Consider the following 72089-nt stretch of genomic DNA (forward strand, 5'->3'; position numbering starts at 1 on the left):
TGTTATGCCCCTGGCAATGTCCTAATCATGATGAAACGCATAGGATTGAGCTACAGCAGGTGGTGTCATTATGCCCTCACCACAGACCGCCGCCATCTTGTTAGTTGGTCATCTGAGAGACGTGTTATACTGTTGATTGTTTGTCTAAATGTAAGTGTACTACTGAATTAAATTTGATTGGTTTTAAAATGTATTACACTATAAGGAGTCACTTTTTTCTCTTGATGGGTATATGGTGATCTGGAGAGTTACACAAGTGCTGACCTAAAGAATTTTAGAGGTTACTCCTGGAGATTGATCGCTTGGTTCTTGGCTGGATTTGGTATACTGCACTATTTGGCTGCTAATTGAGGCAGCCAAATGCATCTGGTAAGAGTTTGCATGTTTGGAGCAGCAGTGTTGGTAAAGGATATTCTTACCTTTTTATTTACCATTTTGGGGTCTCATAGAATATATGGACTGATCGCTTCTCAAACTAGATTTTACAGAAGTTACATTATCCTGGCCCTGAAGAAGACAAGGTAAAAATTATGTTGGTGATGAAGGGCAGCATGGACATCCAAGTGCAAGAAGAAATTGCGTTGCTAGTTAAGTGTGACATAATGTGCAAGTATGCTTGCATACTTGCACATTATGGTAAAAAAAAGAAAAAAAACTTCTAGAGGCCCCAAAAATATTTTTCTGGTAGTTTATTTCTGCTTAAGTAAATCAGACTCTATGCATATTGTTATCCCCTCTGTCTTGGATGCATAGGAGAATGTTCACTAGTAAACTGAGCCACTTAAGGGGGAAGGCTGGTAGGATTTCACACTTCTTTTTCCCATTGGGAGATATTTGTGAATAGCTATAGGTTCTTAGTAAACTGTAAGCTCTGATATTATTAGTATTGTTTCCAATGTTGTTTGACAGATTTACTTGATAGGAAATGCAAAGCTATATTTATAAGGTCTATTGTATACACTAATGTAAACAGATGTGTTCAATTAGAAAAACATGTTGTTGACATATAAATAATGCAGTCAGTGACTATAGCCAAGAAAACAGGAATAATAAACTTATGCGCGATTTTGAGGTAAGCGATCAAATGGATCTTCCTAATCTGAAAAATAGATGTGGAACTCCTCCAAGCCAGCAGCTGATTCTGATAGTGTCACCACTAATCACAACGTAATTAAAAAATATATAAAGATCAGCGCTCAGCTTTTTAACAGGGGGACCACTAGATCTAATATAAATGTATGTAGAAAAGACGTGCCTTAAAAGAATATTGAATGGTGATCAAATTAATAAATGTGTCAGTAAAAGTGTGTTCAAAAATGCTGAATATATAGAGTGATAATAGAATATGTAAATGTATACAAAATAAATCCAATCAACGATGCAATGCTGAGTGACTGTTCAAGTAAACCAAACTCATGTGCGACTCTATACAAACAAATAAATCCAATTCATAAAAGTGTAGAAAATGAGTGACAGTGACAAAAGTAAAACAACTAAATATAGCAATATTAAGCTAAAGTGCTTCAATAGTCCATAAAGTGCATATATTAATTTAACAAGTATTCATGATAGCAGTCCCAAATGAAGTAAATAAAGTGCAGTGTGCCAAAAAAAATCTTTCTATATATGGTGATCTTTCCAATCAACTCAAAAAAGTGAAAGGTGCTCTTCAAACACAGCAAGGTGAGTGTATCCCAGTGAGCATACAATCCAGACACCGAGTGCAGTGGCCGCTCACCTCCACAACACTCAGATTGAGCGTTCGATATAACAATCCTGGCAACCCTTTTCAGCTTGTTCGCTAACAACCCAGCGTGCTCCAGCAGCAATGGATACAATAATGGAGATATCGCAGCATAGGAAGCTCAGAACTGCCTTAATCCCTGTGTTGGTAACTTAAAAAGAGAGGCTCTCATGGTGCAGAAACGTAGGGTAATATTTATTCACAAACAATAGTAGTGCAGGCTACTCACATTACAGTCGATAAAACAAAGCAGGTAGTGTCACAAACCGCCGATGCGGTGCAATCCGAAGCTTCCGGTCACGGCCGAAGACCGGAAGTGACGTCGGTACGGCTTACCCTGACGCGTTGCGCTACGAACACCCGTAGCTTTCTCAAAGGGGGAAGCCGTCATAGGATCGTCAACGGAATATATCAGGAATGGTAGCCATAGCAACCACCTAGGACGCGGCCAATGCCTTAACCCTTTGCAGTAAATAACGGTGGAAAGAACAAACTGATGGATATACCAATGACACTTACAAATAAAACCAGGCTGGGTAAAATATAATCTAATAGACCGCCCATAAAATTAAATGATGCAATGAAGTTAAAAAAATTATTTTAAAAAAAATTTTATATTATATTCTGCTATGTAAATAGCAGAATCTATTAAAACTGAAGGGGTTAAAACAAGGACAGTGTGCTAAGTCCCAAAATACTCTCCATTGGGAGAGTGCACAATTAAATAAATGAGCAATATAATAATATAAAAATACATAGCAACATGTTAAAATATCAGAGAGCTGAGAAGAAAGGAGAAGGAGACATGGAGTGCTCAATAGAGACAGCTGGGAGAATGTCAAGGTGGTCATCAACAATGTCAGTGTGGGGATGAGGCAGTATATCAATGTGTATATGTTGACAAAAGAAAACTACACAGCCCCAACACCACACCACAAGTGTGGGAGGGATGGGGGGAAGATCTAATTCCTAATAAAAAATCTAAAAAATACCCCATAAAATCCTGAATGGAACAGAGTAGTGAACTAATCAACTAATAATTGGAAATAAAACAGTTCAGGTCGAATTCAATGTTTAGACCTGACGGCGTGAGAATCTGAAGTTCAAATATCCATCGTGATTCAGCTTGGCTCAATGTTTTCACTTTATTACTTCCTCTCCAATGAGGAGTATATTTCTCAATGCCTATAAATTGGAGAGACGAGGGGTCTTTATGATGAACTTCAGCAAAATGTCTCGATAGACTATGCTTCGGATACCAAGAAAAGTTTACTTGTAACTTTGATTAAACATCAGCAACTAATGTTATTCATGTAACATCTATTTATAGTACCCATCATAAATCAGTAAGATCTTCTTGAACATTTGTCCAGAGAATAATTAATCACACCAGTTCCTGCTTCATTGGGCTTTATAGTCTAATGTACCTGGACATTCACACAAGCTAAACCCCTTTTCTTTTGGTCTATGGGTACTGAATTTAAATTCACATAAGTCTGGTCATTAACATTTTCTTTCTCTAGAGGTATGAATCTCGTATTTGCTCTAGGACACAGGTCCTTCACATCACAACACCGCCCCCCCCCTTTACACCACAGCCCCCTTTACATCAGTATCTTCAGTTCCACCTTTCACATCAGATCCCCCCTCCTCACATCACAGCCCCCTTTGCAATCACAGCTCTCCTCCTCACATCACAGCCCCCATATCACTGCTTCCCCCTCTCGCATCACAGCCCCCCATTTCACTGCATCACCCTCTCACATAACAGCCAACCATATCACTGCTTCCTCCTCTTACATCACAGCCCCCCATATCACTGTTCCCCCCTCTCACATCACAGCCTGCCTATATCAAATCTCCCCCTCTCACATCACAGCCCCCCATATCAAAGTTTCCCCTAAAAACAGCCCTCCCTTACAAATATGCCCCCCCACCTTTAAATCTAGTCTCCGCTGCAGTTACAGCTCTTCCCCCTTCGCATTCCTACCTTAACACTTCAGGGGGCATTTAGCAGCCTGAACTCTTCTCCTGCTGCCATCGCTGCTGCTGTTAAAACAAACAGCGAAGGGCAGGAGACAAAGCAGGGTGGATTCCTCTTCTGTATAAGTATTTGCCTGCCTGCCGCCACCATCGCCGATGCCTGCTGCTGCTGTTGAACTCACAGCAGGGAAGAGTGCAGGAGATACAGAATGTCTTCACTGAGGGTAGGAGCTGACCAACACTTCATAACAAGCAAAAGGTTGGGCAGCCCCTGCTCCCCGTGTAGAACTGGTATTACTCCAGCCCCCCCCCCCCCGCTGTAAGTTTTAGCAGCAGCAGTGGTGGCAGCATTGGAAGTGATCAGGTTGCTAAGTGGTGCAGCCATGGTCCAGACAGGACTGTCACTCAGTCCGTTTCCAGACTGCGGCCCACCATTTAGTGACGCCTGGTCTAAGTTCTTCCCCCAGCCAATTTTGTTATCTGTATACTAAGCGCAGTGCATACATTGTTCAGTGTACAGTCCGAATAATGTTTCACTTTAAGCCATAAGTATGTTTTTTTTTATTTAGAAAGAAAATCAGAGTCCATGACTAAACCCACACCATTAGTAGAAGAAAATATATCTCCAGTGTACATAGTGTCCTTAGTGAGCTCCACTCTTTCTGAACTAGAAGAATTAAGACAATTACTGAGAAACGAATTTAACAAAAAATTCAGAAAAAGATTCACCCTATCCCAAAAATTATTCTATGAATTCGGTAACAAAAGTAGCAAATACCTAGCCAGAGCCTTGGCCTCAAAAAAAAGCTCACATATAGTCCATTCCCTAACTTCAACACAAGGTGGGAAGCTCAATACAAACGAAGATATAGCAAAAGAATTTGCAAAGTACTATACCAAGTTGTATAACCTGAATGATCCTTCCACTCACAACTCACGTCCCCCAGACAAAACACAACTGTTTAAGGACTTCCTGTGTAAAAACGGCTTACTTGCTCTCTCCCCGAAGCAAGCTGGAGACATTGACGGACCTCTTACGCCTGATGAATTCTACACTGTAATCAAACAGATGAAGCTGGGTAAAAGTCCAGGACCTGATGGACTAACCTTAGTGTACTACAAAACCTTCGCAAACACTTTGGTAGACCCTTTTCTCCGAGCCTTCAATTCCCTTGCCTCATCTAAATATGATAACCCATCACTTTTAGAAGCACACGTCACAGTGATCCCCAAACCAGGAAAAGATAACTCCCAACCATCTAACTTTAGACCCATTTCTCTACTTAACGTAGACCTAAAAATTTACGCAAAAATTTTAGCTAATAGACTACTTCCCTTCATCCCTTCCCGCTGTTCTCCCGACCAAGTTGGCTTTATCCCGGGAAGAGAGGCAAGGGATAACACTATAAAAGCGATAAATATTCACCACTATCTGACCTCGCATAAAAAACCGGGCTTTTTCTTGTCCTTAGATGCGGAGAAGGCGTTTGACAGGCTGGCGTGGGACTACCTAGAAGCAGTACTAAATAATCTTGGATTGGGTCCCAGACTATTAAACTTTATACTAGCCCTTTACCATAATCCCTCTGCCAGAGTAAGAGTAAATGGCCTCCTGTCAGACGCCTTCCCCATCACAAATGGAACGAGACAAGGCTGCCCTCTTTCACCCTTGCTATTTATTCTAACATTAGAACCTTTATTGAATTCCATTCGTACTAATGATGGTATAAGAGGGATCGAGATAGAGGGCAAACAGTATAAGGTTGCAGCTTTCGCTGACGACATCCTTCTCTTCCTTTCCAACCCCCACATTTCTATCCCACACTTACTACAATCCCTTAAAACATACCGTGACCTTTCGAACCTTAAAATAAATTATTCAAAATCCCAAGCCCTTAACATTACTCTCTCCAACAGCCTAGTCAAGAAATGCGAAAGAAACTTTCTTTTCAAATGGACTTCTGACTGCATCACATATCTTGGAATACAGCTTCCCAAACGACTCTCAGCATTATTTGAACTAAATTATGTCACCCTTATGAAAAATATTAAACAAGACCTGTCCTCCTGGCAAAAAGCACATTTCTCATGGTTTGGGAGAGCTGCAATTTTTAAGATGAATATTCTTCCTAGATTTCTTTATCTTTTCCAAACTCTCCCAATACATATACCGATACAATTCTTTAAACAAATACGCTCCCAATGCAGAACCTTTATATGGGACCGCAAGCCTCCCAGAATCAATTTCACACAACTCACGAAACCTAAACTAAAGGGAGGCTTGGGTATCCCTGATTTGCAAAAATATGCATATGCTTGCCATTTACAGCGTATTGTGGAATGGAGCACCCGAGGCAGAGAGAAAGATTGGGTGCCATTAGAAAACTTCTTCTCTCACTCTCCCTTAGCAACCCTTCCTTGGTGTCCTTTTGAATCAATACCCTCTAACACGCTTAAACACCCCCTGATAGGTCCTACCTTAAAATGTTTCCATAACATCTACAGAACTCAGAACACCACCTCCATCCCAGGTCCCCTTTCACCCATCTTACACAATCCTCAATTCCCGCCAGGTCATAAAAACTTGCGCTTCGCCCACAATTCTTTCAATGACCACACAAGGATTATACATTTTCTTAATCAAGGGAAGATTCGTTCTTATGAGGAGTTGACTTCCCTACCACATTTTTCAGGGATCCCATTCTGGAACTATGTCCAAATCAGAAACTTTGTGCTTCATAGCCTTAAAAACATCATTAAACCCATTAAATTATCATCTTTTGAAGAATTATGTTTTGATCCGAACCATAAACCTCATCTAATATCGAAATTATACTCCATCCTCTGGGAAAACACAATCCCAGGAGATAGCCTTTTTTGTGAAGCATGGTCAACCGATCTACAAACCACTGTATCAGATGCCCAGTGGACGAGGATTTTTTATGCTGTCCACAAGGGGTCCGTCAGTGTCTCCACCCAAGAGAATAATTTTAAGCTCCTATCACGATGGTATCGCACACCCTCTCTCCTCCACCGTTGGAACAAGGACATTGATAGCAAATGTTGGCGTTGTCATGAAAATGAAGGGAGTTTGCTTCACATTTGGTGGAACTGCCCCGTTATCCAAGCATTTTGGAAACAAACACATAACATTATTCATGAAATAACGCCTACTTCACTACCATACTCACCTCTCTCATACCTATTCCATTTACAACCTCACGCCAACAGAAACTACTGCAAATCCTTAAGTATGTTCCTAGTCAATGCAGCTAAGCTATGTATACCAAGACACTGGGGCTCCCCACAGGTCCCCTCCCTTAAAGACTGGATCATGCAAATTAACAAACTGGCAGAGATGGAAGAGCTCATTGCCATCTCCCATGACTCACTATTCAAATATGCCTCCACCTGGAATCCGTGGAACAAATTCCGAGAATCAAACACGTTCAATTCATTAGCTGCAAGTACACCATTGCAAGTACAACATTTTAAGTACAGTGAATGAGATATTGCAGGAGACTGAAGAGATACTGAAAGAAATTGGCTTGGAGTTTGCAACCAACTCATCTGTGTTTCTTTTGCTGACCATTGCTTGAGAAGAGGAAAGGAATTTGGTCAGGTGTCTGCTATTGTGCATTTGCTAATGAGACTAGCCCATTAAGGTGTTACAATTTTTGCTGGGGGAGGAGCTGTGAAGGAGTGTGTATATATAGAGAAATACTCATTAGCTGGTCTAATTCATTAGCTGCAAGTACACCATTGCAAGTACAACATTTTAAGTACAGTGAATGAGATATTGCAGGAGATAGTCAGGAGGTAGGCTGGAAGGTGGGAAAAAAAAAAAAAAAGGTAAGATTTGTTTGACTTAAATTTACAAATTTTCTTCTTTTCTTTTTTTTTTTCTCTCCTCTTTAAAATGGCAGACTTGGTTCAGTGCAGGAATTGTTTTGCATTTATTTCATGTTCCACTCTTTGGAGATTCGGATGCTGTCAGATCTGTAGACAATTCTCCTTACTGCAGCAGGAAATTGCATTTTTGAAATCAGAGATATTTAAATTATCTGTTAAACAAACTCCAGCTGGGACTGCTGCAATGCCACTGCCACAGAGGACCCCCAGAAATGGCAGATGGGTTACTGTAGGTTCAGGAAGACTTAGAGTGGTGGATAGAAGATATGTCCCACAGTCGGTGGTTCTCCAAAATTCATTTGCAGCACTCTCAGAATGTAAGGACAACATGGATATGGACTCAAGCACAGAGGGTGAGAAACCATCGACTCCTATGTCTAATGTATGCAAGACTGCAGCCAAGGACAAAAAAGATAAAGTGAAGTCTCAAAGGAAGCAGCTGTTGCTGGGTGATTCAATCATAAGAAGTGTGGAGCTTAAAGAAAATGGTTTTGTGAGATGTCTCCCTGGTGCTACTGCTAGACGAGATAGAAGACGTATTATTAATATTGTTAAGCAAGCAAAGCAGGAAGGGGACGTGGATGTTCTTGTCCATCTAGGGACAAATGACCTGGCTTGCAATGAAGTGTCAGAGGTGAAAAAATCTTTTATCACACTTGGAAATGACGTACAGGATTTTGCATCCACCATTTCATTTTCTGAAGTTCTGCCTGTGCATAATGTTCAGAATGATAGGCAGAGGCGCATAAAGGAGTTCAACATATGGCTTAGTAAATGGTGTCAAGAGCAAGGATTTGGCTTTGTTTCTCATGATAGCTCTACTTGGAATAGAAAGGAACTGTACAAAAAAGATGGTTTGCATCTTTCTCTCAAAGGAACAAATGTACATAGTGAACAACTCCAAGAATTTGCTAAAGAGTATTTAAACTAGGAAGGGGGGGCAAAAGAGTGGAATTACAAGAGTCCAATTGCCCCCCGAAACAATGCCAGAACAGGTCAGAAGCACAGAGGTTAAGAAATGATAAGCTCAGAGTCCTGTCTACAAATGCTCGCAGTTTAGGTAAAAAAATCAATGAACTTGGGTCAATTATGGCATCTGAGAATGTAGATTTAGTGGCTGTTACGGAGACATGGTTTAATGAAAGAAATGACTGGGACATAACCATACCAGGGTACTCTTTATACAGAAGAGACAGAGAAGGCAAGAAAGGAGGAGGAGTGGCCCTGTATGTGAAAGATAGCATTAAATCTAACCTAATACAAGTTGGTGAGGCCAACATAGAGTCAGTTTGGGTTACGTTGCAGTTTGCTAATCATGCAGTAACTCGTGTAGGTGTGATATATAGACCACCTGGTCAAGTTAAAGAACTAGATGATCTACTAGTTGAAGAAATAGCTAAAATGACAATGAAAGGAGAAGTTATCATTATGGGAGATTTCAATCTTCCAGATATAAACTGGAAAACCAAAATAGCAAGTTCTACCAGGAGTACAGATATTCTAAATTCCCTACTGGGGTTGTCTCTGCAACAAGTGGTTGAGGAGCCAACCCGGAGGGAGGCCATTTTGGATCTGGTATTCACAAATGGGGATTCGGTATATGATGTCATTGTAGGCGAAACCTTGGGATCCAGTGATCACCAGTCAGTGTAGTTTAATATAAGAACTGTGAAAGAGTCGCACCACACAAAAACAAAAGTTTTAGATTTTAGAAAAACAGACTTTTCAAAAATGAAATTAGTCATAAATGAGTCCTTATCAGACTGGAACGGATTAAATGGAGTCCAGGAGAAATGGGACTACTTAAAAGGTGCATTATTGAAGGCAACAGAAAAGTGCATTAGACTTGTCAGTAAAAGCAAAAAAAGGAAGAGACCACTGTGGTACTCAGCAGAAGTGGCCCAAATCATTGAAAATAAAAAGCTAGCATTTTGTAATTATAAAAAAACCCAGAGCAATGAAGATAAGGAAATCTACAAGATTAGGCAGAAAGAGGCCAAGCAAGTTATAAGAACTTCTAAAGCGCAGGCAGAAGAAAAACTAGCTCAGTCTATGAAAAAGGGGGATAAGACATTCTTCAGATATATAAATGAAAAAAGGAAATTAAAACAAGGAATAACTAAATTAAAAACAAAGGACGGAAGGTATGTAGAAGAGAATAAAGGGCTAGCCGACTGCCTTAATGAATACTTCTGTTCAGTTTTTACAGAAGAAAAAGAAGGAGAAGGACCTCCACTTGAAAGGATGACTAATGAATCGTTTGATGCATGTGTCTTTACAGAGGAAGACGTTCTAAGATTGCTGTCTAAAGTGAAGACAAATAAGTCACAGGGTCCTGATGAGATACACCCAAAATTATTAAAAGAGCTTAGTGGTGAGCTGGCAAAACCATTAACAGATTTATTTAACCAATCATTAGCAACAGGAGTCGTCCCGGAAGATTGGAAATTGGCAAATGTCGTGCCCATTCACAAGAAAGGTAGTAGGGAGGAATCGAGCAACTATAGACCAGTGAGTCTGACATCAATAGTAGGCAAATTAATGGAAACCCTATTAAAGGATAGGATTGTGGAACATCTTAAATCCCATGGATTGCAAGATGAAAAACAACATGGGTTTACTTCAGGGAGATCATGTCAAACAAATCTTATAGACTTTTTTGACTGGGTGACTAAAATAATAGACGGTGGAGGTGCAGTAGACATTGCATATCTAGATTTTAGTAAGGCTTTTGACACTGTCCCACATAGAAGACTTATCAATAAACTGCAGTCATTGAGCATGGACTCCCATATTGTTGAGTGGATTAGGCAGTGGCTGAGTGACAGACAACAGAGGGTTGTAGTCAATGGAGAACATTCAGAACAAGGTCATGTTACCAGTGGGGTACCTCAGGGATCTGTACTGGGACCAATTTTGTTTAATATCTTCATAAGTGATATTGCAAAAGGCCTCGATGGTAAGGTTTGTCTTTTTGCTGATGACACAAAGATATGTAACAGGGTTGATGTTCCTGGAGGGAAACGCCAAATGGAAAAGGATTTAGGAAAACTAGAAAAATGGTCAGAACTCTGGCAACTGAAATTTAATGTGGATAAGTGCAAGATAATGCACCTGGGACGTAAAAACCCAAGGGCAGAATATAGAATATTTGACACAGTCCTGACCTCAGTATCTGAGGAAAGGGATTTAGGAGTAATTATTTCAGAAGACTTAAAGGTGGGAAGACAATGTAATAGAGCAGCACGAAATGCCAGCAGAATGCTTGGATGTATAGGGAGAGGTATAAGCAGTAGAAAGAGAGAAGTGCTTATGCCGCTGTACAGAACACTGGTGAGACCTCACTTGGAGTATTGTGCGCAGTACTGGAGGCCATATCTCCAGAAGGATATAGATACTCTAGAGAGAGTTCAGAGAAGAGCTACTAAACTAGTACATGGATTGCAGGAAAAAACATACCAGGAAAGGTTAAAGGACCTTAACATGTATAGCTTGGAAGAAAGAAGAGACAGAGGGGATATGATAGAAACTTTTAAATACATAAAGGGAATCAACTCGGTAAAGGAGGAGAGCATATTTGAAAGAAGAAAAACTACCACAAGAGGACACAGTTTTAAATTAGAGGGGCAAAGGTTTAAAAGTAATATGAGGAAGTATTACTTTACTGAGAGAGTAGTGGATGCATGGAATAACCTTCCTGCAGAAGTGGTAGCTGCAAATACAGTGAAGGAGTTTAAGCATGCATGGGATAGGCATAAGGCTATCCTTCATATAAGATAGGGCCAGGGACTATTCATAGGATTCAGATATATTGGGCAGACTAGATGGGCCAAATGGTTCTTATCTGCCGACACATTCTATGTTTCTATGTTTCTATGTTACGTACATCTCAATTATGAAATGAAGACCCCTTTTCCACCTTAAATACAGCAACATGTAACCCTTTAATCCATTTACTCAAACTTAACAACATCTCCCTAATCGTCACCTATACATTTACCTTCTTATATTGAGTCACTACTCCCATTATTCCAATCCCCCCCCCCCCACATTCATCACCTCTACCCCTTCTCTACCCTTATCCTTCTCATTCCATGGGAGAGGTTGGTGCTGGGAACCAACCTCTCCCCTCTATCACCTACAGCTAACTTCTGCATAATTCAATTATATCATTCAAGTAACTGAATTTATCTCTGAATCTGCAACTCTAATATGCTTTTCACTTACCAATTTGATGAAACAAAAAAAATAATCCCTCACCCGCACCTATTCCGTTATGTTATGCATACTCATACAAAAATTTTCTAAATTCTGTTATTTGGAAGTGAAACTCTGTTATATGCATTCCTGTTTTTCTTCACTTACACCTTGAACACCGTGAATGTTGATCGGATTGTTCAAATGTTTGTATGTTTTATTACCATATTCTCTGTACCAATAAACCGTTTTGGGAAAAAAAAAAAGAAAGAAAATCAGAGTTCCATGACTAAACCCACACCATTAGTAGAAGAAAATATATCTTCAGTGTACATAGTGTCCTTAGTGAGCACTAAACTCATGAGTCTAGCATGGAAAAGCAGAGTCCAGCACAGCTATGTTTTGTACAGGTCCCTAAAACAAATAATTGCTTCAAAAGATGAATAAACAATCTTTTATTTCAGCAGAATCTGCTCTTTGTCAGTGAATCATTTTGGGATCCATATTATTGCTACAGCACACCCTAGCTTTAGTATATCACAAACAGGAAGTTTACAATATTAAGGATTTATCTACTGTAAGTGTTACATGCTTGTCATAACCTGCAGTTCAGCTATTACGTGATTAACAGGAAACATTAAAAATATTATTTTGTAATTTCATTTATTCAGTATTAAGTACTTTCTTAATTACTTTAGATGTGAATATTAAACCTGTAAGAGCAGTTCCAACTTTCTATGAAGTAAAATCCCTTTAAGCAAATGTTCAATTTTATAAAGGATTTCCTATGTTGTGAATAATAGTGTTTTGGCTTTGTAACCTAAAGGCCTTTGTTCATAAGGATTGATTTGGAGACACTTCCGAAATACACAATAACTTAAGTGAATAAAGAAGTGATTGTGGAACAAAGTAACTGTACATGTTAGCAGAATGTGATAAATTACAGTCTTAACCACTGCTATAAAATTGCATAGTTAAAAAAAATTCAAGTTAGACTTACCGGCAACTTGTTTTCAAAGAGTCTTTCAGGACAGCACCTTGACAGATGGCTCCTCCCATTTGCTAACAGGTAACACCACTTCTACCAAACTTTAAAAGGAGGCTTCTCCCCACAGCTCATCAGTTGTAGTAGAGTACCTCCTGCCCATGCTGGAACACATAATCACAATATGGTTAATAACAGCAAAAACAAAATGGGCGGGTTGCTGCTGTCCTGAAAGACTCTTGGAAAACAAGTTACCTGTAAGTCTAATTTGAATTTTCCCTTAACATCTTTCAAGACAGCAAACTGAGAGGATAAGCGAGACTTACTAATTAGGGAGGGACCACAGCCTGAAGGACCTTTCTGCCAAAAGCCTGGTCCCCAGCTGACAGAAGGTCCAGTCTGTAATGACGTTCAAACGTTAGATAACTTGACCACGTAGCCACCTTAAAAATTTGCTCTGGGGTGGCACCAAATTTTCCTGTCCACGTAGTGGCAAGAGCTTTAGTAGAGTGTGCTTGAGTCCCCAGTGAGGGAGATAATTCCATCTGGGAGTAAGCCTCTAAAATAGCTGAATTAAGCCACCTAGCAATTGACCCTTTTAACGCCTGGTGGCCCTTTTTGTTGCCTGAAAAAAGAAAAAACAAAGAGTCCGAAGATCTAAAGCTCCTTGTTACTTCTAGGTAACGTAAAAGGATTCTTCTCACATCTAGGTTGTGAAAGAGTCTTTCCTTGTCCCCAGAAGGGTTAGGACAAAAGGTCAGCAGGACAATATCCTGAGATTGATTTTGAACTGACGCCACCTTAGGTTAAAACTCCGGATCCGTTTTGAGTACAAGTCTATCAGGGTAGATGGATAACAAAAGGTTCATTAACTGATAATGCGTGCAGTTCACTGATTCTTCTTGCGGATGTAATTGCAACTAGAAAAACAGTCTTACGGGAAAGATTCCTCAAAGAAATAGATTCTAAAGGTTAAAAAGGCTTCTTTGTTAAGGCCTGTAGAACCACTGACAAATCTCACTTAGGAAAAAATTTTTGCAGGTGCTGGTCTGGAACGAGTTAGTGCCTTAAAAAATCTTGCGACCAAGGCGACTGAAGAAATTGGTCTATCCAGGAATACTCCTAAGGCGGCCACCTGCACCTTAAGAGTACTAACTTGCAGACCTTTGTCTGCACCATCCTGAAGGAATTCCAACACTGATACAATATCTTCCAAGGTTCAATTCCACGAATGACACCAAGTATTGTAGACTTTCCAAACCTTAGCGTACATAGCCCTAGTTACTTTCTTCCCACTAGAAAGAACAGTGGTCACTAGAGGTTCTGAGAATCCTTTATTCCTCAACAGCTGCTCCTCAGATACCAGGTGGTGAGCTTTAGCCTGGCTACATCTGGATGACATACTGGGCCTTGAAGCAGCAAATCCTATTGGAGAGGAAGCTGCCAAAATGATTTGACTGACCTGACATTTGTAGAATGGTGGTGAACCAAGCTCTCTTTGGCCAGAGAGGGGCAATCAGAATCACCAACACTCTTTCTTTCTGTATTTTCATTAATACCAGCAGAATTAGCTGAAAAGGGGGGAAAGCGTAACCCAGAGAAAAGTTCAAAGGATGTGCCAAGGCATCTATTCCCAGGGAACCGTCGTCTCGGTGGTGAGAAAAGAATTGAGGGAGCTGTGCGTTTTCCCTTGACGCAAACAAGTCCACTTGTGGACGCCCCCAAGTCCTAGTGATTGATGCAAACATTTCTGGATTCAGGCTCCAATCTGCTTCCTGAATCTTCCATCTGCTCAAAAAATCTGCCACCTCGTTTAACGTGCCTTTGAGATGGACAGCTGATAAGGAAAGGAAGTGAATTTCGGCCCACTCCAGGATTTTTGTTGACAGCAACTGAAGGGTCCTGCTTCTCATGCCCCCCTGTTTGTTTAACCACTTGCCGACCGCCCCATGCAGCAGGAGCCAGACTGCGAGAGGAGCGGGCTCGATCGCCGCCGGTCTCCCGCTATCTTTGGCTAGAATGACAGAAGTTATGTAAACAAAGCATAGAAAGGAGATTGGTGTCACCACAGGATGACGCTGTGGACACTGGGGTAATTCTGTGCCGCGTCCTAATTTATTCACATATAAAGGGGATAGGACTACATGGACTTTGTTGGCACCATAACAGGACAATTAAGTCGTAAAAAATTGTATTTTTATTTTGAAAATATTAAAAACAATATATATATATATGTACAAAACAAACATAAGACAAGAAGCAAGACAAGACTAAAGAAACAATCTTAAAAACAAGCGTAAGTGCTGATATAATACTCAGTGTAACCAAAGCCCCTATAACCACCTCATTGGAGAAAATATGCCATCTAAAACCTAGTAAAGGATAAGAAAACGGACAACCCGTGGTTGTTATCAATAAACTTAATTGGCAAGTAGTACGATTCCAACGATGATGGTGGTTTTAAGGGCTCAATATTCAATGGTAGTATTTTCTTTCACAAACATTCTCTACATGTTTCGCGCCAGGTGCGCTTCTTCAGGAGAAAATCGTTATATGAAGACTGTAGTTGTTCAAAATGAAAATATTGATAGCAGAGTGCAATAACACTGTTTTTTTCCTTGTATAGTATCGGCGTTTGTGGTCACATGGCAGATAGTGAGCAGAGGTCCAGAAAATCCCGCACCACTACCAACAATTGGTGGCGGAGGTGGGGGGATATTTAGAATAAAAATGGTACATCAATCCTTAAGGCAAAACGTTGAGTACTGTAGTTAAGGAGGTCACCGATAGGGCAGGTGTTTTGGCACAGGAGAGCAATGAAATGTAGGTATATAGAAATAAATGAACAAGTATATGTTCACTGAATATACACTGCAAAAGCACAGATAGAAGAGCTGGCGTACAAAAATATGTTTGGAGAAAAAATCCCCCCAGTGGTATCTGGAGAGCAAAGTAAACCTGTGAAAACTGCCAAAACAGAAAAAGTGTCTGCCGTGACACTCGCTGGAGCGCCGTGACCTCCGCTGCAACCAGGAGAATATATATTGTTTTTAATATTTTCAAAATAAAAATACTATTTTTACGACTTAATTGTCCTGTTATGGTGCCAACAAAGTCCATGTAGTCCTATCCTCTTTATATGTAAACAAAGCAGGTGGCTCTTCTGCCAAAGAGGCAGGGAAAGATTGTGTGATTCAGCTAGGCTGAATCACTGATCTTTCTCTGCCTCTCTCCAACCCATCCCCCCCACAGTTAGTAAGCACAATAGGGAACACATTTAACCCTTTGCTCACCCCCAGTGTTAACCCCTTCCCTGACAGTGTCATTTATACAGTAACAGTGCATATTATTTAGCACTGATTACTGTATTAATGTCACTGGTCCCCAAAAAATGTAAAAAATGTCAGTTAGGGGTCTGATCTGTCCGCCACAATCCAGATAAAAATCGCTTATCACTGCCATTACTGATAAAAAATAAATAAATAAAAAGTCCATAAATCTATCCCGTAGTTTGTAAACACTATAACATTTGCGCAAACCAATTAATATATACGCTTTTTGGGATTTTTTTTACCAAAAATATGTAGCAGAATAATAAATTGGCCTAAACTGATAAAAAAAAATAGATTTTTTTACATTTTTTTTATTGGGAATGTTTTATAGCAGAAAGTAAAACATATTGTGTTTTTTTTAAAATTGTCGCTCTTTTTTTGTTTATAGCGCAAAATCTAAAAATCGCAGAGGTGATCAAATACCATCAAAAGAAAGCTCTATTTGTGGGAGATAAAAGGACATCAATTGTATTTGCATATGGCATCGCACGTACGTGCAATTGTCAGTTAAAGCAACGCAGTGCCGAATCACAAAAAATAGCCTGTTCATTAAAGGCCCGTACACACGTGCAGATTGTCGGCCGAAAAGATTCGGCCGACGAACGATCGGCCGATTTTCGGCTTGTTAGTATGATGCTTCCGACAGCCGACAGCGCACTTTCGGCCGAACAGAATCTGTCGTGCAAGCATTAAAATTTTTGTATGCCGACACCAGAACGGCCGATTGTTCGCCAGTCAGTACAGAATTCGGCCGACAGACAGCAGATTTGCAAGACTGGGCATGCTCAGAAAAGAAAAAACACAGGGAAAGTTAACCATCACATGACATCACTTCTGCAGTCGGCGGACAAAATTTGTGTGCAGTCTTTTGCACTTTTCAGCGGACACGACAGCCCGGGGACAAAAGACGGCCGATCGTTCGGCCGACGATCGGTACGTGTGTACGGGGCTTAAGGGGGTAAAACCTTGCAGAGCTGAAGTGTCTAAATAAGCCACGGCAGTGGCGTTGTCTGCACATGGGACCCTGGAGATTTGAAGGGAAGGCAGCCAAAGCCAAAGAGACTGCTTCTAACTCTCTCCAGTTTGAGAACTTCATTGCCTCGGCTTGGGACCAAATTCCTTGTGCCAGATTCTGATCCCAGTGGGCCCCCCATCCCCACATGCTGGCTTCTTTTGTCACTCTTCTTTCGATAAGAAAGGTCCATTGTAAGCCCCCCCCCCCGTAAGCTTGATTCCTCCTCTACCATAGGGTCCTTTTGACCCTGGTGGGGATCTTTACTTTTTTTTCTAGGGTCTTTGGGCTGTGATCCCAAACCTTCAGCAGGAAACTTTGGAGTGGCCAAAAATGAAGCCTTGCTCATTGAATTGCTGGCATAGTTGAGGTTAGGGTTCCCAGGGCTGACATAACTCGTCTGACCGACATCTCCTGATTTGTCTGTAGCATAGCTACTACATTCTGGATTTTGTTCTTCTTCCCTTCTGGAAGGAAGATACTTTGGTCTATTGAATTTATCTGGTAACCCAGAAACTGTACCAGCTGAGCTGGAGTGAAGCTTGACTTTTGAAGGTTCACAATCCAACCCAAGGTTTCTAAGTGACTGCGGGCCTTGCTCAGGTCTTCTTGCAACCTTTCCCTGGAAGGAGCAAAGAAAAGGAGGTCGTCCAGATATGGGATCACTGACACTCCTTGAAGGTGTAGAGGAGCAAGGCGTTCTGCCATTACCTTCGTAAAGATCCGAGGGGCAGGTGAAAATCCGTAAGGGAGTGCTTTGAATTGTAGGTACAGGACCTCCTTCCCCATATCCACAGCCAACCTCAGAAATGTTTGGGACTATGGGAATATGCAGATAAGCATCTCTTAAATCGATCAATGCCATGAAGCATCCTTTGGTCAACAGATTACTGACAGTGAAGATTGAATCCATACAAAATCTTCTGTACAGGACTCACCTGTTCAAAGGTTTCAAGTTGAGGATGAGATGAAAACTCCCAGATAGCTTCCTTATCAGAAAGATATAGGAATAGAATCCCCGATGTCGCTCTTCTCGTGATACCTGACTCACTACCCCCTGTAGGTCTTTCATAGCCAGGGCTTTTGTTGTGTCCTTTAGAAGGTTTGTGACAAAATATCTCTCTGGAGGAGGATCCGACAATTCTATTTGGTAACCCTGGGACAACATGGCTAGAATATAATGAATTTCTGTCAAAGCTACCCAGTGAGAGAGAAATTTCTGTAGTTGTTGCCCCACAGGCAACAAATCATTATTGTGATTTGTTGGCTGATGTAGGAGGATGGAATCGGACGTTTCCTTTTCCTTTAGACCTCTGCACCGACCAATTCTTCCTGTTCCCCTGGGGCTTGCTATCTTGCTGAGCCCTTTGGGGTTGAAAAAGTCATTTAGCTGGATGTTTACTCTTTTTTACAGGGAATGATCTCTTTTTGTCGGCTGTCCTGTCTAAAACCGAGTCTAAATCAGGACCGAACAGTAGATCCCCCATGAATGGAATACCAAAAAGCTTGCTTTTGGATGCCACATCACCAGGCCAGGTCTTCAACCACAGAGCTCTTCTGGCTGAGTTAGCTAGAGCTGCAGATCTTGCTGTCATCTTTACTCATTCCGCTGATGTATCCGCAATGTTGGCTATGGCCGTTGACAGAGTGGAAAAAGAATCAAGGATCTCTTGTTTGGGCAAATCTGTGATACTATGCGCTTTGAGTTTATTTAACCAGTACTCTTTCTAGTACAGATTTCTAGATACACAAGTAGTTGCCATAGCTGGTTTAAGATTGCCCATGATGGATTGCCAAGCTTTTTTAAGTTGCTGATCAATTCTTTTGTCCATGTGATCTTTAAGTATTCCCATGTCCTCAAATGTCAGGTCAGTTGACCTGGAAGATAGGGAGAAGGCTGCATCGGGCTTGGGTACTTTATTCCAAAGTGCGATTTTTAGGCTCATCCAGACCTGCATACATCCTATCATGCAGAGACAATTCTTTCTTCTCTACTCCCAAACCCAAAGTAACAAAAACTGCCTTTAACAAACCATCAACCTGATCTAAAGACAGTTTGTATCTTGAGGGTGTATTATCTACCCCTTCCTCCTCCTCCTCCTCTTCCTCTGAATCTTCCTTGGAATGAGAGGGGGAAATTCCCTCTTGGGTAGGAGGATCTAACTCCACCCCAACCGTAGGGATTAACTGTGAGCCCTGAGATGATTGTGAGATGGATGGCTGACTCAAAGAGGGTTTTGTCGCGAAGAGCGAAAAGATTGAATGGTAGCATCCAGCTCCTTCTTAACTGATGCGATTAAATTGTTGCATGCCGTAGAAGCTTCTTATTTAACCAGGGAGTCCACGCATGTCAGACAGTGTTCTCTTCCAGCCTTTAGGTAACTTTGCTTTGCATGAAGGATATTTCTTTTTAACCATCAGGTCAGAGCTCTTAGCCTGCCATAAAGAGAAAATAAACACAGAAAAAACATCCCAGTGAGTCAACCTTGCTTCATGAGGGTCACCCAGGTGTACAGGAAGTACAAAATAAGAAAAAGGGAACTCCATGTGCCCAGATAGGCCCCCAGCCAGCAGGGGGAGGGGGGATAAAGAAGGACCCAGTAATCAGGACAAGATGCATAATCCATCCCTTACCTGGGCCTTGCTGGTGCCTGTGCCTGTCCCACTTGCTGTGGCGACCACGTCCATAGCGGTGCTGCAGCATCCACAGAAGGCTAAGGATGCCGGTTCCGGGCTCCAATAGCGCCGCTGCGCCGAACCAGAAATATGCACCAGCTCTGTTCCTCCCCTCTCCCCCTGCGCTTTTCTGGCAAAAATGACGCCATGCGCCTGCTCACCGAGCGTTGCTCCTTCTCCGGATACCTCACTTCCGGCCAGGCGAGTCGCTACTCACATCCGCAAAGATGGCAGTGGCATTTAAACAGACTGGCGGGCGGAAAAAAATGAAAAAAAGGATCCAAAGCCAGTGTCTGCCACCACCAAGGAGCTGCGCTTACCCAAGCAGTACCGGCTGTCCCCAAGCACCGAAGAGGGATAAGGGGACCATTCAACACAACAGGTCATGCAGTATTGGAGGAACTAATTCTCCAAAAAAGATAGGTATGGTGGAGCAGGAAGCCTGGTCTTTTAGGACAGCACCTAAGAATTCCTGACTCCCCACTAGGTGTTCCTCAGCTGAAGGAAACACAAAAACTGATGCGCTGTGGGGAGAAGCCTCCTTTTAAAGTTTGGTGGAAGTGGTGTTTCCTGTTGGCAAGTGGGAGGAGCCATCTCTCAAGGGGCTATCCTGAAAGAGGTTCAGGGAAATTTAAATATATATATATATATATATATATATATATATATATATATATATATATATATATATATATATATATATATATATATATATAAGAAGCAATGTTTGTAACAAGATATCTTAAGGGACACTTCATTACTGAGCACCAATGTATGAGCATGTCATCAGCAATCACTAATGTAAAAGGAGCACTATATTACTGACAAATATGGCATATTCCTAATTTGTGAGCTGTGTTACAAATTTGTACATTTTATGCTCTGGACAAAAAATATTCATGGTCTCAACAGCTGCTGCTTGTTGCTAATCTGTCCTCAACTAATTTATTGTAGTTTTCCTTTAAGGTAAACTCACACAGTGTTAGCTCCATATTCTGTGCACAAAAAAATGCACATGTAATGGCAGAGTTTATTTAAAAAAGGATCCTTTTTCTTATGCTTGATGTATATCTGAAAGACTATTAAGCTGGCCATACATGGATCGAAATTTGGCCAGTTCAGTAGGGACTGGTTGAATATCGATCTATGTATGGGCTAGCTGATTGTACACAAGTTGATCTATTGATTTATTTGTGTACCACCAGCCTAATGTTTTTTTCCCAAACAATCAGTGCCGCCAATTATAGCCAGTGACACTGATAATAATTGTGTTCTGCTGGTGGGGACGGCTCCCCACTGGCAAACTACAATAGCTCAACAAGAGTGATTCCCCTTTCCACATTGATTCTGGAGATGGGGGAATTGGTTCATATTTTTCATTCAACCTACTATTTATTTTAATGTATTATTATTAAAAAAAATGTTTTGCTCAAAGTATACATTTAGAAAATAGCATGATAGTAGCACAAACATTGTGTAACATAAAACATTTAAACTGCCATTATTTTATTCAACAGGGAGTGCTTTTAGAAAATATATATTATTTTGGGAGTTTTAAGTAATCTCAAAGTCTAAAATGCGTATTTTAACATGTGTGCAAAAAAGTTTAAACATTTGGCTTTGGCAGAGACACATGGGAATGCAATCAGGGTCACTGGCTGGCTGCACTGTTCTGGTGACAGTGTGGCTGATGCCACTAGCAATCAGGTACACTGGTGCTGGCGATCAAGGGCACTGTGGCTGGCAGCACGTTAGTGACAAATCACACTGGTGTGGCTAGCAATCAGGGACACAGAGATACTGTAGCTGGCCTCACTGGTGTTTTGGTGGAGAACACAATGTTTTGTTAGAGAAACTGGTGTTTTGGTGGAGAAATTGCTTTTTTGGTGACAAAACACTATGTCTGGGTTTAAATCACTCACAGATTGATGGCTGCAATGGCTTTCTCTTCTTTCACAGGCTCTGTTTATGTGTAGAGAGTAAGCTGATGGGTGCACCATTCAGCTTTTAATTACATTTTGTTTCATTGGCCTTTTACCCGACCCTGTGTACCGTCCAGAGAAGCCATGTGCAAATGGCCAATGTTGGAGGCTGCATAGATTTATATATCCTCCTGCATCAATGCTACTCCCATCCAGCTGTCTTTCTAGATGGGCCAGATGGGAATTGGTTAATGGAAAGCCTTGCAAAAAAAGGCCCTATCAATTTAACCACTTCAATACAGGGCACTTTCACCCCCTTCCTGCCCAGGCCAACTTTCAGCTTTTAGCGCTGTTGCATTTTGAATGACAATTGCGCGGTCATGCAATACTGTACTTAAACCAAATTTATGTAATTTTTTCCCCATAAATAGAGCGTTCTTTTGGTGGTATTTGATCACCGCAAGGTTTTTTCTTTTTTTTTTGCTAAACAAATAAAAAAGACCGAAAAGTTTGAAAAAATTTTTTTTTTGTTTATGTTATAAAATTTTGTAAATAAATAAGTATTTCCTGCACTGATGAGCACTGATGAGGCTGCACTGACAGGCACTGATGAGGAGGCACTGATGGGGTGGCACTGATGGAGTGGAACTGATGATTAGGCACTAATATGCAGCATTGATGGACACTGATAGGTGGCACTAATATGCAGCACTGATGGGCACTGATCTGTGGCACTGATAGGTAGCACTGATATGCAGCATTGGTGGGAAATGATAGGCGGCACTGATAGGCACTGAGAGGCGGCACTGATGGGCACTGATAGGTTGTACTGATGGGCACTAATAGATGGCACTGATGGGCACTGATAGGCAGCACTGATGGGCAATGATGGGATATGGTAGGAGGCACTGATAGATGGCAGTGATGGGCACTGGTGGGCGGCACTGATAGATGACAATGATGGGCAGCACTGATGAGGAGGGCACTGACAGGCTCCCTGAGCACTGATTGGCATCCCTGGTAGCATGGGTGGGCATCCTTGGTGGCCATGGGTGAGCATCCCTGGTGGCCATGAGTGGGCAATCCCTGGTGGCTATGGGTGAGAAATCCCTGGTGGCTCTAGTGGCACCCCCCAAGGGTCTGCACTGGTAATCAATGCTCTTATTACCAGCACAACCCCGCCCCCCCCCCCCCCGTCAGGAGATACTCCGATCAGCTCTCCTCTACTCGCGCCTATCAGGCGCTCACTGAGGAAAGTCGATCTATGGTACTTCCTATTTACTATGTGACCAGCTGTGATTGGACACAGCTGGTCACATGGTAAAGAGCCTACGCCTACGACAGATTGACACACCGCACCACCGATCGCCTGTTGGACGTCATATGATGACCAGCCAGGATAGAGCAACCACTTTGCGGCCGTCATTTTGCTATATGACGGGCAGAAGTGGTTAAAATAAAAAATGTCTGTGCTGCAGATGAAAAAAGTTAAAAGATAAGTTCACCTTTTGGAGCATGTTACATGTTCACCCATATTAGGGTGTCCTCCTCACCCCCATGATCCACCTCTATGATAGCTGGATCCTCTACCTGCACCTGCTGTCACATTTTGAAAACAGCACTGCAGTGTGGGGCTCTGCCCACACAGCCATGTCATTTATGATAGAACTACAAGTCCCATCCTCCACAGTGGCAGACGGCTTGTAGTTCTGAATAAACTGCATGGGCACTGAGGAGTGCCCTTTGTAGTTCATTCAAAAGATCAGCTTTCAAACTGACAGCCTGTACAAAGATATGGGCTGAAAGCTGTAAGGCTTGTCTGCAGGAGCCTGACATTGAACCCATGTTCCACTGATCACGGGTGCAATGCTTTCCAGGCTTCTGCAGGAAAAAAATAATAAATGCACATTTAGTTTTCTGCAAAAATATGTGCATTTAATATTTTTCCCAAAAGGTGAACTTAGCCTTTAAATCTAAAATAAGGGCCCTAACAAAATAAAATAAAAGCCAAGACACCCCCAAATTAACTAGCAAAAATAAAAACCCATAATACAACATCTGAAACAAAAGTCCCTTCTTTTCTAAAGAAAAATAAAGAGCTGTTTAAAAAGAAACTCTTTCTAAAAAAGGCCTTATAACCATACAACAAAAAACAATATATTGCCTGAAATAACGCCCCCTGAAAAAAACCCACTTTTTTCAATTTTCATTTTGTTCATTGAACGTTTCACAGAGGTACGGGGAGTACAGAGCCTCAGGCACATAAGTCACAAGACGTCAGTTAATAACACGGATGAAAAACATTGTCAAAGAGACAATGATGAAGGTATTGCCAAATGTATGACTCAAGACCACTTTTTTTAAGTCTTTTGAAAGCCTTAAAAAAAAAAAATCTAACTCAAAGGTCCTAACAACATAAAAATAATGCACCTCTGAAGCAAGAGAAATGTTTTAAAAGAGAAACCTTGCAGCATAATTAAAAAGGTTACTATGGGGCAGCATGCTAAAAATAACTGCAGACCTCAAACCAACCAAAATGCATCATTATTATTACTGTCAAAGGAAGGCGAGCTAACGGTTGTCTGCGAACAGCGATTGAATTTGGTTCCGTTAGAACTCATGCTCGACCCAAACCTGAAGCTCCACTCTTTAGAAGAGCTATAAGTCTGACTCATCAGAGGGCATGTTAGACCTCTGCAAAAGGGACAACTGTTTTCACATATAGATGGTCCTTCTCTGCAGCATTTAAGGAACATTTTTTGCTACTGCTTTCTAAATAATTGTGTAAATTGCTGCGCTAAAGTGTGATAATGTACAAGGTGACTCAATTAAAATGAAATATAACATATGAAATATAGAATAAACACATGTGCATATATAAGTGAAAAAAAGTCCAGATTAGGTCTTTCAAAACACCTCAGTGACATTTTTGCAAAAAGAAGTGTTAAATCCACATTGACAATCACCTCGCGAGCCTTCACCAACCACAAGCAATAGGCTATTACCAGAACATGAGGACTTCAGCATAAGTAAAGTAAATGTTTAGATTGTACTTGCTTGACGTTAAATGATGGGTTGTACTGCAAATACTGAAGTGAATACTGTAAATACCACTCTTAAACCAATCAAAGTTTCAATATGATACTATAAAAGTGACAAGTAAAGTGCGATAGTGCAAAAAAAAAAAAAAAGGCTCTCAGTGCAATATGAAGTGCTTCATCTTTTGTTCTCAGGATATTCCCTGTGAGTCCACCACATGAGTTAATATAGTCACTCCACACTCACCAGATGTTGGTGACTCTCTCAATGTATACTGAGGAAAGTCAACTGGGCTTGTAGGTCTTTTTGGGGGACCTATGCCACTGTGATGTTCCCTGGAGACTTCCAACCCGTCCGGACTTCTTCCTGTCGCAGTCCCAGAGGTCCAGAGCGTTTTTATATAGGCAGAAAAGAATTGCAAAGATGACCTTTCATAGTTTAAAACCCTTTTGTGTTTATTCTTATAAAAGGTTTCCAAAATAAAATAGTATAAACACGTACAAAAAGGGCCACTGTAGAAATCGAAAAAACGGCCCTCTATTTGCTTGGAGAGATGAGCGCTGCCTGTTTACCTGGTGTACGTTCCACTCTCTGGGCCAAAAGTTATGCACGGGAGCTACAGCTTGACGCGTTTTGTCATCAATGTTCTCAAAAGCGTGACATTCTCCTGCTTTTGTCCCTGTTGACAGTTTCCCCGGCCACCAAGGCCAGGAAAGAATGTAATGCAGTGCAATGTGCATTACATTACATTCAGTGGAGCAGAGGGGAGACATGGAGGGTCTTTTAGACCCTTGACGTCTCATTAACCTGTTTAAGACCACCCGCTGCAGCTGTACTGCGGCAGGCAGCCACTCCAGGCAAATCGCCGTACATGTATGGCGCTCGCTCTCGGAAGTCTAGGGGGCGAGCGTGTGCTGCCGGCAGCGCGCTCCCACCCCCGCTCATCAGCGGGGAAGCTGATGCAGTGGGCAGGTGGCTCTGATTGCCGCATGACACCCATGATCGTGCCTGCTGAGAGAGAAGGACGGTCGGCTGTTGTAAACACAGGCGACCGTCTTTCTCCCTGGGATGATCACAGAGCTCATGTGATCCTGCTATATAAGATCTCATGTCTCTGTGATCATTTCAGAAGCCCAACCCCCATACAGTTAGAATCACTCCCCTAGGCTTACATTTAATCCCTTGATCACCCACAGGGTTAACCCCTTCCCTGCCAATGGCATTATTACAGTAACAGCGCATATTTTTAGCACTGATTACTGTAGTAATGTCACTGGTACCCCCAAAAGTGTCAAACATATCAGTTAGGGGTCCGATCTGTCCGCTGTAATGTTGCAGTCCCACAAAAAATGCAGATCATCGCCATTACTAGTAAAAAAAGAAAAAAACAATAAAAAATACATAAATCTTTCCCGTTGTTAGTAGATGCGATAACTTTTGTGCAAACCAATCATCGCTTATTGCGAATTTTTTTACCAAAAAAAAGGACATAAATTTCCATTGGGTACTGCATCACACGACCGCGCAATTGTCCGTTAAAATAACGCAGTGCCGAATCCCAAAATAGGGCCTGGTCAGGAAGGGGGTAAAATCTCCTGGGGCTGAAGTGGTTAAAGTGAACCTGTCACCAAGAAATCGTTACATAGGGGACTTTTTTTGTACATTTTAAAAAAAATTGAGTTACACCCAAGCACATGAAATCCTGCCCCCCCCAAAAAAAAAACTGAGGCCTCCGACGGCAGGGTGCCTACACCTGAAAACCATGATTGCACATGTAACATATTGCTCCATACACTGGAATAAAAGCAATAATTTTAGCACCGGACCTCCTTTATAATGCTAAACTGATGTCCTATAAGGGGCTTTTAAAGCAATGCCGATGGAAAATATAGGGTACTGCAATTCGTTGCCATTTCACGAGCACACACAAATTTTGGTGCTGGTTTGACATGTTGGGTATTTATTTAAGTTAGGCTTTGGAAATGACTCTTCTCTCTTTGTAGTACTAGAGTGGAAAGTAAATATGGATGATTTCTCCTAGTGCTTCAGGGGAACTTATTAGAAAGTATTTAAATCTTCTGCTTCAGGTCACACCTGTGTAAAAGTCAAGACTTAAACAGCTTAAATTACTTACTTGTGCATATTTAAGTAATGTCTATCCAAATATCTTTTAACAATCTGCTACATTTTTCCATGCAAAGATAAAGTGTTTAAAGACAAGTCAGAAAGGGTTGTTTTTAAAAATATGACTACCTTGAGCACATTCTGACAGCTTGTACAGTCAGTCCTGTTTTGTCCTTCTGTGGCAAAGGCATTTTTTGATAGGCAACTATAGTCATCTTTGTATGATGGTGAGATGTATGGTTCATTATCAGGGTCCTTTCCTTATGCAGTATGACATACATGGGCATGGGGCTGATTCTCTTCCTATTTACACAATGCCTGCTTTAAGTGGCAACTGAAACTTACAGTGGTGTTTTTTTTTTTTTTTTCATTTATTTCAGAGATAAAGACACACAAAACCTGTTTAATTTATGATATGTGCAAAAAACTGTATTCTATTTAATGCAGTGCTTCTTCTAACTTCAGAAAGTTGTTTTTTTAATGCACTGGAAATCAAAACACTCAGACATCACTATAAAACTTTTTTTAAAAATCACTTATTTTTTAACTTTTTATTTTACATTTAAATTTTTCATTTTTACTCATTTTTATTGCTGTATGTGGGGACACATACACTTAATGTGAGCAGCTGCTTGCACTCCATTGATATACCTACATATACTGTAAATGCTAAGTGGTAGCGCATAGGACCATGTACAGTTTTATCTCAAACATCACTATAATATCCAGACCAGCCCTGTCTGTAGCAGATAATATATAGTATTTGACCAGGCTTACTAAAGGAAGAAACATGACGAAGATCCAGACTTATTAGTTTACCTGCAAAAAGCAAATTAAGAATAAAGTACTTGAACCTGATAAAGTAATTTTAGGGAACATAAGTTCACACGTTTTTTTAACAGGTACTAGCTCCCACTTCCTCAATCCTCACCTAGACGAGAATGATGTCAGTGTAGACCTCCCTTCGCCCGCCTGCCCGCAGCCTCCTGTGACACATGACATATCCCCAAAGGCCGCAAAAAAAGAAACAGCACCACATGATCTTGTGCATATGCGGTGGAGAGCTGGCTGTGGGACATCAGGACATCACAGCTAGCTCCTACATCTACTATGGCGGCACTGAGAGTCTGAAGCCCAACGAAGAATCAGCTGTGGGGAAGACTGCACTGGACTTTATTAGCTGGCTGGTAAGTACATGTTTGATAAAAATCATCAAGTACAGTATTTGTAGACTTTTACATTTTAAGAACAGGAATGTGGTTCCTCTCTATTGTTACTTATCCTCTCATATATCTATGTGAAATGCTACTGGTATTTTACACTATGAAGAAAGAGAAACATTATGTTGGGTACCATTATGTAGGTAAAGTACTTGCATTCAACAATTGCTAAAGGATGGCACTGGGCCACTACAGCAGTAATAGCCTGGACTGCATGCTCGTCTGTTGACAACAGAGCCCCTATGTCACAAAGGAATTTGGAGATTGACCACTGTTTAAGATTCAGATGTCAATGCTTTGTTTACGTCAGCTTTTGATCTATTGCACTGAACTAGCTACAAAACTGAAGAAGTGACCTGCATTTTGTACCACAGCAGACATATTTTATGTGTTTGGTAACTGGTTAAACATGACTGTAATGTTGGCCAGACATTACTTAGCTCTTACTAACAGTAAAATGGAGCAAAACGTTCATAATGCTTATCCAATGTATGTTGAGGCACAGGTCATAATAATTTTTCAGCTTGTTGAAAAAAGATTTTGGACAATAACTGTAACCCACTGTCACCAGGACAGGAAGTGAGGTAAAGTTCCCCTAATGGTAACCCAGACCATAAAAAAATCCAACAGAGATTAAAACTTCAACCAGTTTAGGAGGGACTGGCCTTAATTCAGTCCATGGGGACAGTGGTTGTACAGAAGTCAATCTACTGTTTGACTTCTATACTGTTGGAAAATTATGTATATAACCCTACAGAACAGACAGACAGGCGACATGTGCACAGTTCACATGGGCTTTGCTGCTTAACTGCAGACAGGAAGGGGAACTTTATTATACATAGACATAGAGTTTACTATAGAGCAGCTACAAATGTATAAACACTGCCATGTACTGGTTGAAGAATATATCTGTAGTTGTTGTACAAAAATACATGAACAATGTATTCCAACATGTACATTTGTGCTCTGTCCAAAACTAAATGAGGAGTTTAAGATAGACTTGAGAGTTAAACAAACTTTTAACAAAATTTTAGATACCAGATGCTGCACGTATGTGCTACATGTGTTGTCTCTTACAGTGGGTGCTAACATCTGGCTAACAAAGTCATCTGAAGTAAGCATAGCTGTCCATGCTGCCAGGGAAACTTCATAACATGCATTTATTAAATAAAGTGCTAAAGATTTGCCATTTCAAGGATTGACAGTGTAAGCAATTAGCACAGAGAGCTGCATATCTCTGTCAGTTTTTCAGTATTTAATTAAAAAAAGACATGGTAGGGTGCTGCCCCATGTTGCGATGATATTAGAGGAAGATTTTGGAGGAGATATCGATACCTACCTAAACCCTTCCTATTTTTCGATCAGCCCCCTGGCTGTTTAAAAAAAAGGGGTCATCTGTGGTCAGCTTTAAGCCTAATGTATACTATCAGGTTTTTCCCTTCTGGGTTGAACAAAAACTCAGGTTGGAGCCGCTGCACTAATGCTGCACTAATGTTAGTACAGCAATCCCCCCTTGCTGAGCTGTTGTGTTCTGACAGCGGGAGGGCCCCCCACCAAAACACTCCCATCAGCTGCTGATTTTCCAGCATGCTCATCCGGCTTCTGTTGGATCACCTGCCATACACACGTGCCAAATATCGCCCAGTTTTTTTTTAACCGGCCGATGTCGCCTGACATTCGGCCTGTGTGTACTAGGCTTTAGTCTTCTCCTTCTCTGCAATGTAAAGAGGGGCCTGGGGGGTTAGATTTAACCCTGTCTGTACTGTGCTGCCAGATCTTATTTATCAACTAGATGTGTACACTGCCATTCCTAACGAAGAATTAATGATATCAAGGCTTGGGTGGTACTTTGTATGTTAACACACATTAAAGCCAATCGGTCCCTAAATTGCACATTGCAATCTATTCTGAATTATACAGGATGACTATAGAGTCCTGTGTATAAACCTGTTCAAAAAGACAGCTAGAAAGGTAAGATTTTCTAAAATTATTTATAGGTATGCTGTGGGAATGAAAACACATAACAAACATACAGTGGGGGTTTCTCAATTTTTTGGGCAAAGATAGAAATACACTGTTTTTTCTGGCACATTTTGTTTACAAGTTTAAATCAGTATTTTTTGGTAGAAAATTGCTTATAACCTCCAAGCATTATATATATATATTTTTTTAACAGAGACCCCAGAGAATAGAACGGCAATCGTTGCAATTTTTTATGTTATATGGTATTTGCGCAGCGGTTTTTCAAACACAATTTTCTGGGGAAAAATTTATATTAATGAATTTAAAAAAACAAAATTCAATATATACCCCATTTCTTTTTTGTAAATCATAAAAGATGATGTTACGATGAGTAAATAGATACCTAGCATGTCACACTTTAAAATTGTGCACACTCGTGGAATGGCGACAAACGACAGTACCTAACCACTTCCAGCCCAAGCTAATTCTGGCATTCCTCTCCTACATGTAAAAATAATAGTTTTTTTGCTAGAAAGTTACTCTGAACCCCCAAAAATGTTATATATTTCATAGCAGAGACTCTATGAAATAAAATGGCGGTCGCTGCAATTTTTTACGACACACAGTATTTGCGCAGCAATTTTTCAGATGCGATTTTTATTTTGTTTTTTATATGCATGTAGTATTGCAGTTGGCAAGTGGTTAAAGTGTATGTAAACCAAAAATCTATTTTTCAGTAGTTTGGCATCATGCATTGCTGTTGCAAAGTTTCTAACCTGGAGATTTTGCCAGTAACAGCACTTCAGGTTTCATGATGACACACTAAGCCCCTGTCTAATAATTAGCTGTAGCATTGTCAGCCCAATGACCAAATGAGAGAGTATCTATGGCAGGTGGAGAACACTGTTGGTAATCGCAAGGCAGTGGCTTAGTGATGTCAGCCTGAGATAGGAAGTGCTTCAACTGGCAGGATCTCCATGTAAGAAATGTTGTAACATATTCACACGAAAAAATATTTGCTTAAAGCCCCTTTCACATGGGCTTTCCGGTCCGCCTGTCAGTTTTTCAGGTGGATCTGATCTGATACCCCGCACAGCCCTATGGAGCAGCGGATGTCAGCGGAGACATGTCCACTGACACCTGCTGGTATCCAATCCGATCCTGTCCATTAAATCTGGACATTTGGAAACCCTATTTTCCATCCATCTGGAGGATCGGATTGGATGGGATTGGATGAAAATGGACAGGCGGTCCATTTTCATCAGATCTCCCATAGAGGAGAGCGGGGCTCTGACAGCTCTGTCTCTGCAAAGTAAGTGGAGACAGACCTGTCATCCGCCTGCCCAGCGGGGATCGGCGGATTGATCCCCGCTGAGAAAAGCGGAGTCTGCTGGGCGCACCATCTGTGTGTAAGGGGCCTAAGAAAACTATAAACAGTAAAGTCTGATATCAAGTATGAAAAATAGATTATGGGTTTAAATGCACTTTAACATAGAATGGAGAGTGGAGAGGGATTAGAACACCTGTCAGATTTTTATTGCTGTCTGTGTCCCCGAGAGGGAGATTCACCTTCTATATTTGTCATGTTGTATCATTTTTAGTGAAAGTAAAAAAAAAAGACTCATTTTGGATTGTTCCCAGAACAGGAACAGGGGGGAATATTTTCCAATGGGGACACTACTTCTGGTGACAGCCAGGCTTTCCCTCAGTTTGGGGGGATTTCCTCTCCCTTCCTGTTTTGGCTGTAGGACAGGAAGTGAAGGGAAACTTCCCCAATAGAACACAGAGGGAAAAAATCCTGACAAGGGTTATAACCCTCTATTTCTCTATCCAAAATGAATACAATTGAGTTTACCTATTTTTTATGTTTTTTTACACTGTATGTACTAAGTATGCTTGTAATCCTTTTCTAATGTATCATTCACTGATACTTTTGTTGTTACATTTAAAGTTTGATGGCTCCTTTAATTCATATGATGGCTACAGTTACATTTAATGATGAGACTTAGGTTCAGTTACAAGCAGGGATATGGAGCCTGCAAAATTCATCCTTTGTATGTACTTTCTCTAATAAATCAACAACATATAGGCAGGCCAGTTAGCTTATAAGTAAACTGGTAAAACCAAAGTGTATGCATGACTATGGTAAGAACAGGTTCTGTTGTGTAAAGCAAATTTGCCAATATAATTTTTCTTTCTTAACTGCGTCACCTCCGAAAGATTTACTCCCCTTCCTGACCAGGCCACTTTTGGCAATATGGCAATGCGTTGCTTTTACTGACAATTGTGCGGTCACAGGAGCGTAACTATAGGGGTTTCAGGGTCTGCAATTGCAACTGGGCCCCATGCTCCAGGGGGCCTGTGCGGATCTCCTGTACACCTAGATAGGAGGGGCAGCAGGGACAGCATTTAGAGAAATCACTGTCCTCCTTTTTCCTCCTGTAGCTGCAGGAGGAAAATGGAGGAGATTGGTTCCTCTGTATGCTTCTCCCACCACTACTCCTACCTAGTTCACTTGTGTTCTGCTGTCTTTGGGCCCCTGTGTGCTCCCCTGGTTCCCCCCCCCCCCTCACTGTGCTCCCTTCCCTCTCCTGCCAGCTGCTGCAGGGGATGTGTCACAATGTAATTTACCAGCTCCTTCCTTTTCTGAATGGACAGAGTCATAGTCAGCGACATTGTAAAAAAATAAAATAAAATGATAAAAAATAATACAATTAAAATACCAAAAAAATAAAAACTACCGACACCAGTGGGTGAACCTCCAGGATCGCAAAGGTCACACTTGCGACCGAGCCCTGGCATGCCACCACCATTTTGATCTCCTCCTCCTGCTTCACAGGAACACAGGATCCATGTCTTCTGTACTCTCAGAATGACAGTCTGCCTTGTTTACATAGGCAGACTGTCATTCTGTCAGAGTACCGAACGATCAGCTGGTCCCGGTGGACATCAGGTCCGTGGGGACCCACTGATCGGCTCTTGCTGTGTAAAATCACAGCGGTAGTGAGGTTGGTGGCATGTGCTCGAGCCCGAAGTGCAGAATCACATATATACAGTATACGTGACTGCACAAGACGGTCACCCTGTAGCAGTAAATATCTGCTATACGGCGGTTGGGAACCAGTTAAACAAAATATTTACTAAACTAGAAAAAAATGTGGTAAATCCCCCATGCTAGGAAAAAATGAACAAGTGTAAAACTATAAAATAGTGATTAAATACTAGGGACATACTAGGGGTCCACGCACAAGCAACCAGTGTCCATTCCTCCATTTTCTGAAGACGTCACATCTTATGACGAAATGCGTCAATTTGGAACACACCTTGGCTACGTAGTTGGCAAGAAGCAGCAGGTGGAACGCACGATGCTTGCTCGTGCAATGTCCACGCTTATGCCCCCAGGATACTGTTTTTTAACAGTCTGTGGGCTCGTTTTGCCTCCGACCTGGTGCCACGGTTTTTAATTGCTTGCACCATTACCCAAGTTGTGGGTTTTCACATCCAATTATTATATATATATATATATATATATATATATATATTTTACAATAAATGAGCTTCCTTTTTACAGAATTCACTATGTGGACCCCGTTTTTTATTTACATCCACCTTTAATCCCATCGGATTGTCTGAAGCATGAGAGGAAGGAGGAAAGGGAGGATGTATCCAGGTACACATCGTAATTGGTCAGAGAGACCACCCAAGCCTTTGTGATCCCTTTACCATAACGCAAGAGAGAATCCACACTGTCTGGTGAGTTTTCTCATATCCCCCGAGCACTCGTAGTGGCCCTGGTTTCCATCCCTTGCTTGTACAGTGCCCATCACTAATTTTTGGGAATAATTATCACTAGGGTTGAGCGAACACCTAGATGTCCGTGTTCGACGGGTTCGGCCGAACTTTAAAAAAAAGTCCGGGTCCGTGTCCCGGACTTTTACCGAACTTTTCCCGGACACCGAACCCCATTGAAGTCAATGGGGACCCGAACTTTAAGGCACTAAAATGGCTCTAAAACACCAAAGGAAAGGGCTAGAGTGCTGCAAATGGCAGCAAAACGTAATTAAGAGCATGGCAAGTGCTCTGCAAACAAATGTGGATAGGGAAATAACTTAAAACAACAAAAAAAAACAGAAAAATAAAACAATGTTCTTCTTCATCTCTGAAGGACGAGGCCCATATGGAGTAGGAGGGAGGTTGAGGTGGTGGTGGATGTGGCGGTGACTAGACATATGCCGGTTTTCGGTAATTCGATATATCGCGGTATTGCATAGCCACGGTATTGTTATTGTGGCATTTTTAAAATACCGAGTTTCTCTGTCAAGTCTGCCTGACTTGTGAATTGATACATTTCAGTGAGCTGGATGACTCATTCACTCACTCAGCTAACACCTTTCAGCATTAAGTCTCCTAACTATAAACAAAAATGATTACATTTGTATCTTTTCCTTCCCTCTGCCAGGGAGAAAGGAAGTTTAACCTCTTAAAGACTGGATCTTTTTCTGACACTTGCTGTTTGCAAGTTAAAATCAGTTTTTTTTTTGCTAGAAAAGTACTTAGAACCCCCAAACATTTTATATATTTTTTTAGCAGAGACCCTACAGAATAAAATGGCGATTGTTGTAATATTTTATGTCACACTGTATTTGCGCAGCAGTCTTTCAAACGCAATGATTAGACTTTAATGAATAAAAAAAAAAAAAAAAACGTAACAGTAAAGTTATCCCAATTTTTTTTTTTTTTGTTACACAGAGAATCGTGAGAGAATCGTGATCTTTATTCCAAGCTAAAAAATCGTGATTCTCATTTTGGCCAGAATCGTGCAGCTCTAATAAATATATATATACACACACACACGCCTAGCAGCCCACATTACATTATTATATAGCCATCAAGCAGTGTCTGGCCTACCTGGTGATGACTGGTCCTGGCGCTCTGATCCGATGGCCTGGTCTTTAAAGGGGCAAATCCTTGCGATCCAGAAGTGGTTAAACCTGCAGGAGGACCGGTGTTTTTATCTATTAATGACTTTACTATTGCTTTAGGCCTGGTTCACATGTATGCGGGTTGGTGGTTCACATGTATGCGGGTTGGCGGTTCACATGTATGCGGGTTGGCGGCCCACATTTGCACAGGCATAGCAGCCCATTGATTTGAACGGGCTGCTATGCCCTCATTTTCCGCAGAAAAAAGGTGCATGCAGCATTTTTTTTAAATTCAGTGGCCTTGAAATCCATCCTGCTTTTGCACCATGCGACTAACCTGCAGTTCCTGCTCTGGCAAGCTTTCTGCATTTTTTGTATACGTGGGCACGGCATTTAAAAATAAACAGTTTGCGTGTGCAGCAACGGCAGGTAAGTCGCATGGTGCAAAAGAAGGATGGATTTCATGGCCACTGCATTTTTTTAAATTCTGCATGCACCTTTTTTCAGCTGAAAACGCAGGCATAGCAGCTCAAGCCCATTCACATCAATGGGCTGCTATGCCTGTGCAAATGTGGGCCCCCAACCCGCATACATGTGAACCAGGCCTAAAGCAATAGTAAAGTCATTAATAGATAAAAACACCGGTCCTCCTGCAGGTTTAACCAATTAATGACTTTACTATTGCTTTAGGCCTGGTTCACATGTATGCGGGTTGGGGGCCCACATTTGCACAGGCATAGCAGCCCATTGATGTGAATGGGCTTGAGCTGCTATGCCTGCGTTTTCAGCTGAAAAAAGGTGCATGCAGAATTTAAAAAAATGCAGTGGCCATGAAATCCATCCTTCTTTTGCACCATGCGACTTACCTGCCGTTGCTGCACACGCAAACTGTTTATTTTTAAATGCCGTGCCCACGTATACAAAAAATGCAGAAAGCTTGCCAGAGCAGGAACTGCAGGTTAGTCGCATGGTGCAAAAGCAGGATGGATTTCAAGGCCACTGAATTTTAAAAAAATGCTGCATGCACCTTTTTTCTGCGGAAAATGAGGGCATAGCAGCCCATTCAAATCAATGGGCTGCTATGCCTGTGCAAATGTGAACCACCAACCCGCATACATGTGAACCAGGCCTAAAGCAATAGTAAAGTAATTTATAAACAACACCTCCTTCAGGTTTAACCACTTCTTGACCACAAGGATTTGCCCTCTTAATGACCAGGCCATCGGATCGGAGCCGAGCGCCAGAACCAGTTATCACCAGTTAGGCCAGACACTGCTTGATGACCTATTTTAGGCCTGGTTCACAGAGTCTGTACTGACTGACTATATAATAATGTGCATAAGTGAACCAAAGCCCCTAAATTCAGCAATGAAATTGAAGTGAGGTGGAAATTTAATAATTTAAATTTAATAATAGAATACCGTGATAATACCGTATACCGTGGCAAAACCTTAATCAATTAATCACAGCATGAAAATCTGATACCGTCACAAGCCTAGCGGTGACATAGGCGTGCGCACAGGGTGTGCTGGGTGTGCCTGGGCACACCCTAATCACCTAGGGCACATAGCATTGCCAGTGAGGAGATGGGAAAGATCTCCCTGGGACCTGCTCTGCTCTATTTCTCCTTGCCTACAGGTACATGGCCCCGATACATTACTCTCCCTGCTGGCAAACACATGCATGTGTATTTCAACTTTGGGGTGCACACCTTAATGCAATAGGCTGCGCACACCTATGGGCGGTGTAGGTGGAAGCGGCGGTGGAGGAGGACCAGGGCCGGATTAACAGCATCATGGGCTTGGTGCTGAGGATTTTGAAGGGCCTTAAGGGCCGTGCCTTGCCATGCACCCAGAGGAGGAAGGGTGCAGCCATGCATGCCTAATTCAACATGGGATGCTGTCTCTGAAGCCCATAAACACATCCATGCATCGCCAACTGTCCCTCCTTGTCCGGCCTTCACGCTGTGTGGGGAGGTTCTGAGGGTGCTGCCTGGGGAAGCGAGCATAGAAGCCAGACTTCTGTGTTTACAAGTGACAGAAGAGCGGTAACAGTGAATATGGCCAACCCGGGGCCTATATAAAAGGTAGGGGCCTGGAGCTGCAGCTCCAATAGCCCCTACATTAATCTGGCCCTGAGGAGGAGGACGAGGTAGCCAACACTGCTTCTTTTCAAAAATTTTAAATGAGGGTACACCCCAAAAGAGTGAGAAAGAGCAAAAATGGAACAATGGGTGGGTAAGGTCGGTATCCATTGCTATTCTGCATAAGGTACGGAAAAGTCCCGTGGGATCCATGCCTGGTTCATTTTAATGAACGTGAGCTTGTCCACATTGTCTCTGGACAGGCGGCTGCGCTTGTCTGTTATAACGCCCCCAGCCGTGCTAAATACCCGTTCAGATAATACACTGGCTGCAGGGCACGCCAGCACCTCCAAGGCGTAAAGGGCAAGCTCAAGCCATGTGCCCAATTTGGAGACCCAGAAGTTGAAGGGGGCAGACCCGTCATTCACTACATGTAGGCGTGTGCACACATACTGCTCCACCATGTTGGTAAAATGCTGCCTCCTGCTAAGACGTTCCATCTGAGCTGCTGGTGCTGCTGTTTGTTGTGGCGTGCTGACAAAGCTTTTCCACATTTCGGCCATGCTAACCCTGCCTTCTGAGGTGCTGGCGGTGCCCTGGTTGCGTTGGCGACCTCCTCCTCCTCCTCCTCTGCCTTGTGCTTCCACTGTGGCCCCGCTGTCAGATGGGAATGCCAGCAGCATGGCGTCTACCAGCGTGCGCTTGTACTCGCGCATCTTGCGATCGCGCTCCAGTGAGTGAATTAAGGACGGTACGTTGTCCTTGTAACGGGGATCCAGCAGCGTGGCCACCCAGTAATCAGCACAAGTTAGAATGTGGGCAACTCGGCGGTCGTTGTGGAGACACTGCAGCATGTAATCGCTCATGTGTGCCAGGCTGCCCAGAGGCAACGAAAGGCTGTCCTCTGTGGGAGGTGTATCGTCCGTGTCCTCTGTATCCCCCCAGCCACGCACCAGTGATGGCCATGAGCTGGCCTGGGTGCCACCCTGCTGTGAACATGGTTCCATCTCCTCCTCCAGCTCCTCCTCCTCCTCATCCTCCTCATCCTCCAGAACTGTGCCCCTGCTGGACAATTGCGTCCCTGGCGTTTGCGTGTGCAGGAACCCACCCTCGGAGCCCCTTGCGAATGACTGCCCTGAAAGCCTTGGAAATGTTACCTCTTCATCCTCCTCCTCCTCCTCATCCTGTGCCACATCCTCTTCCATCATCGCCCGAATTGTTTTTTCAAGGAGGCATGGAAGTGGGATAGTTAAGCTGAGAACGGCGTCATTGCCACTGGCCATGTTGGTGGAGTACTCAAAACAGCGCAACAAGGCACACAGGTCTCGCATGGAGGCCCAGTTAAATTAAATAGCGGAATAGAAAATATGATCCAAAAAAAGTGTATGTATATCACACGTACACAACCACACTGGGCCCCAATTACTATTGTTTGTACCCCTAAAAGGCTAGATGAGGAGTAGGGGGAGTATGGAACAGGCAGCACCCTCAAACCTTCAGAAGTATGAGATGAACCCCAACAACTTGGAAAGGTGGATCTCTCTCACACGTACCGACACAGACTATCCCGCAATTCAATTGATCCTCAAAGGTTTTTATTGAATAGCGGAATAGGAAATATGATCAAAAAAAGTGTATGTATCTCGCACGTACACAACCACACTAGGCCCCAATTACTATTGTTTGTACCCCTAAAAGGCTAGATGAGGAGTAGGGGGGGTATGGAACAGGCAGCACCCTCAAACCTTCAGAAGTATGAGATGAACCCCAACAACTTGGAAAGGTGGATCTCTCTCACACGTACCGACACAGACTATCCCCCAATTTAACTGATCCCCAAAGGTTTTTGATTAAATAGCGGAATAGAAAATATGATCCCAAAAAAGTGTATGTATATCACACGTACACAACCACACTGGGCCCCAATTACTATTGTTTGTACCCCTAAAAGGCTAGATGAGGAGTAGGGGGAGTATGGAACAGGCAGCACCCTCAAACCTTCAGAAGTATGAGATGAACCCCAACAACTTGGAAAGGTGGATCTCTCTCACACGTACCGACACAGACTATCCCGCAATTCAATTGATCCTCAAAGGTTTTTATTGAATAGCGGAGTAGGAAATATGATCAAAAAAAGTGTATGTATCTCGCACGTACACAACCACACTAGGCCCCAATTACTATTGTTTGTACCCCTAAAAGGCTAGATGAGGAGTAGGGGGGGTATGGAACAGGCAGCACCCTCAAACCTTCAGAAGTATGAGATGAACCCCAACAACTTGGAAAGGTGGATCTCTCTCACACGTACCGACACAGACTATCCCCCAATTTAACTGATCCCCAAAGGTTTTTGATTAAATAGCGGAATAGAAAATATGATCCCAAAAAAGTGTATGTATATCACACGTACACAACCACACTGGGCCCCAATTACTATTGTTTGTACCCCTAAAAGGCTAGATGAGGAGTAGGGGGAGTATGGAACAGGCAGCACCCTCAAACCTTCAGAAGTATGAGATGAACCCCAACAACTTGGAAAGGTGGATCTCTCTCACACGTACCAACACAGACTATCCCCCAATTTAACTGATCCCCAAAGGTTTTTGATTAAATAGCGGAATAGAAAATATGATCCAAAAAAAGTGTATGTATATCACACGTACACAACCACACTAGGCCCCAATTACTATTGTTTGTACCCCTAAAAGGCTAGATGAGGAGTAGGGGGAGTATGGAACAGGCAGCACCCTCAAACCTTCAGAAGTATGAGATGAACCCCAACAACTTGGAAAGGTGGATCTCTCTCACACGTACCGACACAGACTATCCCCCAATTTAACTGATCCCCAAAGGTTTTTGATTAAATAGCGGAATAGAAAATATGATCCAAAAAAAGTGTATGTATATCACACGTACACAACCACACTAGGCCCCAATTACTATTGTTTGTACCCCTAAAAGGCTAGATGAGGAGTAGGGGGGGTATGGAACAGGCAGCACCCTCAAACCTTCAGAAGTATGAGATGAACCCCAACAACTTGGAAAGGTGGATCTCTCTCACACGTACCAACACAGACTATCCCCCAATTTAACTGATCCCCAAAGGTTTTTGATTAAATAGCGGAATAGAAAATATGATCCCAAAAAAGTGTATGTATATCACACGTACACAACCACACTAGGCCCCAATTACTATTGTTTGTACCCCTAAAAGGCTAGGAGTAGGGGGAGTATGGAACAGGCAGCACCCTCAAACCTTCAGAAGTATGAGATGAACCCCAACAACTTGGAAAGGTGGATCTCTCTCACACGTACCAACACAGACTATCCCCCAATTTAACTGATCCCCAAAGGTTTTTGATTAAATAGCGGAATAGAAAATATGATCCAAAAAAAGTGTATGTATATCACACGTACACAACCACACTAGGCCCCAATTACTATTGTTTGTACCCCTAAAAGGCTAGGAGTAGGGGGAGTATGGAACAGGCAGCACCCTCAAACCTTCAGAAGTATGAGATGAACCCCAACAACTTGGAAAGGTGGATCTCTCTCACACGTACCAACACAGACTATCCCCCAATTTAACTGATCCCCAAAGGTTTTTGATTAAATAGCGGAATAGAAAATATGATCCCAAAAAAGTGTATGTATATCACACGTACACAACCACACTAGGCCCCAATTACTATTGTTTGTACCCCTAAAAGGCTAGGAGTAGGGGGAGTATGGAACAGGCAGCACCCTCAAACCTTCAGAAGTATGAGATGAACCCCAACAACTTGGAAAGGTGGATCTCTCTCACACGTACCAACACAGACTATCCCCCAATTTAACTGATCCCCAGAGGTTTTTGATTAAATAGCGGAATAGAAAATATGATCCCAAAAAAGTGTATGTATATCACACGTACACAACCACACTAGGCCCCAATTACTATTGTTTGTACCCCTAAAAGGCTAGGAGTAGGGGGAGTATGGAACAGGCAGCACCCTCAAACCTTCAGAAGTATGAGATGAACCTCAACAACTTGGAAAGGTGGATCTCTCTCACACGTACCAACACAGACTATCCCCCAATTTAACTGATCCCCAAAGGTTTTTGATTAAATAGCGGAATAGAAAATATGATCCCAAAAAAGTGTATGTATATCACACGTACACAACCACACTAGGCCCCAATTACTATTGTTTGTACCCCTAAAAGGCTAGGAGTAGGGGGAGTATGGAACAGGCAGCACCCTCAAACCTTCAGAAGTATGAGATGAACCCCAACAACTTGGAAAGGTGGATCTCTCTCACACGTACCAACACAGACTATCCCCCAATTTAACTGATCCCCAAAGGTTTTTGATTAAATAGCGGAATAGAAAATATGATCCCAAAAAAGTGTATGTATATCACACGTACACAACCACACTAGGCCCCAATTACTATTGTTTGTACCCCTAAAAGGCTAGATGAGGAGTAGGGGGAGTATGGAACAGGCAGCACCCTCAAACCTTCAGTATGAGATTGTGTTCACTGTACCCCACAAAGATTGAGTTCACTGCACCCCACAATGATTGTGTTCACTGCACCCCACAAAGATTGTGTTCACTGCACCTCACAAAGATTGTGTTCACTGTACCCCCCAAAGATTGTGTTCACTGCACCCCACAAAGATTCTGTTCACTGTACCCCACAAAGATTGTGTTCACTGCACCCCAAAAAGGATGTTGTTCACTGCACCCCAAAAAGGATGTTGTTCACTCCACCCCAAAAAGATTGTGTTCACTGCACCCCACAAAGATTGTGTTCACTGCACCCCAAAAAGATTGTGTTCACTGCACCCCAAAAATGATTTTGTTCACTGCACCCCAAAAAGGATTTTGTTCACTGCACCCCAAAAAGGATGTTGTTCACTCCACCCCAAAAAGATTGTGTTCACTGCACCCCAAAAAGATTGTGTTCACTGCACCCCACAAAGGATTTTGTTCACTGCACCCCAAAAAGATTGTGTTCACTGCACCCCAAAAAGGATGTTGTTCACTGCACCCCAAAAAGGATTTTGTTCACTGCACCCCAAAAAGATTGTGTTCACTGCACCCCACAAAGGATTTTGTTCACTGCACCCCACAAAGATTGTGTTCACTGCACACCAAAAAGGATTGTGTTCACTGCACCCCAAAAAGATTTTGTTCACTGCACCCCAAAAAGATTGTGTTCACTGCAGCCCAAAAAGATTGTGTTCACTGCAGCCCAAAAAGATTGTGTTCACTGCAGCCCAAAAAGATTGTGTTCACTGCAGCCCAAAAAGATTGTGTTCACTGCAGCTCACACACAGAAAAATGGATGTGGATCACTGACACCTGCCTATCTCCAATCCCACACCACACAGCAATATCGATTGTAGTTTGTAGAACACAGTTTCCCTAAAATTCAGCAGACTCTGTCCCTAACAGGATTGAGAAGAGATCGTAGATCAGGATTGAGTGCAGACCCCACCCCCCACACAGCAATATCGATTGTAGTTTGTAGAAGACACTGACCCTATATAATTCAGCAGACTCTATCCCTAAAATGCCTACAACTCGCCCTGCCTAAACACTCCGACCTGTCCCTCAATTCTATCCGGACACAAATGGTTTTTTCCTGCCTATCTTTCCCTAATCAGCAGCCAGCACGTTGATGTGTGCTCTGTCCCTGAATCTAAGCAGCATAATGACGCCGCTGCGGCTGCCTCGAACTTATAAAGACTTGGTCACATGCTTCAGACGGCCAATCACAGCTACTGAGACATTTGCAGGCATGGCTGGGATGGCTTAAGGCACACCAGTTAAACGATTGTTGATTGGCTGTTGAAAGCCCGCCATGAAAAGAGCGCCAAAGCATGCAAAACCCGGAAATAAAACGACCGAACACGGATTTTTACCCGAACATACAGTAAAGTGTCCGTGTCCGTGTTCGGGTACAAAAAATCCAATTATTCGGTACGAACACGAATAATACAGTCCGTGTTCGCTCAACACTAATTATCACCCCTCTCTTATACACATCAAACATCCTTTTAGACTTAAACATCTTTCTGTTTAATCACAGATTGTTTGGACATTTATTTTTATCCTTATTTATATATATATATATATATATATATATATATATATATATATATATATATATATATATTTTTTTTTTTTTGTTCATCCACCAATTTGCATGGAATTTTGTGCACCTTAGTTCTAGCCCATAAGTGACATCGCATATTTGCTGTTCACACTTATGTATTTCTCATAATTAGTTTTTTTTACAATTTATATCCACTGCAGCACTTTATTTAGAGGCTTTATTTATGTTTACAGCACTGCACTTTTAATTGTATCTATTTGCTATTTATTTTGCAATCCCTATGTTTAGGGAAGCCACTTTTTGCACTTGAAAGTACTTATATATTTAGCAAGCGCTGTGCTGTGGGAGAGTTTTGAGTGACATCTTTCCCATTTAATTTCAATTACTAAACTAAATCAATATCACATGTAGACTAGAAATATTATTATTACATTAGGTGAATAGTGTAATAAAAAAAGATATGTTGTCATATATGAAGACCATGATAAAAGTGGCCCTGAGGGTTTCATCCCTGGGTGAAGGTATTAAAATGTCAGTTTATTTATTAAATTAATATAGCGTCATATATATATATATGATTAACAGCAATCAGAAACCAAAACCTTACCAGAAATGATAATAGCCAAATAATTCAACATTAGTCTAGCAATTAGAGATTTTGTAAATCACAGGATTAACTTCTAACTCAGCAAGAAGCAGATCAAAGCATTCCCTTAAGACGGATATATGAAGTTGGAGAGAAAAATGCACCTTTCGTTAGTGCGCCTAACTTCATCAAAATGTTTAAGAAAATGTCTCAAAAAGTTTAAGGAGACAAATTGCTCACCCTGAAGCATGTTGTGGCTAGACAACTAAACCCTATTATGTACCACTGATATATTTCATAACAGTTTAACTAAGAATCCCTTTGATAATATGGACAATGTTTCTTAACAAAGATAAACTGACCTTATTGCACAATACTAGTCTACGAAAGTAGAGGACCCACATAGATGGTAGGTCACTAACAGCCACCCCCATCAGGCGTCTGATTAAAAGAAAAATGTTTGGTACACCATTATTCAGAACTGGAAAACACATTCAGAGAGGTCAGCAAAAATATGAGATTTATATCAGTAGAAGCAACCAGTACTATAAAAATTGACTGAACATCAAAGTTCCACAATAGCGGAAATTGCATTTGTACTTTTTTGTAGGTCTTCGAATATTGACATGCCGAAAGTATGTGTCATTTTCAACCAGATTCTGCACATTTCTGAGCCAGATGTGTGACCATGGACAAAACATGGGTTCATAATTTTCTGTTAAAAACAGGAAATAATCCAAGCAACTGAGTTTAGTCAGTAAGTGAGAGAACTAGTCAGAACATAGAATTTATTACAGATGGGGCAACATAATACTTATTTAAAATTGTGGAAGTAGGATAAGCCCAGTTTACAGGTGGATTTGGTGGATGGTATTAGAAAATCTACTCATCACTTTAAAAGGGACTTTGAAGGTTCCAATTTTTTTAAAAATAACAAACATGTCATACTTATCTGCTCTGTGCAATGGTTTTACACAGAGCAGCCTCGGTCCTCCTCTTCCTGGTGCTCCTGGCTCCTCCATCCTCCTGAGTGCCCCCCAGAGCAAGCGGCTGGGGCACTCAGCCGGGGGGGGGGGCAGAAGACACACACAGAACAGTACTTGCCCCTCCCCCCCTGTGATTGACAGCAGCGGGTGCCAATGGTTCCTGCTGCTGTGTCTCAGCCAATGAGGAGGCAGAGACCCAGGAGAGCATCTGATCTCATGCACATCGCTGGACTGAGATCAGGCTCAGGTGAGTATAGGGAGGGGGCTGAGAGGGGAGCTGTACACTAAAGGTTTTTTACTTTTATGCATAGAATGCATTACATAAAATGTAAAGAAAAAAACATTAGGCTTTAGAACCAGTTTAACCACTTCAATAGCAGGCACTTTTACCCATATCCTGCCCAGGCTAGTTTTCAGCTTTCAGCGCTGTCGCACTTTGGATGAAAACACTCTACCCAAACTAAATTTTTATCATTTTGGTTCACACAACTATAGCTTTCTTTTGGTGGTATTCAAACACCACTAAGTTTTTTTTTTTTTTTTTAAATAAAAAAGACCAACATTAAGAAAAAAAAAATAGTTTTTCTTTGTTTCTGATATAAAAGTTTGCAAATAAATAATCGTTCTTCATAAATTTGGGCAATACAGTATTCTGTTACATTTCTTTGGTGAAAATAACCCAAATCAGTATATATCATATAGACTGTAGGAAAGTTATAGAGTCCACAAACTATGGCACAAATGACCCCTTTTTGGAAAGTAGACAGTCAAAGGTATTTAGTAAGAGACATGGTAAGTTTTTTGAAGATGTCATTTTTTGTCATAATTTTTTGGAAAATTAAGAAATTAAAAAAAATCTTTTTTTTTTTTTTTTTTTACATACTGTCACCAGTGCAGTACAGCGTCATAATATAACCAGTGTGGCGGTGATCAGGGACACTAACTGGTGACAGAATGAAAAAAATAATTCAATTTTAATTTTTTATTAAATTTTTTCTTTTTTTTTCCAATTGTTTTTAACACACTGTGACCAGAGCAATATAATGTTAGAAAAAACTAAAAAGTGGTATACAGCTGTATAGTACAGCCTGTATAAAGTAGGCTTTAAAAAAAATCCAAGCAGCTTGAAGTACAAAATTAAGTTTATTAGTTGATAAATATACAGAAAATTTCCATGTATTACCTTCCAAGGACGGGGCACAACACATATAACTCAATACAAGGTTAAAAACAATCCTGGGTAAGTATACAAAAATAGGAGCTTACACATGAGCCACATTCAGCATAAAATAATATTAGAATGTCAACAAGGTATGAAAACCTTAAATAGTGAGGAATATTCTTCATTTATATTGGCACTGAAACAACGGCTACTTTGCTAAGAAGGATGACAAATCAAAGAGTTTACTGCTGATAATATCTTTTAACATTGATGAGAATCGAAATAAGATATTCAAAATCAATTAGAAAGACATATAAATGAACACTATCCTATTATGTGGTTATTAAAAATATTTAACGATATCTTTGATGTCAGAGAAATGTCAAAATAGATCAAAAATGGATAGTAGTAGCAGAAATAGATAATGAAAAGTCATAAACAAACTCCTGTAGGCTTCAGAGTATAAGCTGAATGGGCAAAGTGTGACAAGCGAGAACAAGCCACTAATTGCTGAAGCAAGTGCTAGGAAGCAGACTGAAGCAGACTGAAGGTTAGGATTGAAGCAGATTACAACTGATACAGCACATACAGTATATGATAGTGCAAGTAAAGAAAAAGCGAGGGAGCCAAGCATAGCCAAGTAATGATAGCAATCAGTCACTTTCAATTATTTATCTTCCATGCAGTGCTTACCGCTCTACCATCCCAAAGTCCTGTAGTTTGTTGTTATATCCTCTGTAAATATATTGAGAGAAAAAGGGAGAGAGCCAAGAATAGCCAAGTAATGATAGAAATCAGTCACTTTCAATTATTTATCTTACATGAAATGCTTACCGCTCTACCACCCTAAAATCCTGCAGCTTATTGCAACCTCCTCTGTGAATGTTCCAATGGCTAAAATATAGCTTCGGCTTCAGAAAACCATAGTAACATTGTACTACACTGGGGAAGTGATCAGGATTTTTTTTAACACATTATGACTGCTTATAGCAATGAACTTCATTGCTATAAGCAAGCATTTTGCTGAATGAAATTGATTAATTCAGTTTGTTTTGCTGTGATTAACTGTGATTGGTCACAGATAATCACATGCTTCATATGGGCTGTGATTGTCCCTGCCTGTACCATGTGAGCACTGTGGCCAACTAGCAACACAATTGTACACAATAGATGGCATGAAAGGAAGTCATATTTTGCATACAATTGTCATGTGATCTGCTGTGATTGGTCACAGAGGTCACACGGTACCATCAGCAGGCTGGAACACTGATCAGTCATCGACTAGGTCCATCAGACACAGTGACAGATCATGCCGCAGCCGCACACGAGCCGCGACCTGGAAGGGCGTAATTTTGCTATAGGTGGGGCCGGAACTGGTTAACTTTGTTGAAAAATAACATGCAGACAGGTTTCTGGCAGAACCCTTTCATTTTTATGCTACAAACCTTTTCTTTATCTCTTGCACTGTATTGCTTGACCTTGAGGAAAGAAACAGAAATGTTTCCCATTCAAATAATACTGAGAGATTACTCAAAAAGTTATGTTTGGAATTTTGTATTTTTTTATTTTGTTTTTAAGTATATTTTATTAAATAAGGCAGATGAGCAGTTTTAGTTAAAACTTAAACTAAATTATTTTGTTTACAGATATTTTTATGTAGTTAGGAGAACACAGAGATGACCTCAGAAGTGTGCTAATTTTTTTTTTCTTCAATATCCAATCAAAAGCTAGCCAGGTCATTGGTCAAGCACTATTGCCTTCAAGTCATTATATACCTTTATACCTGTAATTTGTACTTTTCACCTGCAAAAGATGTACATTTAGCATGTAGTTTCATGTTGTCATTTAGTGCCATTTGTTGTCTTGTACACACAGTCAACAGCAGAGAAAATGTTCACATTCTTTTGTCAGCAGTTTCTGTGTTCAAATATGAGGCATGGGGCATAGCAATGCATGGGTTATTGCATGACCTCTGTGAGTAGTGTAAGACCTGACACTTCCTGTGAAGAAACTACATATCCCATAATCCCTGGGTCTCTTGGTCTAGTCCTGTTGCAGGTGAGAGATACACAATAATTAGATCCGACACAGACACAGATATCTAAAACATGCTGGAAGAGACCTCCAACCTTTGTTATGCAACACAGAGTAAATGATAAGGCATGCATTGAATACTATGAGACCTGAAAAAAAAGTCCTCTGTCCCACGGGTCAATAAGGACAGGCTACTTACAGCAATACATGGACATAAGGGAACATGTAAGCCCATCATTACAAGGTAGGGCAAACACGCGACACATGGAATATAAACATACTGATACCTAGTTAAAACAATGAAAAAAATTGAAAGGGTAAAATGTCTTTTACGGCAGTAGCAACAGTAAGGTTAGGGTTCTGGATGTGCTGCCTAGCAGATGTGAGCTAATCTCAAGAGTTGCTGAACAGAATTACAAATCCACTAGCGTGGAAAACGATTCCCATAAATTTGTTCCACTCATAAAATAAGCTGGTTTTCTGAAGTTTAGCTTTTATGCTGCAAATATGCTTAGCTATCTGCAAAACATTTTAAAACCAACGCTTACGCTTAAATGTTATAAAAGATGTCTCTTGTATTGGAAGTTGAACTGACATATTAAAAAAAGAAGTGTTCATACAAAACAATTATAACGGGAAGTACAAGAAACCAGAGATAGGAAAGAAATTTGTTTCCTCAAGGTACCTATATATGGTGAGAGATTGTTTCCAAATCCTACAGCAAAATGACTGCAAGAAGTGCCAAATACAGACTTAAAAAGAACAAATGAGGATTTGATATTTTCCCCTTGTTCAGCACTGTTGTCTGTTGTGCAGGGATAAAACTGTAAAACACATTGCCTATGGGAGCTCATTATAACATACATTGATAAAAAAAAGTAAAAATGGAAAAAAAGTCATATTCCAATGGTTACATAAAACAGAAAAAAACTTTACAAATGGGCAGCATTACCTGCAGTTTGGATATGTTGGGCAAACATCATCAACTCTAGGCTAGGAAATCCTACATTTTTTTTCTTTTTTTTTCTTTTTTGTATGATTTAGATGAACAAAACTAGCAAACATTTTTATTTAATTCCCTTTCTGCACTGCTCTCTTGTTTTAATGTATCACCGTTAACTGCAGGAATGTTCAAATGCTTCAAGTCATTTTATGCACCTGCTTAAATACTTGATATCAGCACTGTGGGGATTCTAATCTCAAGGCCTCTCTGCAGCTGCTCTGTTTCCTACCAAATGAATCTCAGCATTCCTTATGTATCAGATTGTCTTTACTTTTAGATTGTATGCATAAAGGGGTAGGAATTCCATACTTCCTGCCGTGTCTTTACACTGCTGTTTACCATGCTAAATACTAATTAAAACAATAATAAAAATAATAAATGAATAGGCTTACAAAAGAATATCCTATGTTGTCTTCGTATACATGAAAACTTGACACTCCCCTCTTAAGAGGCTCCTCTGTAAAATTAAATAAAGGTTCTCTTCAACCTACTACAAAAGAAAGGAAGAATTTTTTTTTTACTTTTCAAAAATATAATCGTTATTACAATAGGTCAAATTTCAGGGAATTGTCTAGATTTTTCATTAATATTGTCCTGCACGTACTATGCCCAGATACTAACTAGCAAAACAAAAGCAAGTTAAATATTAGATCATATGATGATGGTGAACAATTTTAGGTGTTTGTAAAGCCTCGTACACACGCAACGATTATCGGCCGACCGATCGGCCGGCTTTTGTCTAGTGTTGTTGTGTTGGTTGAAATGTGCCTAGACTGCACACGAATTTTCTCGGCCAACAAAAACCAACTTCAGAAGTGATGTCATGTGCTGGTTTACTTTCCGTGTGTTTTTTCTTCTCTGAGCATGCCCAGTCTTGCTCATCTGATTTTTGTCTGCCGAAATCTGTACTGACTGATGGAAAATCGGCCGTTCTGTTGACGGCCAACAAAAATTTTATAGCCTGCACACCAGATTTTATTCGGCCGAAAAGTCGGAGTCGGTTGTCGAAAGCATCATACTAACAAGCCGAAAATCGGTTAATCGGACGTTGGCCGAAAATTCACGGCCAACTATCGATGCGTGTGTACGAGGCTTAAGTGTAGTACTTTCAAGGGATTTTAATATTGCAAAATGCATAATGCAAAAACATTATAATCAGTACGTATATGCAATACATGCACATTTCACCATTTTTTGTCTCTTTAACTGCTTCCCACCTGCGCCATTGTAAAATGATGCTTGAGCGGGAGACCTATTCTTCTGGGTGGACATATGTTGTTCTCCCCAAAACACGCATTGCACGGGCCCAATGGGTCACAGCGTGTAAAAAAAATAAATAAATCCTGATTTCCTGACTAAACTAGTACAGTGTTACTATGGAAACACTGTATTGCTCTGGTCATAGTATTTAAAAAGAAAATGTAAAAAAAGAAAAGAAAAAAATTAAAAAAGTAAAAGACAATTATTACATTTTATTTTTACATACTGTCACCAGTCAGTGTCCCTGCTCACAACCAAACCAGTTATATGATAATGCTATACTGCAGTGGTCACAGTATATTAGAAAAAATATTTAAATGTAAAAAAAAAAAAAAAAAACTATTTCCAAAACATTGTGACAAAAAAATTACAACTTCAAAAAACACAACATGCCTCCTACTAAATAACTTGGACTATCTGCTTTCCAAAAATAGGTCATTTTGGGGAGTGTTTGTACTGTTCTCGCATTTTCGGGCTTCAAGAAATTAATTTGTCAGTACTTCAGTATGGATTAATTTTCAGATTTTAGTTATTTTCACCAAAGAAATGTAACAGAATACATTTTGGCTTAAATTTATGAAGAGATATTATTTATTAGCAAAATTGTGTAACAGAAACAAAGAGAAACTTGTTTTTTTTTTTCAAAATGTTCACCTTTTTTTTTTTTGTTCATTTGGCAAAAAAAAAAAAAAACAGTGGTGATTAAATACCACCATTTCTGGCTCAGTTCTCCCCTTCACTCTGAGCAGAGACTGGCAGTCACTGGCTTTCTGCTCTGCCCCTTCAGAGCTGGGCTGTGGAGGGACAGGAGCCCCTGCCTCAGTCTCTCAACAGCTCGCTGAGAGTCTGAGCCAGCTACCAATCCAGGCATGTGGGTGAACCCTGAGTATAAAGTCGGGAATGATCCACAGCCTGGACCTGTTGAGTGATGTCAGCTGACAGTGATCTAGCCCACTGTTAGCTGAAAATGGGTCACAGGAGTGCAGAACTAACTGTACCCCATAAGAGAAGTAGGGCCAAAATAGCTTTGGCAATACTTTTCCTTTAAACCCTCTGTTTTTAGGCACTTCCAGCAGCTGATTTAATCACTTACTGACTATGCAACTTATATATCTTGAAATTCTCACTTATGTTCCTACTTAAGCTGGTGCCATAACTGCTGCCCAAGGTCTGCTCATTTCTCTTGAAGCATCCTATGGAGCCACTATTGATTACAGGGATTAAAATTGTGTCTCTCTACACTGTGTGCATCAGTGCACTCTTCCCTTCTCCAAGCAAATAGACTGGCTAATGTTTGCACTGTCTACTGTTATCTCTTTCCTGTGAAGCCTGGAGGTTCAGGGAAGCAGCATTGAGAGACCAAGAGCCAAAAGCATTGGAAGTTGTAAACTGCCAGTGCAGGGGTACTAAATAAACAAATATTTTACTTGAGAATTTGTGGTAAACTAAAATAAAACACCAATAAAAAAGTCCTCAAACCAAGTCTTTCTTACAATTAGTAGAAGATATCCAGTTAGAAATGTAAGTTGGGGGGGAGTCCTCTGTATCATAACACAAATGTAACCAGCCAAAAAAGAAAAAAAAAAGACAAGCCAGACTCTGACTGCTAACCCCTTGGCAAAAGTAGCTTAATTAACCACTTAAGCCCCGGAGGATTTGGCTGCTCAAAGACCAGGCCCTATTTTGCGATTCGGCACTGCGTGACTTTAACAGACAATTGCGCGATCGTGCAACGCTGTACCCAAATGACATGTACGTCCTTTTTTTCCCACAAACAGAGCTTTCTTTTGGTGGTATTTGATCACCTATGTGATTTTTATTTTTTGCGCTATAAACAAAAAAGAGAGACAATTTTAAAAAAATTTGCCCAGGAGCGGCTGACTGCCGCAGTAAATATACTGACGGCGGTCGGCAAATGGTTAAATGTATGACATATCCGAATGAAAATATATAAAAACATCTTATGTTATGTAAATAATAGGAGAAAATCCTGCACTACAGAGATGTAAGGGGGTGAAGGGACTGCGGCCTCCCTAAAATATAGCAAATGCTATATCTGAATAATGAGTGAATAAAGGGGTAGGGAATTGGCACTGCCCAATAGGGATAGAGTGATGGCGTCAATCTTATTAAATATCACAAATAAATAGATGGTACATAAATACTTAGAAATCTTGAAAATAACATACGTATCAAATCTATAAAACATTAATAACCACAGTTTCAATGGATAAATATAAAGTGACTAGTGATATAAAGTGCAATAAAGGTGATGTGATATTGTGTAAAAGGTATAGTATAAAACTAATAAAATATATGTATCCACACATACAAACACAATGACATATTTAAAATTATTTTATGTTATGTCTCAATGAATTAAAACCTTTCATACATACTAAAAATTCTACCGCTACTGCAATATAATGACAAAAACATAGCATCATGTAAATATTTAAAAAAAAGCTAGTGAGGAGACCACTTACAGCATATCCAAGTTGAGAAAAACTGGTGAAAGCTTCTTTATATAGTGGTCTCATAAACAAACCATTTAGCACAAACTATCCACCAGAATTCCCAAAATTCCAAGAAGCATAAAAAAATGGCGCAGTTCTTCCAAAGATACCTTCTAAGTTGAAAGAGACCAGGGTATCTGGTTATACCAGATAGTGTGCAAATAAACACATAGTCAGAAAAACTATCCAGATTATTACATGTCCGGAGATACTGGCTAACGCACCATATTCAGCAGGTGTGTAGACAACCATAGGCAAGTAAACTGCTTATATAGACTCAATACCCAGGTGTCATATACATCATCTTTAGTAATATGTATATAGGTACTTCCTACAGATAAAGAGAAGATTGTCCATAGGGTGAGTCACAAGTCCTGTATATACTGTACATCTCAGACAGTCTCTTACTCAAATGGTGCAAGCTATACTCAGACTAGTGGCATGTGACTTGGCCTAGGTCTATAGGCATGTAATGTCCATCACTCATGTGCCAACAAATTAAGCATATATTTTGGACAAGGTTTGTGTAAATATACTTATCAGTCCATAGTGGATATTTGTATCCCCACAACCTCTGATGCAGCCGGTTTGAAACTGGTCAAGCTCTACACACCTGGACCACACAGACTGCCCAATGTAGATACAAAAATCCACTATAAACTGATACGTATACAAGGGGAGGAGAAAGTACCCTCCTCTGTCATGAATGAAACCAGACACAAGGATTTTGTCACTCTAACTTCTGGTTTGTTTTTTTACAAGCTGTTACCGGCTTGGAAAGCATCTGATCAAAATTTCAAAACAATTTTGATTTGATCAGATGCTTTGGAGGACAGAGTACCTGATACTGCCCATATTATCACAAGGGATGTTGTTCATCTCTTATGATACCAATAAAGTTAATAATAAAAATAATAAAATTTAAAATCATGTAAATATTATTGCCAAGTTTGGGAATACAACCAGGAAGGTCAAAGGCAGTGGTGGAATCGATGCGTTTCACCCAGATAGGGCTTCTTCGGGATCCACTTGATATTCACACAATGATAATGAATAAGTACTACAAACAATCCAATATTATTAAATAAGGGCTGGATTCATCTCTTTTTCATGGATAGTGTAGGACCCACTGATAATGGGGTACTTTGACGCAGTAGTGGGCTTGAGCACGATATGGCCATATGGTGGGACCAAACCCCCATTTTTATTTATGGACTCTCTTCAGATTTGGTAGTAATTTCTTTTGCATTTGCGCGCTATTCTTTTTTAATATACATGTCTTTTGGTTCATAGCTGCAGCAGCTTTGGAAATACATGGGTATGCTCCCCCAAATTTTTTGCCTGTTTATTATGTATTCGGTCTGACCAGACTATCGAGGTTGAGCAGCCCTCCCCACCCCCCACACACACCTGTACTCAATCAGTGTCCACCATCGAGTGGATATGGGAGGAGTCCCCTGTAGTGCATTTGCACATCTCCCCCAGCAAGGAGTGTTATCTCCAAGGGTTAGAAGGGCTGGATTCATCTCTTTTTCATGGATAGTGTAGGACCCACTGATAATGGGGTACTTTGACGCAGTAGTGGGCTTGAGCACGATATGGCCATATGGTGGGACCAAACCCCCATTTTTATTTATGGACTCTCTTCAGATTTGGTAGTAATTTCTTTTGCTTCTGCGCGCTATTCTTTTTTAATATTATTAAATAATATACCTGCAAAACAATGTATGTGATCAACCACATTAGAAAAGCAAAAAACAAAAATAATTCATTATAATAATTGTAACATCAAAAATACAAGCACCCACAAGAAGGAGAATAAAAAAAGGGGAATGAGTATCATGATCCCACTACTGTGTGATGGTCTACAGCTTCATATTGCTATGTGGCTGTCAGGAGTCTCCCGAGCTTCACACGCTTGCACTGGACTTACATGAACTTTCAGGTTGAGTGGCGGCTGCCATTTAGTTGTGTTACATATTAAGATAGGTGCACATATACCATGCAACATAAAAATATTGCAATAACCCCCATTTTATTATACTGGACCTCTGCTTTCAAGTGGTTGAAGAAATATACACTGAACAACATTATAAATGCAACACTTTTGTTTTCGCCCCCATTTTTCATGAGCTGAACTCGAAGATCTAGAACTTTTTCTATGTACACAAAAGACCTATTTCTCTCAAATATTGTTCACAAATCTGTCTAAATCTGTTACTGAGCACTTCTCCTTCGCTAAGATAATCCAACCACCTCACAGGTGTGGCATATCCAGATGCTGATTAGACAGCATGATTATTGCACAGGTGTGCCTTAGGCTGGCCACAAAAAAGCGAAACTAAAATGTGCAGTTTTACTGTATTGGGGGGGGGGGGGGGTCCGGGAGGGTCCTAAAACCAGTCAGTATCTGATGTGACCACCATTTGCCTCACGCAGTGCAACACATCTCCTTCATATAGAGTTGATCAGGTTGTTGATTGTGGCCTGTGGAATGTTGGTCCACTCCTATTCAATGGCTGTGCAAAGTTGATGGATGTTAGCAAGACCTGGAACACACTGTCATATACGACAATCCAGAGCATCCCAAACATGCTCAATGGGTGACATGTCTGGTGAGTATGCTGGCCATGCAAGAATTTGGATATTTTCAGCTTCCAGGAATTGTGTACAGACCCCTGCTTAATGGGGCCATGCATTATCATGCTGCATCATGAGGGGATGGTCGTGGATGAATGGCACAACAATGTACCTCTTGTCACGGTATCTCTGTGCATTCAAAATGCCATCAATAAAATGCACCTGTGTTCGTTGTCCATAACATATGCCTGCCCATACCATAACCCCACCACCACCATGGGCCACTCGATCCACAACATTGACATCAGCAAACCGCTAACCCACACAACGTCAAACACGATGTCTGCCATCTGCCCTTTACAATGAAAACTGGGTTCATCCGTGAAGAGAAAACCTCTCCAAAGTGCCAGATGCCTTAGAATGTAAGCATTTGCCCACTCAAGTCAGTTACGACGACGAACTGCAGTCAGGTCGTGAACCCGATGAGGACGACGAGCATGCAAATGAGCTTCCCTGAGACTGTATCTGACAGTTTGTACAAAAATTCTTTGGTTATGCAAACTGATTGTTGCAGCAGCTGTCCGGTTGGCTGGTCTCAGATGATCTTGGAGGTGAAGATGATAGATGTGGAGGTCCTGGGCTGATGTGGTTACACGTGGTCTACGGTTGTGAGGCCGGTTGGATGTACTGCCAAATTCTCTGAAATGCCTTTGGAGACGGCCTATGATAGGGAAATGAACATTCAATTCACTGGCAAGAGCTCTGGTGGACAATCTTGCAGTCAGCATTCCAATTGCACGCTCCCTAAAAACTTGCGACATCTGTGTCATTGTGCTGTGTGATAAAACTGCACATTTTTGAGTGGCCATTTATTGTGACCACTGACCAGCCTAAGGCATACCTGTGCAATATTCATGCTGTCTAATCAGCATCTTGAAATGCCCCACCTGTGAGGTGGATGGATTATCTTGGCAAAGGTGCTCACTGACACAGATTTAGACAAATTTGTGAACAATATTTGATAGAAATAGATCTTTGAGTTCAGCTCATGAAAAATGGAGGCAGAAACAAAAGTGTTGCATTTATAATTTTGTTCAGTGTACTGTATATTCACTAGGGATGAGGTTCAAGATAGTTGCTACCTCAAGCTCATGGTGAATTCCATGTGTTTGAGGTTAGTGGACCCAACAAACAAATGATGGTGAAGACAAATAGCCTGCATATTCTGAAGCACAAAGACAATATATAATATTAGGCAAGGAGAGGTCAGGATCATAGAAAGCAAAGAAGGAAAGGTCAAACAATCCGGCAAGATTCAAGCACAGGTAATCTGAAACAGATTCCAGCTTTTCATTGTAGAAAAAACAAGGATTCAGGGTCAGTTAAATTTAGGGAGTGACAGCTGCAGAATCTGAAGCAAGTTCCTTTGTTATTCACACAGTAGGGCCAGGTGCATGTGTCCAGCAATTAGCAGTTCATAGCCATTGATAAATGTTCTGGTTAGAATAAAGTGGGTTTTTTTTATGATTACCAGAATGTTACAAATATAAAGATAATTAGTTGACAGCTGTATCACATTCTTAATAAAGTTATGCAGAACATGTAACATTGAATAATGTTCTGCAGAAATTGTAACATTTACTGGAGGTGCAACATGTGCTATAAAATTATGAGCAGTGATAGAAATTCGGCAAGAAAACTTCAGCTCCAGCTAATTATGCATTATTCCAAAGTGAACGCCACTGTCTGTTAAACTGTACTACAGTAAACATAAGTACAGTATTCTACAGTAAATTTATACTTTATGTATTTAGACAGAATTTTGCAATGCAGTGGAATAGGTGGATTTCAATTTGCTCTCTACTATATAACTATCTTTATGAACAGTACATCACATGTATGCAGCTATTCACAACATTTATTTGTCTTTTATTATGTGTAAAGAATTAAAAATGACAAATGATTATTTAAAAAGCACCTGAGCTATGGAAGCTATGTCCAGGGAAAACACAAAGAGGTACTCACCAGTACTGCCTGTACTTTCCTGACAGCTGATTTTTCCCTATTACAGACTTAGTAAGCTTTTTTTCTACATTGTGTCACTGTGTAAAGATTAAATTGATGGTGGAAGCAGGGTTTTGCTTCCTCATGACAAAGATGCCCCCCAATGACTATATCAGGAATATTCACGGCAGATTCATGTACTACAGATCATCATGTACAGCTTACTCTCCAGCAAGGAGAACAGTGCACAGCAGTCATATCTCCAATTCTAATTCTCACCCTAGATCTCATATTGCAGAAAAACACTGCTATATCATAGCAGGTAAAAGGTCAATTTTTCAGGATTTTCCTTAGGCACAATAATTATTTTTATGTGTTCCCTATTAGAGATGGGCCGAACGACCCCCTGTTCAGTTTGTGGCAGAACTTTCAATCATCACAAAGGTTAGAAACCGAATAACAAACCCTATTGAAGTCTATGAGACACAAACTGGAAAAATTAAAAGTGCCCATTTTGAAGGCTTATATGCCAGTAATTGATCATACAATGGTTATGGGGGTCTGGGTACTGCCCTAGGGGAAAAGTATCAAATAAAAAAAAGTTTGTTAAAAACATCATTTTTAAATGAGCAGAGATTTACTGATGCCTAAAGTAAAACCATAAAAATGAGAAACAACAAATAAGAAATGAAAAAATCCCTTAAAAATAGTGCCTGGGGGTCCCCTTAGTCTGCCTGTAAAGTGACAAATCTGTACAGTGTATAGAAACCTGCTGCAGCAATAATGACATTTATAACGCCAAAAAAATGACATTTTCATTCAAGCATTCTTTATTTTAAAAAACAATGGCTTGGGGGAAACAGTCTGTATGATGAGGCCACAATTTTGTGCACTCGGAACAAGATTAGAGATTTTTATTCTGGTGTCTCTTTCGCAGACTTTGGATAGAAGTAACAGGTGAAAAATTGGTCTTTAAGTGGCGGAGGTGCCTTCACATTGTAACCTTATAGAGGTACTCTTGATAAAAGCAAGAATTGGCCTTGCTGTTAAAAATTTAAATAATATGCACCTGTCAAACAGGTGCTGAAAAATTGGTCTTTTTTTTTTAAATATATTTTTGTTGGAAACATTTGAAAACATACATAGTAATAAAAATCGTAGAACATTAATAAATGTTTCAATACCAAACTATGAGAATTAAATTGTTAAATAATACTATCATATCATGTATTATGGTAAACTCTGTCTTCTATGTGAACAACAAAGAATAGCAAAACTCATGATGAGGGTGGGTGGGGTGGTCAGTCCCAAGAGAAAGGGGGAGAAGGAGTGAAGCGCCTGTAGCATTACTATTAGTCTGATTAATTCCTGGTTGGTGAAATAGTAGTGGTTGCTGGTACGTCCTTAAAAATTGGTCTTTGAGTGTCGGTGGTTCCTTCACACAGTGACCCTATAGAGGTACTCTTGATGAAAGCAAGAATTGGCCTTGCTGTCCAAAATTGCAATGGTATGCACCTGTCAAACAGGTGCAGAAAAATTGGTCCTTGGATGTGAATTGTCCCATAAAACTTACAACAAAAAATTTCTTCCAGATTAAATTAACACCCACAAAGCTAGGCAGCCTAGACAGTCTTTCAAAGATTCCAGATTGATAAAGCACTTAATCAGCAACATTGGCAGAAAAATTGGTCCTTGGGTGTGATTGCCCTTACAACCTACACCAAAAAATTTCTTGTGCACTCGGAACAAGATTAGAGATTTATATTGTGGTGTCTCTTTCGCAGACTTTGGATAGAAGTAACAGGTGTGGAAAAATTGGTCTTTAACCACTTAAGCCCCAGCCCTATTTCGGACACTATTTGTTCACAAGTTAAAACCAGTATTTTTTCCTAGAAAACTACTTAGAACCCCCAAACATTATATATATTTTTTTAGCAAAGACTCTGGAGAATAAAATGTCGGTCATTGCAATATTTTTTGTCATGCAGTATTTGCGCAGCGGTCTTTAAAACGCAATTTTTTTGAAATTTTTTTGAAAAATCACATTTCACTGCATTTAAAAATTAATAAACAGTAAAGTTAGCCAATTTTTTTTGTATATTGTGAAAGATGATGTCACGCCGAGTAAATAGATACCCAACATGTTACGGTTTAAAATTGCGCCCCCCTGTGGGATGGCGACAAACTACGGTCAATAGAGATCTCAATCGGCGACACTTTAAATGTATTTAACGGTTACCAGTTTAGAGTTAGGTGTAGCTCTTTTTTTTAAATTATTGCACATGCTCTGGCGATCGTGGCGATACCTCACATGTGTGGTTTGAACAGCGATTTAATTTGCGGCTCGACTTCCGTATACGGTTTTTTTTTGTGCGTGAGCTAACGGTGACGGGGGCGGCTAAAAAAAATTTTTTTTCCTATTTATTTTATTTTTTTTTTAACTTTATTACAGGTTTTTTTTAAAAAAAAAAATCTGATCACTTTTATTGCTGTCACAAGCAATGTTAACATCCCTTGTGACACCAATATGTAGTGACAGGTACTCTTTATGGAGGGATCAAAGGTCTAAAAGACCCTAGACCCCTCCACTACACTTCCATGTATGCAAAATGCCGAAAACTGCATTTTTGCATACAGCCGTTTTTTAAATTTGCCGCTTTTTGCAGCACAGAAACCCGGAAGTGACGTCATGGACGCCGCCTCCGTGTTACGTCATCGGAGACCTGATCAAAGCCGTTTCCGGCATTGATCGGGACTCCATCCAGCCGCTGGATGTGCCGGCTGGGTGCTCGGGGCTCCCGGTGGGACTAGAGCCCCGAGCAAAGTCACAGAAGGCGGCGGGAGGGGGGGGGAACGTCCCCTCCCGCTCACCCGGGTAACGATTCTAGCGGCTCCCGAGCCGAATTGGTCGTTATGGATGGAAAGCCGACCATTGACTGTAAACCACAGTACCGGGATAATGCCTCTAACTAGAGGCATCATCCCGGTATACTACCGCAAAGTCTGCCGACGTAATTATCGATATGCGGTAAGTGGTTAAGTGTCAGAGGTGCCTTCACATTTAACTTTATAGAGGCACTCTTGATGAAAGCAAGAATTGGCCTTGCTGTCAAAAATTGAAATGATATGCACCTGTCAAGCAGGTGTGGAAAAATTAGTCTTTGGGTTTTGGTGGTGCCTTTACACCGTAACCCTATAGAGGTACTCTTGATTAAAGCAAGAATTGTCTTTGCTGTCAAACATTGAAATGATGTGCACCTATCAAACACGTGCTGAAAAATTGGTCTTTGAGTGTCGGTGAATCCTTCACACAGTAACCCTATAGAGGTACTCTGGATGAAAGCAAGAATTGGCCTTGCTGTCAAAAATTGCAATGGTATGCACCTGTCAAACAGGTGCAGAAAAATTGGTCCTTGGATGTGAATTGTCCCATAAAACCTACACCAAAAAATTTGTTCCAGATTAAATTAACACCCACAAAGCTAGGCAGCCTAGACAGTCTTTCAAAGATTCCAGATCGATAAAGCACTTAATCAGCGACATTGGCATCAGGGGCTTGATAGCTTTTGCTAATCCAGGACTGGTTTATTTTGATAAATGTCAGCCGGTCCACGGAGTCTGGGGACAGATCCACTCTCTTATCTGTCACAAAACCTCCGGCAGCACTGAATGCCCAGCAGCTCAATTGTACACTTAGCAAGTTCTTGTCAGTTTTTTTTTCTCACGACCCAATAACCCAGTGAATCGTCAACTGGAATGTTCTCTGTGTCTGTTTTCACCCCTAGATAATCTCCCACCATATGATGCAGACACTGTCAATTGGATGTGGAAGCTGAAAGCCCTGGGCACAGAGGACTAAAACATTTCTGAAATGCATCAATGAGGCAGCCCCTTCTCCACCACTGCTCTCTTGACCAACAGAAGCCTCAAAACTATGTTTTCCACCAGACTGTAACAGAGTCAGGAAAAGGCATTACATAAACTCCTGTTTAAGGTGTTTGGGATGGGATGAGTCCTGAGACTTTCCCCTTGTAATGGTGGTCAAGGAGGGTTGCCAACAAATAGTGATCCTTCTCCTTGATGCCACGCTTTCTCGGGTGCTTTTGCAGGCTTTGAAGAATGAGAGAGCCCATACACTGCAAGTTTGCAGAGGTATGAGAAGCAGACTGAGGATTACAGTATCTGGAACTGCCTCCTCCCAGCCATGTACTATTCCCAAGAGATCTGGGGAACCTAAAAACATCTGTTAAGGGGTGAGGTATGTCTTGCTCTGCTTCAATGCCTCCAAAACTGTCAGCATCCTCCTCCACCTCCTTCTTCTCCTCCCTCTACTCTTGTGTGTTCTATGGCGTGGCAAGAATGGTATCTGCATAAAGTGGGCTTTGAAAGGAAAGGAGGTCCTCCTCTTCCTCCTGCCGCTCTGCCTCATATGCCCTGTCCATAATGCCATGCAGAGTCTGCTCCAGCAGGAACACAACAGGGATTGTGCAAGAGTGAAGATAATAAATATTTGGCAAGAAAGATGTTTGCCAAAAAGAAGGCTTAAATAAAGTGCAACGATAAACAAAGTGCACAGGTGAAGCTAAATAACAGAGTATTAATAAGGGATGAGTGAATAATTTAAAAATCCAAGAAAATAAATAGAGATCATAGGCAAATGGAGTGAATGGATGCTCCAATAATAGTGATAAAGTGACACAAATGGGAAAAAAACGTGATTCGAGATAATAAATAATTAATTAATAATGTATAACTGGTGATCAAGGGGCAGTAATAAAGTGACCAGTGCTGTAAGCTCAAAGACTAAATGATATGACTAAAAGATATATGACTATGACTAAAAGATATTAAGAGTCCACAATTGGTGCTCCAGGGGTATTAACCCAGAGATACACAGTGAGTCCTAGGGTGGTCCGCTTCGTAGGGTGCAGGTGAGGGGTAAAGAGTGACTCCCCTATGATTATGCCCGCACTCCCCGAAACTCCATCCCCCTACAGGGGTAAACAGCGTTGTATATCTCAGGGTATAATGGGGGCTCCTCTCCACTCTGGACTCCAATAAAAGGTAATGACCACAGGACCTTGCTCCAGGTAAATAAATGTAAGGGCTCCAAGGGACATCAATAATAAGCCAGGGTATATAAGGAGGTATTCCGGACCATATAATAAAGAGAAACCTCACATAGTGAAGTACAGTAAATCCAAAGCTTTTATTAGATTAAAAAAGGGGTACTCACGTTCCATAAGAGTAAAACGAGCATTAAATGTACAATAGAAACGGGAACAGCAGCTCCTAAGCGGTGTACAGCGGGGCTTCCGGCTTCCAGGACGCCGTGCGCTTCACCAAACCGGAAGTGCGTTCCAACCAAGGTAGCGGATGTGACGTAGTTACGTCTTACGCATTTCGTCATAAGATGTCATCAGAGGCATCACGCACTGATGTTTTACACTTTTTCCACCTAATTTGCACCTTACCACATTTTTTATACCAATGCATTTTATTTTATTCATTGTAAGAGTTTTATTATCTGCATTTGTTAGGATTTGACTATTTACACACCTGATTCTTTATATAACCATTTATTTCAAATAAATTTGTTCTAAGCTTTTATTCTACACTATATATTTTTATATTCATTCACTTATTTATTACTGGCAGCGCCATCTACCTCACTTTTGTTTATTGCCTTTTGCACACCCCTTAGGGAGTTTACTTTTGAGGTGGGCAGCAGCCTGAATTTATATTTTATCCTAAGCGCGGATTTCTACTCCTTCCAATAAGGATTGTGTCACTGATGTATGCATTGCCATGGCTCACCATCCTTGTGGCCTCCTTAAATGTTGACAGTGCAGTGCATGCATCCTTTATCAGCTGCCATTGACGTGGGGGAAAAAAGCTGAGTCGGCCTGAGCCTGTCATTGTGCCGTACTGACACAAGTACTCGTTGACGGCCCTCTGTTGCATGTGTAGCCACTGAAGCATTGCCAAAGTTGAGTTCCACCTGGTGGGTAAGTCATAAATCAGGCGGTTTATGAGCTGGTGGAATTCCTGCTGAATATCAGCCAACCGAGCACTGGCTGTGTATGACTGCCTAAAAAAACTACAGACTCTTCTGGCTTGCTTTAGCAGATCTTACAATCTTGGGTATCTGTTTAAGAAACGCTGCACCACCAAATTGAGGGCATGTTCTGAATCCAGACATTGCATATGTGTCAACTTTTCCTGTCTAAGGGCAGACAGGAGGTTTGTGCCGTTTTTGCACACCACCACTCCTGGATCCAGCTAGCATGGCATGAACCACCTCTGGGCCTGCCCCTGCAAAGCTGCAAGAATCTTTGCTCCGGTGTGGCTCCTGTCCCCTAGACAGACCAGCTGAAACAGGGCATAGCACCTTTTACCTGACTCATGGAATAGCCCCTTGAATGCTTAGTGGGTAATTGTGGTACATAGTACAATTCAGCAGAGAATAATATATATAGTCAATAGTATTTACTCACTTATTCCAAGTCAGATTACAAAATAGGGAGCCTGGACGTACACTAGATGTCAGGCCGAATACTAGAATATACAGAATGAAAGAATAAGTATAAAATCACTCATTACATTACATCATGGCTGGTAAAAAGATACATGCTGCCATATAGTTTGTAAGTTGTGCAGCATTAAACGGGATTGAATTCACCTTGCTGGTATATTTGCACAAATCGCAGTCAGACTGTCTAATGGGAATCCATCTACATACAAAACCTAAGAATGAAACCAAAAAGGGACAAAAAAGTCACCCAAAGTCGCATCTGTACTGCTTGAGTATATATATCCTCTTCAGTAGAGCAAGTAACAAAATCCGCACTTGTTATCAGCTAGGTGGACAAGTGCAGGCTCCCTGGGACTCCAGCACCCTGATGGCTTTTTATATGTCCATCCCTCCCAATGCATATACAAATCCCTATTACAACATTGATGATGGGGCTCTGGTAAATTGCCCTCAATGTATATACACATATTTTGAATATACTTAACATAATGCACTTTTTTTTGTCTTGTTTTGCCTTATTTGCAATATACAGTATGTCCCTTATTTTATTTTATGTATGTGTAACACAAATATGATTGCATTGTATTGTGCCTAGAACCTTGTTTTTTTGTTGCCTCATTAGTAGAGTTGAGCGGGCACCTGGAGGTCCGTGTTCGGCGGGTTCGGCCGAACTTGAAGAAAAAGTTCGGGTCCGGGTCCCGGACTTTTTCCGAACTTTACCCGGACACCGAACCCCATTGAAGTCAATGGGGACCCGAACTTCCAGGCACTAAAATGGCTCTAAAACACCAATGGAAAGGACTAGAGTGCTGCAAATGGCAGCAAAACGTAGTTAAGAGCATGGCAAGTGCTCTGCAAACAAATGTGGATAGGGAAATAACTTAAAACAACAAAAAAAAAAACAGAAAAATTAAACAATTTTCTTCATCTGTGAAGGACGAGGCCCATATGGAGTAGGAGGGAGGTTGAGGTGGTGGTGGATGTGGCGGTGTAGGTGGAACCGGCGGTGGAGGAGGACGAGGTAGCCAACACTGCTTTTTTCAGTCATTTTAAATGAGGGTATACCCCAAAAGAGTGAGAAAGATCAAAAATAGAACAATGGCTGGGTAAGGTCGGTATCCATCTCTATTCTGCACAAGGTAAGGAAAAGTCCTGTGGGATCCATGCCTGGTTCATTTTAATGAACGTGAGCTTGTCCACATTGTCTCTGGACAGGCGCCTGCGCTTCTCTGTGATAACGCCCCCAGCCGTGCTAAATACACGTTCAGATAATACACTGGCTGCAGGGCACGCCAGCACCTCCAAGGCGTAAAGGGCAAGCTCAGGCCATGTGCCCAATTTGGAGACCCAGAAGTTGAAGGGGGCAGACCCGTCATTCACTACATGTAGGCGTGTGCACACATACTGCTCCACCATGTTGGTGAAATGCTGCCTCCTGCTAAGACGTTCCATATGAGCTGCTGGTGCTGCTGTTTGTTGTGGCGTACTGACAAAGCTTTTCCACATTTCGGCCATGCTAACCCTGCCTTCTGAGGTGCTGGCGGTGCCCTGGTTGCATTGGCGACCTCTTCCTCCTCCTCCTCTGCCTTGGCCTTGTGTTTCCACTGTGGCCCCGCTCTCAGGTGGGAATGCCAGCAGCATCGCGTCTACCAGCGTGCGCTTGTACTCGCGCATCTTGCGATCGCGCTCCAGTGAGTGAATTAAGGACGGTATGTTGTCCTTGTAACGGGGATCCAGCAGCGTGGCCACCCAGTAATCAGCACAAGTTAGAATGTGGGCAACTCATCGGTCGTTGTGTGTAAGATTCTGGTACCTCCGGTACCCTTAATCACCACTTTCTCTGTAATGCGTCCCACCTTTCTCTTCAGGTGGTACGCATATACCTTTAAGAACGATGATGTCACTGCTGAGCGCCGCAGAGCGGCTATTTCAACCGCCGGCGGTCTCACTCACATTGTTCGTTTAACCTGCCTTGTTATCCACATGCTTTCAAGCCTGTCTCTCGATCGGAACCTCCAGCTATTCCCTTTACCTGGAGCAGACCGGAAACCTCGCTACTGATCCCTGTATCTCGCTACCGGATCATTCCTTATCTACTGGACCTCTCTAAACTACTAACATTACAAGTGATAAGTACCCCGCAGGGGAACCCTCCATAACCTTATTGCACTATCTACCTATGCACATTAAGGACTGTTACTACCTATCCATACTATCCTATCATCTGCACTGTTACATAGATTGCTAGCTCTTGAGCCTACTACCATCTATCATCTGCACTGCTGCATAGATTGCTAGCTCTCCTGTCTACTACTATCTATCCTTGCACTGGGTTAGTCTATCCTGTATTTGTCATCTGCTGTCCTCACCACCTGTTAGCATACTCGATACTAACCTATCTGCATTCCTAAATACCATCTTGAACTCTCCTATACAAACCTATCAAGTGATTACCATCCTTGTCACTGTTCACACCTGTCCCTTCAGCACATCACCTTCATACTATCATATACATCCTATCACTCCAGGAACATCTCATTGAGTGTTTATATATCTGTATGTTGAAGCTGACAGGTATTCAACACATCTCTACATGACTACTGAGTGGAGATTTTGCAGCTGCAAATCCAGCCTATACTAAAAACGCAGGAGCGTTACAGATTGAACGAACCTTAAAAATGGATTCAGCAGAATTACCCACTCAAGTGACACAATTAACACAACAAGTAAAAGTGTTAATACTTGCTCTGACTGACGTACAAGAAAAGAATCAGACTCTGACACAGGTAACCCAGCTCTCACGGTTTACTGCTGTTCAGCCTCCTGAACCTAAAATAAACCCTCCTCTAGTGTTTACAGGTGATCGTAAAAAATTTCGTGAATTCAAAAACGCATGTCAATTGCTTTTTTTGTTAAAACCTCGTACATACCCCACTGATCAAATAAAAGTCTGTACCGTTATTTCATACTTGACGGGTGATCCACAGGCCTGGGCAGACTCTCTCTTTGAGAATAATGATCAGATTCTCTACACCTATTCCTTATTCCTAGCGGAACTCGCTAGTTTATACGATGACCCCAATAGGCAGAGTACTGCTGATATTCAGTTGAGGGCCTTAAAACAAGGAAGGAGCCCTGTAGAAGACTTTGTATCTGAGTTCAAAAGATGGACCCTTGATTCAGGGTGGAATGACACATCTTTGTGAACTCAATTCAGACTCGGGTTATCGGAAGCTGTTAAAGACGAGCTCGCCCGAGCGGATTTACCTGGCACCTTGGAGGCCTTGATACAACTTAGTATCAACATCGACAGACGACTGCGAGAAAGAAGGGCTGAAAAGATGGGAATGCCATTGTCTAGTCCTTCTCAGATTTCGGCCGTTGACCCTACTCCCATGGATGTAGGAACCATACGCCCACCTTTAACGACTACTGAACGAGCTAGAAGAACATCCAGAAATCTCTGCATGTACTGCGCATCCTTGGATCATTTGATAAGCACCTGTCCCCTTGTCCGCAAAAAAGAGGGTGAGTGTTCACATGTCTTGCTGGGAGGATTAACGACTTCCTTTTCTAACCCCTATCTTTTTGTTCATTTAATATTACAGTGGGACCAAATTAGGATCACCACCAAGGCTATGGTCGACACTGGATCTTGTGGAAACTATATTGATACACGCTTTGTTACCTTAAATAAAATACCTATTATTTCAAAATCTAAGCCTGTTTCTGTTAGTTTCATTAATGGAATTCCACTGTCTTCTGGTCCAATCACCAACCAGACACAGGTACTCCTTGCTACTACCAACGAATCACATGTGGAGACCATCACCTTTGACATACTATCCTCACCCCATTTTCCTATTATTTTGGAACTCCCCTGGTTACACACACACCAACCAATCATAGATTGGAAAAAACGGACTTTGGTTTTCCCTTCTCACTATTGTGAGAATACGTGTAACCTCCCATCTTATGGGAAGATTCTGTCTGTGGTGTCAGATGAAATTGCACCACTATGCTATCAGGATCTGTCCGAAGTGTTCCTTGAGAAAAATGCTCAAGTGTTGCCTCCCCATAGGGATTACGATTGCACTATCGATCTACTCCCTAACAGCAAATTGCCTTTCGGTCATGTTTATCCCCTTTCACAGGATGAACTTTCTCATCTCAAGGAATACTTGGATGAGAATTTGACAAAAGGGTTCATTAGACCCTCTACTTCTTCCACTGCTGCAGGACTTTTCTTTGTCCGCAATAAGGATTCCAGTCTCAGGCCGATTATCGATTATAGGCAATTAAACACGATTACGATAAAGGATCGCTATCCTTTGCCGCTCATCCCTGAACTTATTGAACAGGTGCGTGGGGCTACTTATTTCACCAAATTAGACCTGAAAGGGGCATACAACCTAATCCGAATCTGTGACGGGGATGAGTGGAAAACAGCATTCAGAACCAGATACGGACTATTCGAATACCTTGTGATGCCATTCGGGCTATGTAATGCTCCCGCAGCTTTCCAAAGATTCATAAACGACATCTTTAGAGAATTACTTGATGTCTGTGTTGTAGTATACCTAGACGATATACTTATTTATTCTCGATCTATGCCTGATCACATAAAACATGTAAGACTTGTGTTGTCCAGACTGCTCTCACACAGACTGTATGTGAAATTAAAAAAAATGTCTATTTCATAAAGAAGAAATATTATTTCTACGATACTTCATATCCAAAACTGGAATTAAGATGGATATGAGTAAGATATCCTGTATTCTAGACTGGCCTATACCAACAACTCGTAAGGCCCTACAGCGATTCCTTGGATTCTCGAACTTCTATAGGAAGTTCATCAAGAACTTTTCCGCTATTGTGAGACCTCTCACACAACTGACAAGTATAAAAAAAACATTCAAATGGTCAGAAGAAGCAAATCAAGCTTTCTGCTTGTTAAAATCAAGCTTTACTTCTGCTCCCATACTACGCCATCCAGACCCATCCCTCCAATATATTCTAGAGGTAGATGCGTCAAATATGGCAGTAGGAGCAGTTCTCTCCCAACGACCAACAAACACTTCATCACTCCACCCAGTTGCTTTCTTTTCAAAATCACTAAGCAGCCCAGAGGTGAATTACCCAGTGGGTGAAAAGGAGTTGCTTGCCATAAAACTGGCACTGGAGATTTGGCGACATCTGCTCGAAGGTACCCAGTTACCAATACTCATATATACAGATCATAAAAACCTTCAATACCTCCAGACGGATGCGCTATCACGATTAACCGAAGATAACTGCGCCAAAATCCCTTCCATTCCCATAATACCCTATGAACGCATTATTGGTGTTGTCTGTTCCTTGAAGGAAGAGATTTTGCACAGTATAAGAATGGATTCACCTCCACCACAACTAAGTACTGATGCAGAAGGCTTCCTCTATTACAATGACAAACTCTACATACCCCCTACTATGCGCACCAAGATCTTGGAGTTATCGCATGATGTACTCATGGCAGGACATATGGGTATAACGAAAACCTTTAATTTGCTCACCAGGCAGTTTTGGTGGCCTGATATGAAGACGTCTGTACAAAAATTTGTTTCTTCATGTGACATCTGTGCAAGGTCCAAAATTGACACTACAAAACCATCTGGACTACTTTGTAGTCTACCAATACCCCAGGTTCCATGGGAAGTTTTGTCCTTAGATTTCATAGTAGAACTACCACCCTCTAAAGGATTTAATACCATCCTAGTGTCAGTGGACCACTTGACAAAGATGGCACATTTCATTGCTATCCGTAGACTACCTTCATCTAAACAAACAGCAGAACTACTGATGAAACATGTGTTTAAGTTGCATGGAATTCCAAAAACTCTTTTGTCCGACCGTGGTTCACAATTCATCTCTAAATTTTGGCAAGCACTTTGTCAAATTTTACGCATTGAGCGAAAGCTCACTTCTCCCTACCATCCTCAGACCAACGGACAGACTGAAAGAGTCAACCAGTGCATTGAGCAATATCTACGTTGCTACACATCATACTTGCAGGATGATTGGGTGGATCTCCTTCCTCTAGCAGAATTTGCTTACAACAACGCAACCCACAGTACTACGAAGCAAAGTCCGTTCTACTTGAACTATGGGTTTCATCCCACTCTTCTTCCACCACGCATCCTGCCATCGAGTAACCCAGTAGCCTCGGATTACCTTACCCAAATAAAAGACTCTTTGGGTTTACTCAATACCACTATATCACACGCTCACAGTCAACAAAAAAAGTACTACGACCTTCATAGAAGACCTTCTCCTCAGTATGCTATTGGGGACCTTGTTTGGCTATCGACAAAGAACTTAAGATTAAAAATCCCTAGCAAGAAGCTTGGACCTTTATTTTTGGGACCCTTCCCAATTAAAAAACTTATCGGAAAAGCTGCAGTACAGCTCACCCTACCAGCAGATCTCAAGATCCATCCCATCTTCCATGTGTCGCTACTGAAGCCCCATGTTCCTAACCAAGGAATAAGGCCTACCATCTTGCCTCCACCTCCAATACAAGTTGAAGGCGGAGAAGAGTATGAGATCAAGGAAATTTTGGATTCTCGCATCCATAGAGGAAGACTCCAGTATCTCATAAGATGGAAGAACTATGGACCCCAAGACGACACCTGGCTAGATACCTCTGATATTCATGCGCCTAGACTTATACGGAACTTTCACTCGAAACACCCAGAGAAACCTGTCCTATAGGCCTTCCGGAGCCGGCCTTAAGGGGGGGGTACTGTAAGATTCTGGTACCTCCGGTACCCTTAATCACCACTTTCTCTGTAATGCGTCCCACCTTTCTCTTCAGGTGGTACGCATATACCTTTAAGAACGATGATGTCACTGCTGAGCGCCGCAGAGCGGCTATTTCAACCGCCGGCGGTCTCACTCACATTGTTCGTTCAACCTGCCTTGTTATCCACATGCTTTCAAGCCTGTCTCTCGATCGGAACCTCCAGCTATTCCCTTTACCTGGAGCAGACCGGAAACCTCGCTACTGATCCCTGTATCTCGCTACCGGATCATTCCTTATCTACTGGACCTCTCTAAACTACTAACATTACAAGTGATAAGTACCCCGCAGGGGAACCCTCCATAACCTTATTGCACTATCTACCTATGCACATTAAGGACTGTTACTACCTATCCATACTATCCTATCATCTGCACTGTTACATAGATTGCTAGCTCTTGAGCCTACTACCATCTATCATCTGCACTGCTGCATAGATTGCTAGCTCTCCTGTCTACTACTATCTATCCTTGCACTGGGTTAGTCTATCCTGTATTTGTCATCTGCTGTCCTCACCACCTGTTAGCATACTCGATACTAACCAATCTGCATTCCTAAATACCATCTTGAACTCTCCTATACAAACCTATCAAGTGATTACCATCCTTGTCACTGTTCACACCTGTCCCTTCAGCACATCACCTTCATACTATCATATACATCCTATCACTCCAGGAACATCTCATTGAGTGTGTATATATCTGTATGTTGAAGCTGACAGGCCCACGGTGATGAGTCCTGGAGAGTTGGATCTGGTATTCAACACATCTCTACATGACTACTGAGTGGAGATTTTGCAGATGCAAATCCAACCTATACTAAAAACGCAGGAGCGTTACATTGTGGAGACACTGCAGCATGTAATCGCTCATGTGTGCCAGGCTGCCCAGAGGCAACGAAAGGCTGTCCTCTGTGGGAGGTGTATCATCTGTGTCCTCTGTATCCCCCCAGCCACGCACCAGTGATGGCCATGAGCTGGCCTGGGTGCCACCCTGCTGTGAACATGGTTCCATCTCCTCCTCGATCTCCTCCTCCTCATCCTCCTCATCCTCCAGAACTGTGCCCCTGCTGGACAATTGTGTCCCTGGCATTTGTGGGTGCAGGAACCCAACCCACCCTCGGAGCCACTTGCGAATGACTGCCCTGAAAGCCTTGGAAATGTTACCTCTTCATCCTCCTCCTCCTCATCATGTGCCACATCCTCTTTCATCATTGCCCGAATCGTTTTTTGAAGGAGGCATAGAAGTGGGATAGTTAAGCTGACAACAGCGTCATTGGCACTGGCCATGTTGGTGGAGTACACAAAACAGCGCTACAAGGCACACAGGTCTCGCATGGAGGCCCAGTTATTGATGGTGAAGTGGT

Source organism: Pelophylax lessonae, assembly GCF_965119305.1.
Source record: "Pelophylax lessonae genome assembly, chromosome: 4".
Taxonomy (NCBI): Eukaryota; Metazoa; Chordata; class Amphibia; order Anura; family Ranidae; genus Pelophylax; species Pelophylax lessonae.